This window comes from Pongo pygmaeus, chromosome 10 (assembly GCF_028885625.2).
Source record: "Pongo pygmaeus isolate AG05252 chromosome 10, NHGRI_mPonPyg2-v2.0_pri, whole genome shotgun sequence".
NCBI lineage: Eukaryota > Metazoa > Chordata > Mammalia > Primates > Hominidae > Pongo > Pongo pygmaeus.
The window spans coordinates 112,261,870-112,333,958 of NC_072383.2; positions in this window are offsets into that span (position 1 = coordinate 112,261,870).

The window sequence follows — 72,089 nt, forward strand, 5'->3', positions numbered from 1 at the left end:
CGCACCTGAGCAATGAGGGGTTGAACCTTTGCCTTGCGCTGGTCCTTCTTGCACTGCTGTTTGATGAGAAAGGAGGACAGCAGAGTTGGGAAGGGGAGAGGAGGAGCCACGGCACAGGGGAGATGTTTCCTATTCTAAGGCTGGGGCGCTAAGAGAAAGTGTGGCTCCAACTCCCCAGGGGCAGCCTGGCCACATTTGCACCAAACCTGGATGGTGGATCTTCAGGCAGGAATGGGAGTGAGAGCAAGGTCTGGAACGAAGGAAACAGACAGGTGGTGAGAAGGTGGACTTAGGATGGAGCAGGCAGAGGTGGCTGGGAAGGCGGGAGGCGTGTCCTGTCCTTTCCATCTCTGACTTTGCTTATGCTGTTCCCTCTTTGTCCCTTTCTGCCTGGACTCATCCTCAGACTCGGGCCCACTATACCTCCTCTCTGAGGCTGTTCACCTTCTCCCATTCCCCCCAGCAGACATTACTCCCTTTTTGAGCCCAGGGAGCAGCAAGAGGACCACAGGAGAGGGTGGCATCCTGGAAGGCCTCCTGGGGGAGGTGAGGCCTGAAAGTGAGTTTCGAAGGAGGCAATGGCTCCTGAACTTCTGACAGTCCATGCCCCTTGTGGGTCTGTGCCCACCTGCCCATGACTTTTACTTAACACTGCTCTTGAAGTGGTGTTACATAAAAGTCATGGGCAGGTGGGCACAGACCCAAAACATTTACTTAATATTGCTTACAACGTTTACTTAACATTGCTCTTGAAGTCAGCCAACCCTTTGTGCTTAAGTGGATTTGGAGAGGCAACGTGTACATTACAGTGGCGTGGAAATCCAGTGTCACTCAATGGGCTTGTTAACATGTTTTCTACCAGAAATGTATTTTCCTGGGTGACTCATGGCGTGAGGACACGTTGGTCCAGGCATAGGGGGAAAAGTGACAGGAATCCCTGAGGCTCCAACTGGGGGCCTGAGCTGAGGCGGGGCAGGGGGCGTGGTGGGGGCAGGGCAAGCAGGTCTGTGGGACTTGGATGCCAGAGGAAAGGGGTGGGCTCCATTCTAGAGGCGACAGAGAGCTAGGGAAGGTTGGAATGGGCATGTTGAAGTGGCCAACGTGCTCCCACCCTTGGGGCCAGGGAGGCTTCCAGTCACCTGAAGGTGTGGGGTGGGGTCTCCTAGGGACAGTGGCACTGCTTCTGGCCTGTCCACTGTGCCCTGTGACTGCTGTCACCGTTCTCCCTTTCTCTGTTCCTGTCACTCCCTGAGCCTCTTTCTCTTTGAAGTGCCAATCTGTCTGTCTGTCTGTCTTCTCTCATCTCTGTCATTTTCCTTCTGGGTTCCTGCCGTGTGCACAGCCTCTCCTCCAAGAGGCAGGCTGGGTCCCTCCTCCTCCTCCTCCTCTCACACTCCTCTCCCCCTGCTCCCCAGCCAGCCTTTCTCCCCAGTGTCTCTCTTCTGTATCTGCCTTCTCTGTGTCTCTCTGCTTCTCAGTCTCTTCCCGTCTTCCTTTCTCCTTTCTCTCTGCCTCTCTCTTCCCTCCCTCCCTTAGTCTCTTTGCCCATCTCTGGCTCCCAGGCTCTCTAGATCTAACTCTGTGTCTCTCTGTCTTTATGTCTTTCTCTCTTTCCCATAAAACAAGGATGTCCCCCCCAACAAGGACAGTGATCCATCAGCCCCCCCACAACACACTGTCCTTAAATGCACACTAAAACCCTAAATGTCCATGGTGTACCCTCAGCTCATGGGTCCCCACTGCAGCCATCTCATCTAGGAACCCACCCTGTCTTCTTGTGGGCAGAATGAAGTTCACCCTTGACCGTCTTAAGGACACCCCCTCTGAGCCCAGGGCACAGCACACAGTAGGTCTTTGGGAGTGGTTTGAGGAGTGACCATGATGGGTACAGCTGTTCAGGCTGGTCCTGCTGCTGTGTGGTTTTATCTCCGAGAAACTCACCCTCCCAGAGTGGAAGGAAGAGAAGCAAACACACACACCCCCTCCCACCCTGCTCCCCTCACCCTTCCTTGACAGAGGAAGACAGTTTTCCTGTCTCCGGCTGTCTTCCTTCCCATCCATCATTTCCTCTTTTCTGCTCCCTCCTCCAGTCCCACACCCCATCACTCTTACTGACTCCTGGTGCCCTCCCCCAATCTCCATCTCCATTGGCCCCAACGCAAACAGTCTCTCCTCCTTGCAGGGATCATAAGTGAGCCAGGGTGATGGGGAGGGAGGTGTCTTGAAAATCAAGAGTAGAGATGATTCTGGGACATGCATGAAGCTCTGTTGGTTAATAGCCCGGAAGCCTCCCTCTCCCCGCACCTCCAGTCACGTGGAAGGCGGGGAGCAGAATTTCCATCTGAGATTTCTCAGGGCTTCCCATCTTAAGTGAGAACCCAATACCAGCCTTTAACAATGATATTCAAAGTTATACCATGATACTATATTGTAAGCATTTATCCATGCTTAGATCTTTAAGAAATAATTTATAAAATTTCAATACAGAATGATCCAAACCCCAACAAAAGCAAAGCAAAACACCCAGGCATAGAAAACAGCCTGGAAAGAAATAAGCTATAATATTAATGTTGGTTTTCTTTGAGTGGTGAGATGCTAAGTAAAACACGTATACTTTTAAATCTTTTTCTCTGTATTTTCCAAATATTTCTTAGTGAGCCTTTTAAAATTAATTCATTGTTCTCAAGTGGCTATGTTTATCCATGCAGCTGTATATGTGCTTAACATTTTGAACACTGATTTAACAGTGCTATTTTGAAAGTACTTTATTCTCGTGTTTACATTTTATTTATTTTTGAAGTAGGTGATACCCTTGTGTGGTTTATAACTCAAAAGCTACCAAAAAAGTATGAAGTGAAACTGCTACTTCTCTCCCTCCTTGGCCACCTGGCTCTCCTTCCTAGAGGGAAATGGTAGCACCTGTTCCTTATATATGCTTCCAGCGACAACATCATGTTAGGAATTCAGAAACATACACACTCCTTTAAGAATAGAGATGACTCAAGGATTCTGTAGCACCACTGAGTTTTCCCTTCTGCTTCAGGAGACCTAGTCCTGGGCCAAAGGTTGGAATTTCCCTAGCCCAGACAGGTGGTCTCTCTGGCCAGTGTCCTCTTCCAGAACTCTTCCTTCCAGCCCTCCTGGCCTCCCACACTGGCCAAGACACAAAGTATCCCTTTTTCTTTTTCAAACCCTCTAGTATTCCTGATTACAAAAGCAATGCCTAAATGAAAACATTCTGGAAACAGGCAATATAGAACCTTCACTGTAATTGTACCCTCAGACATAATCAACAGGAACATCTTTTGGTTAATATTTTGCTGTGGTTTGAATGTGTCTCCCAAAATTCGTGTGCTGGAAATTTAATCCCTAATGCAACAGAGTTCAGAGTTGGGACTTTTGAGATGATTAGGTCTTGAGGGTTCTGTCCTCATGAATAGATTAATGTTGTTAATGTGAGAGTGGGTTTGTTATCAAAGAGAGTTTAGCCCTCTCTTGCTCTCTCTCCCTCTCTCACAGCGTGTTGCCTTCTGCTATGTTATGATGCAGCAAGAAGGCCCTCACCAGTTGCAGGCCCTTGATCTTGGACTTCCCAGCCTCCAGAATCTTGAGCCAGATACATTTCTGTTCATTAAAAATTACCCAGTCTGGGGTACTCTGCTATAGCAGCAGGAAACAGACTAAGACATAGTTCCTCAGCATTTTATTCTAGGTATATACTTTTAGAAAGTGGAGGTGGATGGAGCAGAGTGTGTGGCATTTTCCAATTCTTTACTTAATATATCTTCACTTAATTTATCTGTCAAGTCAGTACAGAGAATTATGCCTCATTAATAAGATCCATTTTTGAGATGTGGTTTGGGGTAAGAGAAGGGAAACCTTTTGTGCTTTGTCTGATGTTCCTTATTTCTTGCTTTTTGTCTTTTTTTTTTTTTTTTTTAACAGGGGCAGGGCCTGATGAAGTCTAGATGGGTGATATTAGTAGCCAAGCTAGGGTACTCAAGGTACTTGATGCCTCAGCTGGAAGGAAAGAGACTCAGAGGTCCCCAGAATAGTGGAGCAATGCTCTCCAGCCAAGTAGGAAACACTTATTTTGCTAGAAATGATGAAGGGCTGCTTTGGTCCAAGCTAGCAACTGTGGCCCAGGCTCATGGTGGCTCAGTATTAGCTTGAGATGCCTTAAAAAGACTATGTAGCTCACCTCACTGAACCTTCCATAGACTTGAGGCTGCCAGAGGTGGCTGGGACCTGGGAAATCTCCAGATGAAGGTGGCTTTAGAGCCAGGGGACCTTATCTAGTTGCAGCTTGGTGAGACCCATGACACATCCTCCTCCTCCATGGGCCCCAGTTTCCCATCTGTAAGAAAAAGAGAGTGGAGTGGGTGTTAGCATTAAATGAGAGCTTAGGAGATGCCAGGTGCTGTGCCAAGTTCTTTACATTTGATGATCTCATTTTATCCCCAGCAACTCAGCAAGGTAGGTACTGTTAGAAGAGGAGCCGTGATTCAAAGAGATGAGAGAATTTCCCTGAACAGATCCAAATGATAAATACAGGGGCCAGGATTTGAACCTAGGATTGCCCAACTCCAGAGCCCAACCTCTTGACCCAATGGCTTAAGATTTCATGCCTTAAACTGACTTTCCCATAAAGACAGCCACCAAGGGGAGTAGGAATGTGAATGTGTCTTTAGTGGGCTTGGGTTTGACTTTCTCCGACATTGTGTTCCTTACAGTCTTCTGATGCTCTTGGCCTCTTGGAGACCAGGCTTTGGATCCTACTCATTCTTGCATCTCTAACATCCTGTGCATTGCCCTGTGCACAGAAGCACTCAAGAAATATTTGTGAAGTCATTTCATAGAGCATCTTTTGAGCTCCTCTTGTACGTTGGGCACTGTCCTAGGTGTTAGGGATAAACAATGAAAAATAATAGTGAGTAATAATAGTACTCTTTGTCTTGTGCTAGGTGGTTTGCTAAATGTACATAGGAATGCACACACACTGTCAACTTGTTTAGTGCAAACCTGAAAACAACCCTACTATGCCCTCAATCCTTATATGAGAAAAAAGCTCAGAGAGGTCAAGAAGTTTGTTAAGGGCACATAACTGATAAATAGTAGTGCTGGGATTTAAATATGGGTCTGTCAAGCTCCAAAGTACTCTTTGTCACTAAATTGTATTCTTCCGTCTTCCCAATCTCTGGCCTCAAGTTGCTCACAGCTTACTTCAGTAGATTGGATATAGGCACAAATAACTATAATAAGAGGTAAGAGGGGGTAGGTACCTTCAGAGAACTGTAGAGAATGAATGAATGATGCAGGTTGTGTGAGCTTAGAAGATGGAGAACCTACTTGTGGTTGGGAAAACAAGAAAGGTTTTAGGAAAACACAGTGGCATTTGCATCGGGAATTGGGAAATAGGTAGAATTTGCAACTGTAGAAATTGCAAGGGAGGAGCTCAAGGTGGGGTAAAGGTTCAGAGGTGAGAAATTGCAGAGCAGGTGCAAGAAATGTAGGATGTGAGTTTTTGTGGAGGAAAAGAAGAGGCAGGGAAGGAAACAATAATGATTTGGACACAATGTGTCTTATGAACTTAAATAGTTTGTCAGTTGCTTTTTTTGCATTTTGTAGGTAGACAATCATATCACATATACATAATGTCTCTACCTTTTCAAACATCATACTTTTGTGTTTTTTTTTTCTTGTCTTATTGCATTGGTTAATGCCTGAAGTACAATGTTGAGTAGCAGTGGTGATCTTGGGTAACTTCATCCCCATCTTGTATTTAAATGAAAATATTTTAAATATTTCACCAATTTGTATGTCACTTGATGAGATTTCATTAGGAACTGGAGTTGAAACAAATAGTATCTGACACATTTATGATCCTTATAAGATTCTCTTGTCTCATCTGCTTCCCAGCCCTTAGCTGTTTGCTCAACCTTAGTCACCAACAGCAGCCAACTCACTCCACACAGTCCCATGCAATTCTGCTGTCTAGGGCTGATCAGCTACTAGCCCAGAGTCTCTGGCTTTTCTTGTCACTTTTGGACTTCGGAGAAATATCACAACACAGTGTGTGGCTTCCCAAGCAGCTGCCAGTGGGGCTGTATGATGCAGCCCAGAAATCCATGGGAGTTAACCCAGGGGAGAATCTTTGACCGAGAGGATCAGAAGATAGGGAGGGAGCTGATCTGATAAATTCCCTCCTTCTTCCTCTGGTGGACTACTCAGAGGCACACCCACATGGAGGTGCCCTGCAAAGCTGAGCAGCCCAATGGCCAAACAACCTGCTTTCCTTTCCCAAGAAGCAGTGAGCAGCATAGCAATATATCACCTTGCCCTGCTCCCATCTGCTCCTGCCTTAATTCCTTCTTCTCTCACTCTCACTGCCTTGGGTTTGTACCTTTTAACAAGTTACTGTTTTCTGGAACCTGGACAAGGACATTTTCCATATTCCTATTCAGCATTTATTGAGATAATCATATCATTTTCCTTTAAGCTGATAATGTTGTGAATGTCATTGACACTTTGTTCCAAAACATGCTTGTATTCCTGGGATAAACCCAACTTGGTGAGCAGATCTTTTTGCAGGTGTGGAAGAGTCTGTTTTCCATACTGTTGTATACCTTGTGAATGTGGCTGCGTGTGCACACCTGGCCATACAAAGTACCACAGCCTCTCTCGTTTCCAGCCGTGTTTCTCCTCTGCAGATGGAGTCAGGCAGCTAGAGATGATGGAGGTGGTGGCAGCAGCTCTGAGGAGAGTGGGAGGGGGAGAGAGTGCAGAAAGGGTGGTAATTAGAAACCAGGCGGTATCACAAATCTCCCAGCCGCACTGACACCCGGGGAGAGTGATCACACACTTGGAGTCAGCCCAGACAAGTGTGAAAGCTCTTCACTCCATCTCTAGGCAGTAAGAGGAAGGGGAAGATGAGGACTTGGGTATCCACAGCCCCACCCCCTACACTCAACCCAAGAGAGCCATGAGGTCATCCTTGCACTCCCCCTCCCTCAGCTGTGACCTGGGTCAGGGAACTGTGACTCAGAGGTGTGGAGGAGCAGCCCAGAACCCTGCAAAGATAAGGGAAAGGTCCTGGGATGATGTGGCCCCGGAGAAGGAAAGGTGAGGAAAGAATTCATCGTGGCATCCAATCAAGGCTAGGTAGTCTTTAACAAGCAAACTCAAACTGGCCCTCATCAGAAGTGGCAAAGCATGCTTCCCAAGGTTGAAAAATTAGTCCCTGAGGAAATTGGAAATTAGTATGGGTTGAAAGGCTCCTGTGTGTGTGTACCAGGGATGAGAGTTAGGTTATTTCTCAACAATGAGGAAGTGGCAGCTCAGAGAGGCTGCATCCTTTGCCCAAGGGCCCACAGCTCTGCAGAGGTGGAGGGGAGATCTCCCTACTTTGGAAGCCATTCATCTCCCTTTCCCCTAATAAACAAGTGGAAGCTCTCCCTGTATGGGACAGGTGCTTGGAGGTTCAGGGTGTTTTCAGCAGCAGGGAGGTGGGCAGGTGGCCTTTTGATTCCAAAACAATAAACAAACAGGAATGTAATCCCCCACCCACTGGAGCTAGCTTCTTTTTGGGCCAGTGACTTTGGTTCCAAGGGAATTATAGAACTAGAGATTCTTCCTCCTTCTCTGGTTGCAGCAATTCCCAACTCGGGAAGGTGGCCCAAGTGAGCAGCCTTCACTGGCCACAGTGCGAGGCTCTATGGGTGATTCAGGTGTGCCCTTTCCTTCCCTTCTCAGGCCGGCCTCCTCCCTAGAGTGGATACCTGGTAAGAAGTAGAAAACTGGAGAGGTGGGGCCAGCCCATGGAAGGTTCCCCAGATCAGCCCAAGAATTCACATGGAGGATCCACAGTGGGGTGCCCCAGACTCTCACCGACTCGCTTGTCACTTGGCTCCTGGCTTGCTCTGTTTCCAGAACATTCCAGAATGGCTTCTGGCATGGTGTTACAGGAAAGGAGTCCCAATCCAGACCCCAAGAGAGGGTTCTTGGATCTCACGCAAGAAAGAATTCAGGCCGAGTCCGTAAAGTAAAGTGAAAGCAAGTTTATTAGGAAAGTAAAGGAATGAAAGAATGGCTACTCCATAGGCAGAGCAGATCCAAGGGCTGCTGGTTGCCCATTTTTATGGTTACTTCTGATGATATGCTAAACAAGGGGTGGATTATCCATGCCTCCTCCTTTTTGGCTCTTTTGGGTAACTTCTTGACATTGCCATGGCATTTGTAAACTGTCATGGCGCGGGTGGGAGTGCAGCAGTGAGGATGACCAGAGGTCACTCTCGTCACCGTCTTGGTTTTGGTGGGTTTTGGCTGACTTATTTACTCAACCTGTTTTATCAGCAAGGTCTTTATGACCTGTATTTTGTGCAGACCTCCTATCTTATCCTGTGACTCAGAATGCCTAACCATCTGGGAATGCAGCCCAGTAGGTTTCAGCCTCATTTTACCCAGCTCCTAGTCAAGATGGAGTCACTCTGATTTAAACGCCTCTGACAATGGGGCCTCTCTACTCCTGCCTTTTCCCTTCTCTTGTAACACCCTTGATTTAGGCCTTTGCTTGGCTGTTTTCTCCTTGACAGTGTGGTCTCCACTCAAATGTCACCTCTGCAGAGAGGACTTCCCTGACCAAAGTAGTTCCTATTACTCTACCTTTTTCCCCCCCATGGAACTTATTGCTGCCCATAGGCAAATTAACAAATAACTTTAACACAATAATTTTTGTCTCCTACCCATCCCATGCCCTGCTTTTAAGTGGTGGATTTTGTAAAATCTAGGATCTTGGGTATCTTGATCACTGTCGAGGCTGGGTACATAGTGGGTGTTCAATAAAATAGTTGTTGAATAAATGACTAATTGAATTAATGAAGGGAAAGCACGTAGGCTCTGCCACTTACTAGCTGCATGACCTTGAGCACGTTACTTAACTTCTCTGTGCCTCAGTGTTCTTATTTTTTAGAGATAGGGTCTCACTCTGTTGTTCAGGCTGGAATGCAGTGGCATGATCCTAGCTCACTGCAGCCTCGATCTCCTGGGCTCAAATGATCCTCCCATCTCAGCCTCTCAAATAGCTGGAATGACAGGTGTGTGCCACCATGCCCAGTTAATTAAAAAAAATTTTTTTTTTTTGTCAAGACGGAGGTCTTGCTATGTTGCCCAGACTGGTCTCAAACTCCTGGTCTCAAGTGATCCTCCCACCTTGGCCTCTCAAAGCTCTAGGATTACAGGTGTGAGCCACCGTGCCTGACCTAGTTTCCCTATTTATAAAATGGGGGTGACAGCAGGACCCTCTTCTTGTGGTTGTGGCCATGAGACAATGCAGACAAGTCCTCTTTTATCCCAGTCATCACTGGATAATTAGATTACAAAGGAGGAAAGTGGGGTACAGAGAAGAGTGGCTGGTCCCGGGTCCCAGAGAACATCAGCTGCAGATGGAGATTGTTACTTGGATGTCCTGGCTTCTGGCATTCCATCCTTGAGATGCTGGGACTCCATTCAGTAGGTCCTAGGATGCCATCTTAGAGGCCTGAGCAAGTATAGCCATGACATAATTTTTAAAATGAAAGTAGAGTTTTAGAAAAAAGCATCTAGCAGATAGATGAATGTGTCCCTAGAGAAAAGTGGCCCCTGAGTTCCAGGTAGGGATGTTCATAGCAGCTCTGTTTGTAAGAAGCAAAACCAGGAAATGATTTAAATGCTCCAAGATAGGAGAGTGAAATTAATGGTGGTTTTCCCACTGTGCGGAAGACTGGGCTGTTGGAAATGTGGATGAACTAGGGTTCCACGCAGCAACCGGGAGGGATTTCACAAACTTGGCCTGAAATGAGAAGGGCAGTACAGCGTAGACAGTGGTCAGTGGTTCCCAACCAGGGGTAATTTTGTCCCCTACCCTGGCCGGGGACACTGGACAATGCCTGGAGACATTATTGGTTGTTACAATTGGGAGGTTGGGGGGCTCCTACTGGCATCTGGTGGACAGAAGCCAGGGATGCTGCTAAACATCCTGCAGTGCACAGGACAGCTCCACCACCAAGAACCATCCAGCCCCAAATGTCAATCAAGCTGAGATTGAGAAACCCTTCAGTGGATCATGCTATTTAGATAAAGCTCAGAAACATGCTAAGCAAACTGTATGTTTAGGAATACGTACGTTCTTAACAAAAGTATAAGAAAATGCATTTTACTAGATTGTTCCATGAGAGTGGGATTTTTGTTTTGTGGTTGTTCACAGTGTTAGATGCTTCACCATCACCTTTTAACTTAGTGAAGTAATTACTGATAAACACCAAGTTTGGGATAGTGATTATTTCAGGGTGGGATGGAAATGGAAAATGCTTTTTTGCATATCCATTTTTTTTGAGACTGGGTCTCACTTCATCACCCAGGCTGGAGTGTGGTGGCACAAACACAGCCCATTGCAGCTTTGACTTAGGCTCAAGTGATCCTCCCACCTCAGTCTCCCGTACAGCTGGGACTACAGGCATGTGCCACCATGACTGGCTAATTTTTTTATTTTATTTTTTGTAGAGATGGGGTCTCTCCATGTTACCCAGGCTGGTTGCAAACTCCTGGGCTCAAGAAATCCTCCCACTTTGGCCTCCCAAAATGGTGGGATTACGGGCATGAGTCACCATGCCTGGCCTTTTTATGACTTAAATATATTTCACAACAATAAAAAATTCCCTGAGAGGGGGGCAAAAACAGTGTATTCTTCCTACTTTTAAAGACAGACTCACCTCAGATCTGGGCTCTCCCTCCAACTACCTTTATGATCTGGGCATGGTGATCAGTTTGAGTCTCAGTTTTACTCATCTGTAAACTAGGTTCCTACCTCCTGTATTTGCCATTTAAAAATGCTGACAGGGTATGATGACTCATGCCTGTAATCCCAACACTTTGAGAGGCTGACCACTTGAGGCCAGGAGTTTGAGACCAGCCTTGCCAACATGGCGAAACCCTGTCTCTACTAAAAATACAAAAATCAGCCGAGTGTGGTGGCGCACAACTGTAATCCCAGATACCCAGGAGGCTGAGGCAGAATTGCTTGAACCCAGGAGGCGGAGGCTGTAGTGAGCCGAGATTGCACCACTGCACCGCAGCATGAGCGACAGAGCAAGTCTCTGTCTCAAAAAAAATAGAAAAACACTGTTTCAAAAAATAAAAAAAAAAGATGTAGCACAGTGGCTGGGAAAATACTTGGAAAGATCTGAGGAGGAGGTAGTATTAATTCCTTTGTTTCTGTGTCTCCCCCTGACCCCTCCTCTTCATCATCCCTGAATCCATGGCTCTGTGTCTTTGAGGAGGGTCACCACTGAATCTCCAGTGGAGACGCAGCATATGCACGGATGCTACATACATGTAGTGGATTTGCAAAACTAAGGAAGAATATTTTAAATTTTTGGACACAAGGCAGCCAGCAGTTGGGGAGGGGCTGGAGGCAAGCAGGGCTGTGCACATATATGTGAATATGAAGACATGCACATGTGCACATGTGACCGTGAATGACTATATGTGTGTGAGCCTGTGTCCAGGTATGTGTATAACTATGTGTGTGCATGTGTGTGGTCTATGAGCACATATGCATCTATGTGCGCATTTGGTAAGTGTGTGTGTGTGTGTGTGTGTGTGTGTGTGAGTGTATGGTGTAGGCATCTTTGCATATGTGATTGTGTGTATGTATGTGGTTCTGTGCCTGAAAATGTAAAAGTGGATGAGAGAGGTGCACACAAGCACATATATAAGTAAATCTTCATTCACACATACAGGCATCTGAGTGTGTACCAATGTATATGTATTTGTGATTATGTGCACGCAAGTGTCTACACCCTACTAAAGATATATGTCTGAGTCTCTCTCTCTTCCTCCTTCCCACTTCCCCCACTCCTTTTCCTTCTCCTTTTGCCCAGGTGTGCTGGCCTAAGAATGACCACCTCAGGTGAGCCTCCTGGATCTCTGGCTTTGGGCATTCCCAGCAGGTGGGAGGCAGCTCAAGGCAGGCTCTTAGCAGGTGAAAATCCAGCTCCAGCCCCCGCTGAGCCCCAGTGGGAAAGGAATTGCCTGCAGGCTCTTCCTTAATCCTCCAGCGGAACCTCCCTCACTTACCTCTCTGTGTGGTAACAAAGGATCTTTCTGCTCTGGTGGTCACATTCCTGACAGCTTAGTTCAGAATGGGGGAAGAGACAGCAGGATTTTGGGGGGCCGTTGGGCAATTTCTATTGGCCTGAGTTTCCTCCTCTGAGAAACTGACACAGGGTGGGAAGAAGGCATGCAGCAGAAGGGTCAGTAGGCAAAACTGTATTGCTGATGTGGTTAAGTATTACCAACCTCTGCGCTTCCCCATTTCAGACTTAGATGTGCTCAGTAAGTGTTTACTGAAAACCCAGTACTGGGGGCCAAAAACCCAGAGATGAACAAAAGGCATTTTTCTATTTTGGGGAGGTGGTGTGGAAAGTGGAGATGGGAAAGGAACCTAGGGACACAGATTGCCAGAGTCCTGGTCAAACTTGTTCCATGAGGCAGGTAGGGATTTAAAACCTTTCTGCAGGCTGGGCATGGTGGCTTATGCCTGTAATCCCAGAACTTTGGGGGGCTGAGGCAGGTAGATCACCTGAGGCCAGGAGTTCGAGACCAGCCTGGCCAAACTGGTGAAACCCCATCTCTACTAAAATTACAAAAATTAGCTGGGTGTGATGGTGGGTGCCTGTAATCCCAGCTACTCAGGAGGCTGAGGCAGTAGAATCACTTGAACCCAGGAGGCGGAGGTTGCAGTGAGCCGAGATCATGCCATTGCACTCCAGCCTGGGCAACAGGGCAAGACTCTGTCTTTAAAAAACACACCTTTTTGCAGCTCCATTTCACAGGCCTAATTAATGTCCGTATTCCTTGCTGTGGCATTCAATGTCCTCTGTTATGGGGGGAGGGATAACTGGAGGTTTCTTGTAGGTACCAGTATGTGAGAGAGAACTGGACCGTACAGAACAGGTAGAGTTTGGGGAAGTGAAGATGTGAGGGAGGGGCCTTTAGAAGAGAGCTCATGGCTTAAGAACGGGCTCAGCTGCTGGACCTTGAGTCTGGTTGGTCATCAACCAAAGAAATTAGGGTGGTGACAAGGCTGTGCTGAATTCCATGTATTGATATTGGTGCATGGTGGAGAGTGTTCCAGTTGGCAAGGTGACGTCATTCCTGTTACTTTACCTTTTCTTCTCAAACCAGTGAGGCTGATTTTATTATGTCCATTTGACATTTGAAGAAATGGAAGAAAAGGAAATAGTAGTGACTCACTCCAAGTCTGCACAGGGCTCAGGCCAGGGCTCCTTTTTCTACAGCACAGCTGCCTGCCCTACCCCTCTGTGAGAAGAAAGTCCTTGAGATCCTAGGGCTGGGAGATCTCTTGGAGGATGGCGGATTCCTATTACTTTTGTTTATACCTACTTATGTTTTGACTTTGTCATCAAACATCTGTTCCTTAATGTCGTCACTAGGAACATGGTTCTGTTCCCCCGTTTATCCGGCCACCCATCCATCCACTCCTCTATTCATCTACATTTTTAGCACTCCTATACATCCACTCATCCATTTATTCGTCCTCTTATCTACCTACTCATCCATCCATTCATCCATCCACCCACCCGTCCATCCATCCACTCCCCCCAACCCACACATCCTACTTTCTCATTCATCTGCCTACTCAATATTCACCCATTCATTTCCCCATCAGTGCATGTATCCATACACCCAGTTATCCATCTTTCACCTGTCTAACCATCCATACGTTCATCTATGAATGCCCTCCTGTCTGTTCACTCACTTATCCACCCACATACCCACCAATCTATACTCCTATCCATTCATCCATCCATCCATCCATCCATCCATCCATCCATCCATCCATCCAAATATCCACCCATTCATCCATCTACCCACTATCCATTCTCTTACTTACCCACTTATCCATTTATATACCCATTTATCCATCCACACATTGACCCATCTACGTATCCACTCATCTATCCAGCCATCCACCTGCAGATTTAGCCAACCCATACTCATCTACTCATCCATTTATTCATTATTCACCTATATTAACCTCTCCTTCATTTACCCACCACATCCATCTACCTATCCATTTACCTACCCATCTACCCACTCATCCACACACCCACCCAATTCCCAATCAACCCTAGACTATCTACCTACTTATCTCTTTGACCAACCAATCAACCATCCATGCAAATACTCAATTGATCACCCTCCCATTAATCCATTCACCCAGTCACCTACCCAACCACCCACCATTCCTGGGCACAGACTCATCATTCCATATGACAGTCCAGGTTGCTTTACCCAAGCCAGTGCTGCCTGCTTACAGGGCTGCCATGACTCACCCTACATGCAGGAAGGGGAGGTGGAGAGGCAGTAACTTACATGCAATCTCCCCTAGCGTTTATTTTTATTTTTATTTTTATTTTTGAGACAGAGTCTCGCTCTGTCAGCCAGGCTGGAGTGCAATGGTACAATCTTGGCTCACTAAACCTCTGCCTCCCGGGCTCAAGTGATTCTCCTGCCTCAGCCTCCCAAGTAACTGGGATTACAGGCACATGCCACCACACCCAGCTATTTTTTTTGTATTTTTAGTAGAGATGGGGTTTCACCGTGTTGCCCAGGCTGGTCTTGAACTCCTGACCTCAGGTGATCCACCCACCTTGGCCTCCCAAAGTACTGGGATACAAGCATAAGCCACCGCGCCCGGCGATCTCCCCTAAGGTTTAAAGGTCACCTGAGTGCTCTTTCTTCCAGGCCCAGCAGTAAGAATTCTGGTAACTGAAAGAAAAAGAGAAACAAGGAGACAGAAACCTGGGGAAGGAGTGGAGAAGAGAGAGGAAATGATAGAGACAAGTGAGTGAACTAAAGAAGGGGAAAGAGGCCAGGTGTCATGGCTCGTGCCTGTATTCTTGGAGCACTGGGAGGCTGAGGTGGGAGGATCGTTTAAGCCCAGAAGGTCGAGGCTGCAGTGAGCTATGATCCCGCACTGCACTCCAACCTGGGCACCGAGCAAGACCCTGTTTCAAAAAAAAGTAGGGGTATGGGGAGAAAAAGAAATAAACATGGGCCGGGCGCGGTGGCTCACGCCTGTAATCCCAGCACTTTGGGAGGCCGAGGTCGGTGGATCACGAGGTCAGGAGATCTAGACCATGCTGGCTAACACGGTGAAACCCCGTCTCTACTAAAAATACAAAAATTACCCGGCCATGGTGGCAGGCGCCTGTAGTCCCAGCTACTCGGGAGGCTGAGGCAGGAGAATGGCGTGAACCCGGGAGGCGGAGCTTGCAGTGAGCCGAGATCGCGCCACTGCACTCCAGCCTGGGCGACAGAGTGAGACTCCGTCTCAAAAAAAAGAAAGAAACATGTATGCAGAGAGAAATAGGAAGTGGAATACAGGAGCAATGGAGAGAGACAAGTAGATGATCATATGTTATGCGGGCGTGGGTGGCGGGGGTGGGTGGGGAGGAAGCGGAGGCTAGAGTGTCCCTAGCGTCACGCCCTGTCGCCCTCCCCTGAGCTCCCGGAAGCCCATGGGGCCGCGGCCAAGTTTCCCCGCCTCCCGAGGAGAGACAGAGAAGCCACGAGTCGCCGGGTGGGCGCGGCGCTCCTGGGCTCACCGGGGCGCATTGGCACTCGCGGCGGCTGCGCGGGCTCGGCCGGCCCCACCATCAATTAAGCGACCGCGGGGTCCGGCGAACGGCAGCGTCTGTGGAAATTACCTTTTGATTTCTTAATTACATTGTCCTCACCTGCAGCTCAACCCGCCTAAGAGAGGCGCGCGCCGAGCTCGATTCTCCGGGTGCCATAAATTAGGACGCCAGTCGCCGGCGAGCCCTGGGGGCTTCCAGTATACCTTCCAGCGTATCCCGCAGGCTATTTTTATCTCCCTCGGCACCTCGGCACCTCTGAGGAGCTTCTGCTAATTCTACTACCCCGACACCGTCTCATCTCCCACGCAACCAAACCCAAGTCTATTCCCAGGCGTAGGAGAGTTGGGCTGTCACAGACCTGGGTTCCAAACCCAGCCTCTGCCAGCCCCTGACTGTGTGACCCTGGGCGAGCGCATCCACCTCTTAGAGCCTCAGTTTCCCCATCTGTAACATGAGAATAAAACATAGCTCCCATTTGTCTGGAGGGTAAGGCTTAAAGGAACTGCGCCTTGTGAAGGCTTAGTCCCACCAAGGACTCTGATTCATTCGTTTCCTGAGTACACCTTGAGTGCCTACTGTGGATCTAGTGCTATTCTAGGCTTTGCAGATAAGGAGATGAACAAAACAGTGTCTGCCTTCTTGAAGTGAGCAATGGCTATGATTTATTATTATTATTATTATTTTATGATCAAAAGGTTCCAAGGTTTTTGAGACTCTTGGCGGATGCTGCAGACGGGTGCAGGGAGACATGAGGGTGCTGCTGGGGAGGGCAGGTGAGGATTTAGGGTGGAGGAATTGTCAGATTGGAGTGGAGCTGACCCACAACACAGACAAAGGCATCCCGGAGATCAAGGCATTTGACAGATGGGGGAGTGACTTCCCTGTGCCCGGCTCAGGCACTGGTAGAGCTTGGGTCTGACCTTTCAGTGTCTTCTCTCCCCATAGCTTGGTGATGCGCGAAGTGTGGTTCTAGACCAGCAGGTTCAGCCTCATGAGAATTTGTTAGAAATGCAAATTCTCAGGTCGTACCCCGAGACCTCTGAAATTAGAATCTCTAGGGGTGCATCCAAGGAATCTGTGTTTTGACAAGCTCTCAAGGGGGTTTTTTATGCCCAGTAAGGTTTGAAAAGCACGATATGGCCGGGTGTGGTGGCTCACACCTGTAATCCTAGCATTTTGGGAGGCTGAGGTGGGCGGATCACTTGATGTCAGGAGTTGGAGATCAGCCTGGCCAACATGATGAAACCCTGTCTCTACTAAAAAAATGCAAAAATTAGCCGGGCATGGTGGTGCACGCCTGTAATCCCAGCTACTTGAGAGACTGAGGCAGGAGAATCGCTGGAGCCCGGAGGCAGAGATTGCAGTGAGCCAAGATCATGCCACTGCCCTCCAGCCTGGGGCAACAGAAAAGAAAAGAAAAGAAAAGAGAAAATAAAAGAAAAGAAAAGCATAGAATTGCCCTAACAAATGCAGGGTTTCCCTTGTTCACTGCCTTGATCTCAGAAAACGGATCATTGTGCCTCCTTTTATAAGAATTCAAGTTGCATCCAGACTGAGACATCCCACATGCTGTAAACATGTACTTCAGGGGCTCCTAGACCCACTGACGCCCAGGTTAGAACCTGTGTCATAGCCCAGGCTCACATTGGGATTACCTGGGGAGTCTGAGAAAGTTCAGATACTTAGGCCCCTCCTCAGACCAATTCAATCTGCATTGCTGGGAGAGGTCCTGAGTCTCATTCCAAAGCTGCAGGTGATTCTGATGTTAAGGGAGGATTAATAGCAACTGCCACTGTAGAAGCTGACCAGAGTAGGAAGTCAGAAGTCTCCATTTCCAAGCCCAGTCCTGCCACTGTAGAAGCTGACCAGAGTAGGAAGTCAGAAGTCTCCATTTCCAAGCCCAGTCCTGCCACTGAATCACTATTTGGGGCCAAATGTGGTATCCCCTTCGGCAGCCACCTAGGTCATATTCTGTCAGTTTATCAGGTCGGAAGTGATTGGAGAAACATGCAGAAAAGGCAGGTTCTACATGGGGTCCCCCTCCTAGAATTTGAGCCCTATGTAGGTTTGAGGTAGGGACTGAGAATATGCTTTTTATTTTTTCTTTTTTTGAGGCAAGGTCTTGCTCTGCCGCCCAGGCTGGAGTGCAGTGGTGTAACCATGGCTCACTGTAGCCTCAACTTCCCAGTTTCAATGTGATCCTCCTGCCTCAGCCTCCCAAGTAGCTGGAACTACAGGTGTACCACCACACCTGGCTAATTTTTGTATTTTTTGAAGAGACAGATTTGCCCAAGTTGGTCTTGAACTCTTGGGCTCAAGTGATACTCCCTGCCTTGGCCTCCCAAATGCTGAAATTATAGGTTTGAGCTACCCTGCCTGGTGAGAATATGCATTTTAAAAGAGCTGCCAGGTAAACTTTGCTACAAATGTCCACTCTGAGAGATAAGGGAGCAGCAGAGCAGGTAAGTTAAGGACCTGTTTGAACCCTAACATCATTTTACATCACAATCCTGGTTGTCTCCTTTCCAACCCCTTCTCTCACCTAATTTAGAGTTATACTTTCTTCCTCTTTTGAGCATGTTTATTTAAACTCCTTTAAATTCATGTTTCTTGATATTTTTAAAATATTAGCTGATAGCCAGATGCAGTGGCTCATGCCTGAAACCCTAGCACTTTAGGAGGCTGAGTCAGGAGGATGGCTCGAGCTCAGAAGTTTGAGACCAGCCTGGTCAACATGGCAAAACCCTGTCTCTACTAAAAATACAAAAATTAGCTGGGTGTGATGGCGCCTGCCTGTAGTCCCAGCTACTTGGGGGGCTGAGGCAGGAGAATTGCTTGAACCCAGGTGGTAGAGGCTGTAGTGAGTCAAGATGGTGCCACTGTACTCCAGCCTGGGTGACAAAGTGAGACCCTGTCTCAAATATATATATTAGTTGAGGGAGACACTTTTTTGGGGGGTATGGAGAAGAAGGTTCTCCCCCCAGTATATGTTTATCAAATATTGATAAAATTCTCAAAAATGCTTCTACTAAACTCTTGCTTCCAGAAAAGGTGGCATAACAAAGATCAGATTTATTATCCTGCCTTAAACAACTGGAAAACCAGACCAAATATTTATTTATTTACTTTTACTTATTTAGTTTTAACTTTTATTTTAGGGTCAGGGATACATGTACAGATTTGTCATATAGGTAAACTTGTGTCATGGGGGTTTGATGTACAGATTATGATGTTGTCACCCAGGTACTAAACTTAGTAGTCAATAGTTATTTTTTTCTGATCCTCTGCCTCCTCCCACTGTCCACCCTCAAGTAGGCAATGGTGTCTGTTGTTCCTCTTTCTGTGTCCATGTGTTCTCATCATCTAGCTCCCACTTATAAGTGAGAACATGTGGCATTTGGTTTTCTGTTCCTGTGTTACTTTGCTAAGGATAATGGCCTCCAGCTCCTTCCATGTTCCTGCAGAATACATGATCTTTTTCTTTTTTATGGCTGTGTAGTATTCCATTGTATATATGTACCACATCTCCTTTATCCAGTCTATCATTGACGGGCATTTAGGTTGATTCAATGTCTTTGGTGTAATGAATAGTGCATGAATGTGCATGTGCATGTGTCTTTATGATAGAATGATTGATATTCCTTTGGGTATATTCCCAGTAATGGGATTGCTGGGTTGAATGTTGTGTTGAGGAATTGCCACACTGCTTTCCACAATGGTTGAACTAATTTACACTCTCACCAACAGTACATGAGAATTCTCCTTTCTCTGGCAACCTTGCCAGCTCTGTTATTTTTTGACCTTTTGACAATAGCCATTCTGACTGGTGTGAGATGGTATCTCATTGAGGTTTTGATTTGCATTTCTTTAGTGATTAGTGATGTTGAGCTTTTTTTCATGTACTTATTGGTTCCACGTATGTTTTCTTTTGAAAAGTGTCTGTGCATGTCCTTTGATTATTTATTTATTTATTTATTTTAATTTATTTTTTGAGATGGAGTCTCGCTGTTGTTGCCCAGGCTGGAGTGCAATGGCACGATCTTGGCTCACTGCAACCTCTGCCTCTCAGGTTCAAGCGATTCTCCTGTCTCAGCCTCCTGAGTAGCTGGGATTACAGGTGTGTGCCACCATGCCTGGCTAATTTTCTTTTGTATTCTTAGTAGAGACAGTGTTTCACCATGTTGGCCAGGCTGGTCTCAAACTCCTGACCTCAGGTGATCCACCCGCCTTGGCTTCCCAAAGTGCTGGGATTACAGGCATGAGCCACCACCCCCAGCCGTTTGACCACTTTTTAATGGCATTGTTTGTTTTGTGCTTGTAAATTTCAGACAAAATATTTAAAAGCAACGGTTTTAGGCGCTGAACAACAGGCAGTCTAGGTCTGTGTCCCTGAGAGAAGGAAAACGAGGAGCCCTCTGGGTTTCCAAGCCATAGCACGGGGAGGGGAAACCCAAAGAACTTGAGAACTTCCTGAGTGAACTCAAGATAGAGCTAGGAGTCCAAGGAGTCCAAGTGGGTAGAATTTATGGGATGGGGGAACTGGAGAGTAGAGATCTTCCTGGGGAGATAACTCCAGAAATCAGGAGAGGGGTGCTCTTATGTCCTTGGTTCTGGGTTCTGTGCATGTGCCAGAGGTAACTTCCTGAAGCCAAGGAGAGAACCACCAAAAGGAGTGGGTAGAACAATTTCTAGATCTCACATAGGGCAGGGATAGCTCATGTGACCATGGACAACCCTCATAAGAGACCAGCCATGGGGCAGGATCCTCAGAAGAGTACAGCTGTAGGAGTGGGGATAAGTTATCCCTAGATGAAAGGCTGCTGCTTTGACACTGCCCTAAGAAAACATAAAAACAAGATTTGAAAGCTACAATTGGTTCTAAGTAACTTAACTGTTTGCTAGAACAAAACTCAACACTATTTAAAGGACTACAACAAAACTGAGCAACCAAAATTAAAACTGTTTTTCTTATAAGGTTAAATGTACATTTATCAGATCCAGCAGTCCCACACTGAGGTAGTTATTCAAGAGAAATGAAAATGATATTCACACAAAGACTTCTACTGAATTATTATTATTATTATTATTTTTGAGATGGAGTTTCTCTCTTGTCACCCAGGCTGCAGTGCAATGGTGCGTTCTTGGCTTACTGCAACCTCTGCCTCTTGGGTTCAAGTGATTCTCCTGCCTCAGCCTCCTGAGTAGCTGGGATTACAGGTGCCTGCCACCACGCCCGGCTATTTTTGTATTTTTAGTAGAGATGGAGTTTCACCATGTTGACCAGTCTTGAACTGGTCTTGAACTGACCTCAGGTGATCCGCCCGTCTCTGCCTGCCAAAGTGCTGGGATTATAGGCGTGAGCCACCGCTCCTGGCCTGTGTTGAATTTTTTACAGTAGTTTTACTCAATGTACCTCCAAACTGGGAAGAATTCAAATGTCCACCAAATAGTGAATGGATATCAAGCAGTGTTACTTCCACATACAAGGAAGTGTTACTCAAGAGTAAAAATAAATTTACTACCAATGTACACCACACCACAGATGAATTTCAAAACCACAATGCTGAGCGAAATTAGTCAGGAATGAAAGCTTACACAGTGTATGATCTCACTGATATAAAATTCTAAAAAAGGCAAAGCTATAGTGATGGAAAGCAGAACTTGGTTGCAGGGGGCTGGAGTGAGGTTGGGTGTGGGGTGGGAGAAGGAATGATGCCAAAGAAGCAGTTTTCAAGTGATGGAAATCTTCTATTTCATGATTGTAGTGGTTGTGTATCATTTGACAAAACTCATTGACTTGCACACTTAGAATTGGTTAATTTTATTCTATGCAAATTATGCCTCAATAAAGCAGATTAATAAAAATGTTCATGCCCTCTGGCTGCAGAATTTTACTTCTCAGAAGGTATCCCAAGGAAATATTCAGAATGTGGACAAGGATTTATGAACAAGGATGGCCTTCAAAGAATTGTTTCATATGGTGAAAAATTATATACAAGCAAAATATCCACTTGTAGAGGTGGGATGAAATAATGATGATATGTGCAGAGGATGGATTGCTGGGCCAACTGTTAAAATAACTTAATGACCTGGGAAAAATACATATGATGAAATGCCTGCTGAAAGACAAAATGTGAGCTAGGAGTGCAGATACCTGTGTTGAATCCTGGCTGTGCCACACATGGCTGTGTGATGTTGGGAAAATGCTTAGCCTCTCTAATCCTTGGTTTTCTCATCCTTACAATGGAGATGCCAGTAACACCTATTGTACAGGTTGCAGTCAGGATTAAATACAATAACACTAGTAAAAGTCTTAGCATTTGGCATATGACAAACATGATAAATGCTAGTGAAGATTATTTGCTATGACCAAAGTCCATAAATGGCAGGACAGTTGTCTAAAATTCTCTGTAAATGATAAGACAGAAATAAACAAGGTTGTTTAGCATGGTCATCTTTGGGCTATGGAAATGTAGTTTATGTTATTTTTTCTCCTTATACTTGTCTTTATTTTTCAACTGTTCTATAATAAGGATGTGTTACTTGTAGAATCAGGATCAAACCAATAAGCGTTGTAAAGAAGAGTTTCCTTTGCATTCCTGAAATTCTATAAATGTATATAGGAGCATCATTCTAGACATAGAGTATTGATTAGGGGGTATAAGGTAGAGATGAGAGGAATACAAGGATGGGGAAAATATGATTCTTGCTTTCATAGTGTTAGGCGGGCATGGTGGCTCACACCTGTAATCCCGGCACTTTGGGAGGACCAAGTGGGCAGATCACTCGAGGTCAGAAGTTGGAGACCAGCTTGGCCAACATGGTGAAACCTGTCTCTACTAAAAATTAGCCCAGCATGGTGGCGTGCCCCTGTAATCCCAGCAGTAACCTCCCTAGTAGGGAGGCTGAGGCAGGAGAATCACTTGAACCAAGGAGGTGGAGATTGCAGTGAGCTGAGATCGTGCCACTGCATTCCAGCCTGGCTGACAGCGAGACTCTGTCTCAAAACAAACAAACAAACAGACAAGCAAAAAACAAAACAAAACAAAACAAAATAACAACAACAACAACAAAACAAACCCAAAGTGTTTGCAACATACTTGGGTATATATATACAATTGTAAAACATAGAAACAAATAATCCTAACACAAAATGGAAAGGACAAGAGGCAAGATCTGCCAAGGTACAAGTAGTACAACAGAAGTGCTGTGGCAATGCCCTAGAAGGAAATGTTGGCGTTGCCTGGGAGCAATGGGGTGGCTTCCCAGAGAATGAGTGATCAAGCCCAGCTGGGAGATGAACAGCACTCCTTGTGGAGGGCACTGTGTGAGCAAAGCTCTGGAGTTGAGAATGTGCAGACCATCTTCAGAGGATGATGAGTTGACTGTTGAGGCTCGATTGTGGGGTGTGTATGACAGAGGGGAGGGGGAAGATAGAGGCAGTCAAGCTCATGAAAGGTCTCGGTTCTAGTTTTGGGGCAGTGACCACGCGTCAGCACTGTTCTGAGCACTTCACATGTGTTTACACTTTTAAACTTATGAAACCCTGAGTGAGGCAGTATTTGAAGCTCCATTTTACAGAGAGCAAACCGAGGCATAGACACAGGAACAGATTTGGTCATGCTCCCTGCAGCTAGTAGGTGGCAAAACCGGGACTCAAATCCAGGCAGTGTGGCTCCCGGTCCCTGACTCCTTGACACAGCCCTGCACTGTGGAGATCAGGCTTGGATATTTTCTCTTTGCAATAGGAGGCCATGGATGGTTTCATACAGGAACCAAAAAGTGACTTTGGTGAAGACACAATCCTGTTCTCTACATCAGAGTAATTGCTTTCTCTTTCTTTCCTACACAAAAAGATGTTTGGGAAGAAACCAAAGGTGATCTGCTGTACAGGGGATAGGAGATGTGGATTTAATCCTTCAACTCTGACCCCCTAGGAGAAGCAAGACATTTCTATTCTGTGCTGTGGATTTCTTGTCTTAATAAAGTTGGAGCTGGAAGGAGGAGGAGAAGAAAAGGGAGTGTTTCTAAGTGGGGATAAAAAAATCCCCACAAAACCCTGAAATTTCATCTCAGCCTCAAGTGGAGATTAACCATGCCAAAAATCTGTTATTGATAACAATAATGATGACGATTATTATATTTTATTTTTCAATCCTGGTAATTATTGTACATTAAATCATTAGCATTCATTATTCCTACAATGTGTAATTAGGACAATGGTGGACAGATTGCTCTTGACTAATGAAGTTTTTATAATTGTAATTTATTGGCATCAAATTACCTTTCTTAAAATGAATCTGAACATCACATTCTTAATTCTGGGGAGGGGGTGACAATTATTTTTAATTAATGTTTCTTGTTTGTGCCACACAGGGGGAGCTGTCTGACCAAGCCAATTCTCTGTGTTGGCAAGGAGTTAACAAAGAATAGCAAAGGCATTCTTGAATCAGTCATCTATCATGAAACATTTTCCTTTTTCCTGTCCCCCACCCTGGTTTCATCTCCCCTCCTTCAAGGCAGTGGCCACAGGAAAAAAAACACCCAACCATTTACCAATATGATTAGCCGTGGAGATGGGAGATGATGATGCAGATTGTTTAAGCCAATTTGTTGCTAGGTTTGAGAAGAATATTTTTTTCTTCCTTCAGAAATGGCTCAATTGGGCTGGGTGCAGTGGCTCACACCTGTAATCCTAGCACTTTGGGAGGCTGAGGTGGGTGGATCGCTTGAGCCCAGCAGTTCAAGACCAGCCTAGGCAACATGGCAAAACCCCGTCTCTACAAAAAATACAAAATTTAGCTGGGTGTGGTGGTGAGCACCTGTAGTGCCAGCTACTAGGGAGGCTGAGGTGGAAGGATGGCTTGAGCCTGGGAGGTAGAGGTTGCAGTGAGCCAAGATCACATCATTGCATTCTAGCCTTGGTGACAGAGCCAGACCCCATCTAAAGAAAGAAAGAAAGAAAGAAAGAAAGAAAGAAAGAAAGAAATGGCTCAATTGCCAGCCTCTGTCTGGGGGACTATGTGTGTGTGTCGGGTGGGGGTGGTTAGGCGGTGGCTCTTGGTTTTGTTGTCTGTAAATTTTATTGTGATGATTCACATAAGATGGCAAGCTCTTCTCTCTCACCATCCCCATACAACAATTGGCTAAGGTGGCCTCTCCAAAGATATGAATCTACCTCTTGTTTCTAGAGAGGCCAAGTGAGAAGTCTTGGGGCACGTGTTTCTATTGTTGTAATATGAAGTTGCCTGTATTTGACTGGGTTTGACCTACAAAAAGGGCAATTTAATGGTTCAAACAAATCTATACACCAGGATGGTAATCAATGAAATAACTCCTTTCCAAAGATGTTGATTAGAAGGGACAGAAAGGCTATTCATTTTTAGGCAATTGAGTGAGCAAGAAGAGTGTTTGTAAAGAAGGAGCATAAGGAGAGAGGAGGGGGCAGACTGAGGGCTACACAGAGAGTAAGTAGCTTGGAGAGAGGGACTGACTTACTTATCAACCATCCTACACCAAGCATAGGTCAGGCCCTTTCTGTGCACGTGTTCAAGGTGATAAGTGGCACTACCCTGGATGTTTCTGACTTCCAGACACCTGCACTTTCTACTGTTCCAGAAATGGACAGCTATCAGTCATTCACATCTTAGACTAGACACAAGACCAGCCTGATCTTTTGCCTCCTAAACTTGATCTTGGTTTCCTGGTAAAGGAACATTAGGCTTTATTGAGCTGAAAGGGAAGTAGTTCTAGATCCTGAAGACTAAGTTTCTACTGCCCCTATAGCCAGACCAAAGGGGCAGATGTCTACTTCCTCTGTGATGGTGACATTCTACACCCTGGTTTGAACAGGGAGAATTTTGCCTTGTCCAGGAGGGATCTGCTGTCATGTCTGTGCTGAGATTCCAGGAGAACACACAGCCTTTGGTACTCTGTATGTGTAAGGGGCTTGTGACATTTACAGTTGCCTGGTGAATATTGTTAAGGAGGACTGAATTCAGGGTAGGCACTTCTGTGGTTGGTGGTGGCTGGGGCAGGGCTTGGATCTGCGGTCAGGACTCAGGGGATCCTGACAAGTTATACAACCAGCACCTTGGGTCCAAATTAGTTAGTTGACAGCACCCATGGATAAAGACATGGGCTTCTAGGAGATGCTGAGGGCCCCCTGTCTCCATGGAGATGTGATATTGAGGGTCTGGGATGGGCGCAATTTTCAGCACCAAGGACAGAGGCCAAGCCAAGCCAGGACCGGGGACCTTCTAAGGTGAGCTATACATAATCCTATAGTTTTTAGAGATCTCCTGGTGTCATTTTGTGCAAGCCTCTTCAGTTGGCTTTCCTCTTTCTTGCCTCTCAGGGCAAGAATCTTGATTCTTGGATTCTGATATCTTATTCTAACTCTGTCACTTATGAGCTGGGAAAGTTTGTAGAATGGGTTAATAATTGGTTGGCTTGAAGATTAATGAAATCCTGCCTATAAAAAAGCAAAGCAAGGTACCTGGCAAAGTAAGCACTCAATAAGGGGCATTTGTGGCTATTATTCTGGAGGTGGAGTTAGTAGCTATGATTAATAATAATGATGATAGCAACCTCCACTTATCGAGTCCTTACTATATCCTAGGCTCTGTCTTAAATGCTGTAAATGCAATATCTCACTCATTATCTATAACAATCCTGTTACAGATGAGAAATTGAGGCAAAGAAAGGCTAAGGAACTTGGCCAAGGTCACGCAACTGGTAAGTGGTAGAAATGGGATTTGAATGAACCCATGTGAGTAGAGAGTATAACGCTTATACTATTATGTCAATGGCCTCAATAGTTCAGCTATGAACATTCAACAACTGGAACAATAATAATAATTACTATTATTATCATCATCACTACCACCAGTTCCAACATCATTTGTCTATTACTATTAATTATTAATTGATTCTCTCCCTTCTCCTACCTCTTTCAAGAAGTTTGATCAAGGGACATGATGGGCTAAGGAGGAAGGTGCCATGACAGAAGGAAAAGATTTCCAAGGAAAAGCATGAGGCATGGTGTTGGGCACATTGGAGGATGTAAATACAGGTCCCAAATTTGGGGGACTTCAAAGCCTAATAGAGGAGGATTTTTTCCCCTTTTCATGTGGGTTGTTTTCTAGTGAAAACTGAAAACCTGTTAGATAAGTTCTTTTAAAAAGCTGTAACACTTAGTAGGGGAGGTAGACAGTTACACAAATAACCACAGCACTAAGGTATAAACTACCATAGGTAAGATACCAAATGCTATGGGGAATCAGGAAGACAGCTGTTTTCAGCTAGGGATTAACTTTATGGAGGTCTTCCTGAGGGAGGAAGACTCTGAACTAAGCATGCAAATACAGGCAAGATTGGGACATCGTGCCAATGAAGAGATGTTGGAAACCAAGCAGCCTGGACTGAGGCTCTTTCCTTCCTCCTCTTCCTCATTTTCTCCATCCTCCTCTCCATCTTGTCTTCTTTCTCTTTCTCCTTTCTGTTCTTATTCTTCTCTTCTTCTTTCTCCTTTTATTTCCCTTCTCTTCTTTCTTCCATCTGTCCTTCCTTCTCCCTTCTCTTTCTCTTCTTCTTATTCTTTCTCCTTTTCTTCCTTCTCTTCCTCTTCCTTCCACCTTCTCCTAATTGTTTTATAATAATCAATTGACTCACCATATTAGAGAATCAGCCAAAGTCTGAGGACATGAATGCTGGTAAACCTTCCTTCCAGCTGTTTGCTTCACACTTCAGCCTTGGAGTGGAAATGCAACTCTAAGTGGAAATTGGGGTAAATTCTATTGTGGGTGAGGCAGCGTTTTTGTCAAGGAGGACAAAGCTTAATACCTACCCTCAGGAAAGGCAATTAGAAGTATAAATCTGGTCAACCAGACCTTGGCTCAGACCCAGCCCTGTCCTATTCTCTCCGTGTAACCTTCAGCAAATAGCTATACATCTGTTTCCACCTCTGTAAAATGAGGGTAAACTGGGATTCTCTCTTCATGGGGTTGTCATGAGGGTTAAATGAAATAATCGATGTGAATGTATTTAGCATCATACCCAGCACATAGTAGATGCTAAAAAAAAGTTCACTTCCCATCTCCTTTAATTAATGAATCTCTATATTTAAAATGGGGTCTGCGGCTTTGGAGCGGGAGCGAGTCATGATGGGGTTGCGCCGGCAGAAGAGATGGAAGGCAGGAGAGAAGATCGCATTTCTGATGGGGTGAAGGTGGGCAGTGTAAATCTAATTTCTTGGCAAAAGCTGCAATTTGCCAGCCCTTTTAATTATTATTTTTATTATGGATACAAATTAAAAATAAACTGTGTGTCTCAATCACAGCAGGAATTAAAATTGTTCCTTAATTGTTATCTTTGAATCAATCTAGCTTCCATTAGCTTTGCTTCTCAAGGTATAATTGAGATGTGTGTGTGCGCGCGTGTGTGTGTGCCTGTGTGTGTGTGAGCATGCATGTGTGTCTCCTTGGTTTGTGGGAAAGGCACCTTCCTCCATTTGATGCACTCTGTTGTCTTCCAAATTCCAGTTTCCTTTTTCCTTCCTCTTTGCTAAAGGCCTTGAGTGGCAGCAGAGTTGGTGAGGCTTGAACAATAAATCCCTGTCCCTATCCCACTATCCCTAAAATGTTTGTTTCAAAAATCAACATACTGTCTACTATACTGAGGGGCATTTTTTGATTGGGTTGAAGGTGGTAGAAGAGTGATCTAAAATCAATATGTTGGTGATTGCTAAGCTCAATTTCTTCCTGAATATAGGGCTCTAGACTGTGAATTCTCTAGATGAGAAACAGGGCTTCTTGTTCATCTTTCTCATCTTGTTCTTGGCTATATTCTTGGCACCTAGAACAGTGTCTGGTACATGGTCAGTTCTCATTAAATATTGACTGATTCAACTCAATCAAGCATGTTGTACTAGAAGAAAATATGCGAAATGCATAGTACACAAATACATGATCCCTGGCATATAGATAGTGGTAGTGATCAATAACACACAGCTCCTGTTCTTTTTATCACAGATACCCAAGCTCAGATGGACCTGAGACAATTTTTCCTCTTAAATTTTATTTTAATATTTGCAGTCTTACTAGTTGCCACTTATCAAGCTCTTGCTATATATACTTGATGCTTTACACGTGGTATTGTGAATTCTCAGGCACTCTTACTGTACCCATTTTACAGATAAGGAAACTGAGGCTCAGAGAGATGAAATCACTTGTGCAAGCTCACACAGCTGGTAAGTGATGAGGCTGGGATTCAAACTCAGATCTGCCAGGCTCCTAAACATCTATGATCTCTCTTGTCACTATCCTTCCCTACCTTATGATCACCAACTGTTTATATTTTATTTTATTATTTTATATTTTTGGACACAGCATCTCTGCTGCCCAGGCTGTAGTGCAGTGGCACCATCATAGTTCACCACAGCCTCAAACTCCCGGGCTCAAGTGATTCTCCTGCCTCAGCCTCCCAAGTAGCTGGGACTACAGGCATGTGTCACCATGCCTGGCTAATTTTTGTTTATCTTTTTGCAGAGATGGGGCGGAGGGGGTGTCTCGCTATATTGCGCAGGTTGGTCTCGAACTCCCAGTCCAAGCAATCACCCCACCTTGGACTCCCAAGGTACTGAGATTACAGGTGTGAGCCACTATGTCCAGCCTCCCGCTTATTGATTTCTTCCAAGTAAGCAAGCTAAGTATTGTTGGCCTTATTCTTCATATGAAGAAAATGAGGCCCCAAGAAAATTCTTAAGACTTGTGTGGGGGTGGGAGGTATCACACGCATGAAGACCTCGTGCTAGTGGCCAGTGTACCACGTATGCATCCTAACCAGGGCATCACCCTGCCCTCCTGTGCTGGGCATCCAGTCCAATGGAAATTTAAAAATGAGAACTTTGGGCCAGGCAAAGTGACTCATGTCTGTAATCCCAGCACTTTGGGAGGCCAAGGCAAGTGGACTGCTTGAGGTTGAGAGTTTGAGACCAACCTGGTCAACATGGCAAAACCCCATTTCTACTGAAAACACAAAAATTAGCTGGGTGTGGTGGCAGGTGCCTGTAGTCCCAGTTACTTGGGAGGCTGAGGCAGGAGAATTGCTTGAACCTGGGAAGTGGAGGCTGCAGTGAGCCGAGATCGTGCCACTGCACTCCAGCCAGGGCGACGGAGAGAGACTCTGTCTCAAAAATAAAATGAAATATAAATAAAAAATAAAAATGAGAACCTCCAAAAAAGGGACTTTAAATCTAATAAATAAAGTTCATATAGAGAGACCAGAGTGGCTGCATTGTGCTTTCAGCAAGAAACTGAGCTGAGGTTGTATCACTAAAAAAGGGGTGCTTTTCCAAGTGCCACACCGGGAAAGAATGAAGCATTTGTTCATTCATGCTTGCATTAATATTCTTTGAGCACCTGTGATGTGTCAGGTCTGCACGAAGATCTAGGAATACAGCAGGAAACAAAAGACCCAGCCCCTGCCCTCAGGAGTTTATGAGCAAGGGGGAGAGACAGATTCAACAAAATATTCCCATAAGCATATAATTACAAACTGTGATAAAACGTAGGAGGAAAAAGTACAGGGAATAACTAGAGATTATATAATAACAAGGGGACACAATATCCCAGTGAGGGTGGGGCCATGTGTGTTCAGGAAGGCTGGGGCACGTTTGAGCATCGATGTGGAGGAAGAGTTAACTAGGTGGCTCTTCTTCTAGGCAGAGGGCATTGGTTGCAAATGAGTCCAGGAAAAGGGACTAAGGCATCTTCTGGGAACAGAAGAGCCGCTGTGAATGGGGCTTAGAGGATGGCGGACAAGTGTGAGACTAACCCTGGAAAGGTAGACAGGGGCCAGATCCACAGGGCTTTGAGGCCAAGGTGTGATGGCAACAGGGATCTACTGAAAATCTTGAGGCCAAGAGATGTTTTAATTGGATTTGTGTTTAAAAGACTGAGGTGAAAAGATCACTTGAGGCCAAGCATGGTGGCTCACGCCTGTAATCCCAGCACTTTGGGAGGCTGAGGTGGGCTGATCACTTGAGGTCAGGAGTTCGAGACCAGCCTGACCAACATGGTGAAACCCTGTCTCTACTAAAAATACAAAAATTAGCCAGGCGTGGTGGCGTGCACCTATAATCCCACCTCCTCGGGAGGCTGAGGCAGGAGAATCGCTTGAACCCGGGAGGCAGGGGTTACAGTGAGCCAAGATCATGCCACCGCACTCCAGCCTGGGTGACAGACAGAGACTCCATGTGAAAAAAAAAAAAAAAAAGAAAAAGATAACTTGAGGCCAGGAGTTCAAGACCAACCTGGGCAACATGAAAAGACCCTATCTCTATTAAAAAAAAAAAAAAAAAGAAAAAGATGAGCCTGCCCTGGTGATGCACACCTGTAGTCCCAACTACTCAGGGGACTAAGGTAGGAGGATCACTTGAGCCTAGGAGTTTGAGGCTGCAGTGAGCCATGTTTGTGCCCCTGCACACCAGCCAGAGTGACAGAGTGAGACTCAGTCTCAAGAGAAGAAAAGCTCATTAGAAGGACACTCAGAGCAGCTCTTCTTGTGTTTTGGTATCTTGAGAATCTGTTTTGAAATGAGAAAGAAGGATCCATTCTAGCAGGGGTGCTAAAATAGACTGATGGTGTGTGAGGAGGAGGTTTGCCTAGAATACTTTATGGAACACCAGTGGACTGGGGACAGCATTCATGGACATCATTTTAATTTGGCAAGTTTTCAATGTGCCATCATAGTTTTGGGAGTCATCTGTGGTGGTCATTAGGGCTGTTTCTGAATATTTTGTTCTCTGCCTTCCAGGTATGTGGTAGGAATGAGCTTCTGTGACCACTTGAAGGAGGCCAATCAAAAAGATCACACTGTCATATCTAGGCTGAGTCTTCACGAACACTTACCTTTGCAGTCATGGAAAGTTGGGCCCAGATAATGCCTCCAACCACCTGGATCCTCAAGTGACCCCCTACAGTCAAAGCCTCCTTGTGAACCCACAGTAAAACAAGACTGGGTGAGAAACAAACTGCTGGGGCTGTTTGTTACTGTAGCATAACCTCGCCTTCCCTGACACATACAAAAGGTCTCCCACACGCTGCTCTGCCCACTGCCCACATCCCTCCTCAACCTCTCTCTCAGGAGGCTGCAGCCCCACCCGTATGCCACATTCCTTCCAACCCCAAGGCTTTCATACTTGCAGTTGCCTCCAACCTACACAACCTTCTTTCTCTCATCTCTTGGCAAATCCCGGTACCTCCTTCAGGTCTCAGTTTCTGTGTCTCACCTCCCTGTCAGAGGTTTCAGAGGACATGAGATTTTCAGAGCACTGACCCCAGTTTGTGATCACGTCTTTATTTGTGTTTTTTTTGAGACAGGGGATTACTCTGTTGCCCAGGCTGGAGTGCAGTGGTATGATCACAGTTCACTTGCAGCCTCAACCTCCTGGGCTCAAAGCCTCCTCCCTCCTCAGCCTCCCAAGTAGCTGGGACTACAGGTGCATGCCACCATGCCCAGCTAATTTTTAAATGTTTTGTAGAGATGGGGGTGGGGGGTCTCACTATGTTGCCTAGACTGGTCTCGAATTCTTGGCCTCAAGCGATCCTCCAGTCTCAGCCTCCCAAACTGCTAGGAATACAGGTGTGAGCCACTGTGCTCAGCACCTAATGCTTTTTGAATGAATAAATAAATGAATGAAAGAGACCCATGTGATCTTGAATTGCCCCTCCCAGTATGGAGGAAAGAAGACCCTGGACTTCCATTCCCCTTATCTTTGGCCAATTCCCCTTTCTGACCTAGGGTCACATTATGACATTCATGGGTTCTTTTTTCCATAAAAAAATTTAAAATTATATTTTATGACTGTGTAGGTATAAACATGAATATAATCCAGTCTAGATTCATTAATGTATATACACAGTATTATTATATTCATGTTTTCTTTTGATTTAAAAGAAACTAACATTAAAACATTCAATTAACATTAAAACATTTATACGGACCGCTTGAAGTATTGTGAGCCCTAAGCACTGTGCTTCCTGTGCCTAATGGATAAGTTGGTCCCTTCTGACCCAATTCCCTGTTCATTCATTCATTCCTGCCTTCATTCCTTCATTCCTTCATTGAGCGAGAATTTATAGAGCAGCGTCTCAATGCAGAGACCAGCACCAGTCTTTGGCATGGGGGTGCTGGGATCCCAGACCCTGGGATCCCATCGTAGGCAGAAGTAGCCACTGTCTCCTTTTTTTCTGTCTCTGATATTCTAGTGGGGGAGATAAGCACTGAACAAGTGCAACAAGAAATAAATGTGTAAGTGATTCACACGTAATGTGTTTACACATTTATTTATAAATGTATTTATACCTTATGAATTATAAATTATAATGTTTCACACATTTATTGTAAATTACCAAGTTCCAGTGTCTTTGGAGGGCCAAGAACAAGGAAGTGTGAGGTGGTCTGTGGGAGAAGGAGGGTTGCTTGAGGAAGCCTTTCCCAGTCGGAACGGCAACTTAACTGCCAGGAGAGTGGGGAAGCGCATCCCAGGCAGAGGCCTGGCATGAGCAAGGGTCCTGAGGCAGGACACAGTAAAGCATCTTTGAACAACTTCTCGACCAGCTTCTTCAGCATCATCAGAAAGCCACAACCATCCCTTAGGACTTGCGGATCCTCACTTTCTCTCCAGGCCTATCCCAAACAGTTTGCAGCCTGGGCCACAAGCTCTGAGCATCAGGAGAGCCCAGGAGGGCTGGTTTGATTAGATCACTGTCAGCCAGGGACGGAGGTTAATTGCTATTCTCTTTCTGAGTCTGGCTTGGACCAGCAGCTTTGCCCACTGCCGTGTGTGTGTGTGTGTGTGTGTGTGTGTGTTTGTGTGTGTGTGTGTGTCCGTGTGTCTGTGTGTCTGTAGGTCAGTTTGGCCTCAGGCTGGGCGGAGGCCGAAGGGGCTGGGGGGAGGGTTGCCCAAGATTTTTCTGTGAGTTCTGAGCCTTGTCTTGTCTGGTGTGTAGCAAAGAGGAGTGCTTAACAAGCATTAAGGGACACAAATAATTCCCCTTTTCTCCTCTCCGCCTATTCTTCCCTCTCTATTTTCTTGTAAATCCTGCTTCTTGCATGTGAATAGCGGAATGGCTTCATCTGGGACCTTTAATCAGATCCCTGGTAGGCTCTAAGAGGGCAAAGTGCCGGAGGGATTACCTTTTATTTTAGGTTTTTCTCCCCTAGTTTTGCCATTCCCCTCTTCCCCTCCCCTGGCTGTGTTTTCCTCCCTAGCGTTTGTTCTCAGCAGAAGTAAGTAAGGAAGGCTTAAAGCGCGGGGGAGGGGGGCTTACAAACTTAAGGGGATCGGGCCCTATTCAGCTGGGCTTGTCCACAGACTTTCTGCTTTTGTTCTCGGGCCATTCTTCAGCTGATTTCTTCACTCCAGCAAAAGCACTTTAATTCCCTTTTAGATACGGAGAATCCGTCCTCTTCCCCTCGCTGCCCCCTCCCTCTCTCCACCCCACACACCCCATTTCACTTTTTCAGACCCTTTATGCTTCGTCCTCATCCTCCCCAACAAAGACTCAACATCCTCGCAAAGTATTTCTTTCACCAATGGGGGAAGCTCTGGAGAATCAGGGGGAGGGGAAGGGGAAGAGGGAGGAGAAGAGGGGTCTTCTCCGGGACCAGACCCCCAAGCCAGGCCAGGGGAGACCCGTGGCTTCAGACTGCACCCCTTTGGTCTGAGCTTTGCCTTGGTTGGAGAAGAAAGGCACTGATGGCAACACGAGCATGTGGAAGGAGAAAATGTCTGAAGGTGTGGTTGTGACAGGAGGGATAGAGACATCAGAGACCTGGTGTGGGCTTTGTCAGCATTCCTGAAAGGGGCAGGAGGGATACCAGAGAAAAGTCCATGCAAGGAGAGGATACAGGGGCCTCCAGTCTCTGTCAAAATCCCCGAGACCTCCTGGGTGCATCCCAGTGGAGCATCCCCGGGGTACCAGAGGCGCTGGGTCTGGGGCCCTCGCTGGGGCTTTTCAGCAACCAGGAAAAGGTTTGAGACCTGGAGGAAAAGGGTTGGCTGCAAAATGAGGAAAAGAAAACCCCCAATCAAAATTAATAAGTGCTGGATTGCAAGCCTACACAACGTGTTTTATGTCAACTGTACTAATGTATAATTTGACATTCATAAAAATTTCATTGCATATAAAAACAATTTGTGGGGCAGGTTTTCTTTTTCTTTCCATTCATAACCTGCTTCTGTCTCCCTCCCTCTCGCCTTACTTCCCTCCTTCCCAATAAACTAATGAATACCTGTGAACCAGCCACCCATCCCAACACTAGAACGTGCTAGTAACTTCCACTGCACACTCCGATTCTAACGCCCTCCCTCCTTGCAAGAAGTAACCATCTTCCTAAGTTTTTGTCTTTCTCTTTAAAAAATAGTCATTATCACCCATTTAAATTCCTAAACAAAGTCCCTCTTTAGTTTGAGTTGATTTTCTCACTCTACCAGCCTCTGTGGGATGGCCGAGCCATCCTACCAAACCATCGATTCAGTGAGTTCCTTACAACCAAATTACAAAAGGAAAATGTGAAAAGTTCTTTCAAACATTTCTTACGGCAAAACCAGCTCTAGGAAATGGGTGTGTTGTGCTTTTAGTGGGTTTCTTAATGGTGTAGGGAGGAGCCTTCGAGGTAAGAATGTCTAAGTGCCTATTAATCACTGAAAATGGTTCTGCCTCCAATCCTACTTTCATTAGGTGAGTAAGTCTATAGTCAATTACCAGCCTTGGTTTCCCCATCTATGAAATGGGAACAACAAATTAGCTCAGCTTTTTATTGAAAACATAAAAAGTGAGAGCGCGCGAGAGAAGCAATCTCACTGCCTTGCATCCTAGAAAGATAAAACGAGCTTTCCCATCTTCTCTTCTTTCTGTCTGAGGCTGAGAAAGATGAGTTTCTCTTCTTCAAAATGTCGACAAATCGACGCAGGGCCATTTAAGGGAAAGTGGGCCGGGGCGGTAATAGCCCAATTGGGAGTTTGAACGGCAGAAGGGCTGGCTCCCTCTCCATGCCAGAGGACGGGCAATTACTGCGAGGCATTTTTCGGGCAAAATAGAAGGCAGAGAAATAGCAAGTAGGAGCCCCAATTATCTGGAGTCATTCTCAGGACGAAAAACGCTGTCTCATTCTCCTGTAGCAAACTGTCGGCCAGACGTGGGGCGGTTAGAGTGGTTAGGAGAAGACGGTGGAGATTCAGCAGGGATAATGTCTGGCCTTTCTTCGTAGGGGTGGAGGGGGACGGATGGATGGATGCTTCGGAAGCCGGTGTAGCTTGCATCTCCCTCCTGGCTGCTGTGGGGCACGAGTATGGCATTTTATTCTCTACATTGTTTCTGTCTCCCACACCTTGCCCCATTACAAATAAATCAAGGGTTCTTTCCCTCTCTGTGCTTTTAGCTAGGCAGACAAAAAGGACAGTGTGTCTCCAGCCACCACAAGGGCTTTAGGCAGTGGTGTGTTGGTAAAATGTTGAACAACCGGCTCTACAAAGAAGCCCTGATTTGTAGAGTTTGTCAATTTCTTCAGTGTAAATATTCCCACCTGACATCACCAGAGAGAGTTTGGAAGAGATAGGCAGTAGCATACCGTTATGGAGTAGTTCTACCACCCAGAAATGACAGATAGAAATAACCTCAGAAGCACAGATAACAGTAAAACGTAGACAAATTATCAGGACGTGGTGAGTTTGGAGTGTTTATTACCTTTGCTTTAATATGATTGATTTAACTGTAAGCTTATTTTAGTTAATTTTTAATGGGTGCTTGAACACCCGGCTTGCCAAATTCCTGTACATGTGCTGCTCGGCTCTTGGGAACCAGCTCGAGCCGGTTGCAGCTCACTGCCTGCTTGCAGAATATTCTCTGTTTGCTCAGGGCCCACACACTCCTGTGTGCTTGTCATTGCTACATGATGTCAATCAGCAAATTTATCACTTTGTGATAAAGGAAAATCGATAGGCACTTTCCACTCTTCTCCCTGAAAAACAGCCTTCCAGGGGACCCTGGGAGATTGTGTTTTCAGATCAGGAAAGTGGAGTTCGCTGCATTCCCCTGCCTGGAGCTTATATTTTAGATTGCAAGATTGTGGCCTCGTTCTATGCCCATGTGTTCATTCAATAGCAAACCACGAATGTCTACGGTGTGCCAGCCTCTGGGAGAGGGAGATGGTACGAACTCAGTTACAGGCATTCTTCCCTTTCCAGAGAACCATCAACTCAGGAGCAGATGGCGGGCAAGAAGGCAGCTTCAGCCTCCATGGGTTCCTGCATTTCTCTATGAATCAGGGTTCCTCAGAAAGCCTCCCTTTCAGGACTTGCACTTCCCTCTTGCATCTCCCATTTTCTAACAAGATTTCTTCCCTTTGATCCTTAGACTGTTCCTAAGTTAGCTGACAGACTTAAATATAAAAAAGACTCCTATAACTTAATTGCAGAGCTACCTATGAGATTGGCACAGATCAGAAAGCTGAGAAATACAAAGTGTTGGTGAGGACATGTGGACACAGGAACCCAGCTGCATAGCACATTCTGGAATGACCTAGTCAGATTAAGTCTACAAATACTTCATGCCCCAGTAATTCTACTGCTGGGCATAGAGGACAGGTACATCCCTACCCAGGTCCCTCCTTCTTGCTTCCTGGGATCACCAAACCAATAAGGGTCTAGGATGGACAGAGATCAACACTGATGGCTTTTTTTGCTTTCATCCACCTCCTGAATCTGTGTCCCCTGCATAAAACCCATCGAATGAGAGAAAAGATAAATTTTTTAATTTTAATTTTTTATTTTTTTAGAGCTAGACTCTCTCTGCTACCCAGGTTGGAATGCAGTGGTGTGATCACAGTTCACTGCAGCCTCAACCTTCTGGGCTCAGGCAACGCTCCCAGCCCAGCCTCCCAAGAGACTGGGACTAAAGTTGTGCACCACCACACCTGGCTAATTAAAAACAAAACAAAACACTTTTTTTTTTTTTTTGGTAGAGATGGGGTCTAGCTATGTTGCCTAGGCTGCTCTTAAACTGCTAGCCTCAAATGATCCTCCTGCCTTGGGCTCCCAAGGTGCTGAGATTTCAGGTCTGGCCACTGTGCCCAGCCCAGAAAGAATTGTTTTAGTTCTCTTTCAGCAACCATAATAAAATTTATTGAGCACTTACTATGTTACATGTGTTATCTCATGGAATCCTCACAACCATTCCAAGAAAGGGGACATATGATTCCTCCCAATTGAAAGTCAAGGAAACTGAGGCTCCGAGACCCATCATTTCTTGCCCAAGGTCACATAACCAGTAGATGCTGGAGCCTGCTGGGGTGTCAGCCCTGTCTGAACCTAGAGCCCATGGGACCTTTCCCCTCACTTGTCAAATTGAGTTACAACTCTCTGTTTATGGGTTCTTGAGGGCATGATCTGGGTACATTCACTGCCTAACCATAGTGTCTGGCATGCCATAGGTGCTCAATAAATGTTTTTTGTTTGTTTGTTTTTGAGACAGGGTCTTGCTCTGTTGCTCAGGCTGGAGTGCAGTGGTGCAATAACAGCTCACTGCAGCCTCAACCTCCTGGGCTCAAGCAATCCTCCCACCTCAGCCTTTGGAGTAGCTAAGACTACAGGTGTGTGCCACCACGCCCAGCTCATTTTTGTTTATTTTTTGTAGAGATGAGGACTTGCTGTGTTGCCCAAGCTAGTCTTGAACTCCTGACCTCAAGTGATCCGCCCACCTTGGTCTCCCAAAATGCTGGGGTTATAGGCATGAGCCACTGTGCCTGGCCTCAATAAATGTATGTGAAGTTAGCAAGGGGTTGAAAGAGAACATTGTTCCTCATCTTGGTATTGGGAGGATTAAAGGAGATAATGGAAACAAAATACTTAACATGTGCTCAACAGTTTTTTAAAATTAGCTGTATGATGGTCTTGATCTTCCTGCAGGCTTATAAATAAGCAGGTTTTTGGGAAAAGTCCCAAGCATAGGGAGTTGGGAGGGGATTTGGGGAGCAGAAGGAAATACAGTGTGAGGAAATTTTCAACACTGAATTGTTGAGCCTGGGAGCAAATGCACAAATCATGGACCCATAGAAAATTAGGCCTGGCAACAAACATTTGAAAAAATGCTCAACATCACTAAATGATCAGGGAAATATATATCAAAATCACAATGCCTTACTCCTGAAAGAATGGCCATCATCAAAAAATTAAAAAAAAAATAGATGTTGGCATAGATGTAGTGAAAAGGGAACACGTCTACATTGCTGGTGGGAATGTAAACTAGTACAACCACTATGGAAAACAGTGTGGAGATTCCTTAAAGAACTAAAAGTAGATCTACCATTTGATCCAACAATCCCACTACTGCATATCTACCCAGAAGAAAATAAGTCATTATACAAAAAAGATACTTGCACATGCATGTTTACAGCAGCACAATTTGCAATTGCAAAAATATGGAACCAGCCCAAATGCCCATCAATCAATGAGTGCATAAAGAAACTGTATATATATATATATATATATATATATATACCACATATGACATATATATATGACAGAATACTACTCAGCCATAAAAAGGGATGAATTAATGGCATTTGCAGCAACCTGGATGGGATTGGAGACTATTATTCTAAGGGAATTAACTCAGGAATGGAAAACCCAACATTGTATGTTTTCACTCATAAGTGTGAGCTGAGCTATGAGGATACAGAGACATAAGAATGATACAATGGACTTTGGGGACTAAGGGGGAAAGGGTGGGAGGGGGTGAGGGGTAAAAGGCTACAAATTGGGTTCAGTGTATACTGCTCGGGTGATGGGTGCACCAAAATCTCACCAATCACCACTAAAGAACTTATTCATGTTACCAAATACCACCTGTTTCCCAAAAACCTATGGAAAGAAAAAAAAAAAGAAAAAGAAAATCAGGCCTGGGATGATCCAGTCTTTGCTTCAAGGTGATAGAGGAGAAACTGTGTTTCAGAGAGCAGCACTAATACCTGGATATCTGGCTCCTGGGCCACTTCTTACTGCCACCTGGTTGTCCCATGACTATCATTCCTCTCCAGAGTGGGAGAATAACTTGCCTACCCCATCAGATTTTTCTCTGACTTCCTTCTCTCCTTTCCTTTCAAGGGCTCGGGAAGAACCAGGCTCCTAAAATTTGACTTGAGCATCCATTGGTGAAGCTGCTTTCCTAGAAAAGAACTGGGTCCAGAGCCTCCTGAAAACTTGAGGTCTCTGTGTAAAGGTGAAGCAGGGGCCATCCTTCCATGGGGACTGAGGCTGTCTTCTACACATGGCTTAGGGGTCTTATGGTTTCTTTGAGGTCACCTCTGGGCTGGTGGATGGAGCTCTGGGAGGAGCCAGAAGGCTGTTGGTAATAAAGAATACCAACTATGGCAGCAACTGGTCAAGGACACCTGAGTCCTCCACGGCTGCTGGTGGCAGCCTCTGGGGAGGGAGGCTGAGCACAAGGTGGTCCCCTAAATTGATGGGCATGGGGCAGCGAGGGGATGGAGGAGGGGGAATGATGGGGATGCAGGAAGTCAGCCCAGCTGCTGAGAGCATCTCTGTCCTCTCTGTGCTTCTCTTGCAGAAGGAAGGCCCCCTCGCCGGCCTTCCTTCTGTTCCTTGCATACCCCAAGCTTCCTCCTGCTGTGGGGTCTTTGTCCTTTGGTCCCTTCTGCCTAGAACACTGTCCTCCGAGATCATGGCTGGCTCCTTCACATCATGTGAGTCTCTGCTCAAATGTCATCCTCTCAGATCAGTGAATCCAAAGTCATCTCCCAGCCAGTCACTTCCTAGAACATCCCCTTTCCATTTCCTTTGTAGCTCTCAGCACTATCTGCAGGGACCTCCCTCATTTTCTGTGTGACTTTTGGCAGTTTCTTAAACTCTCTGTGTCAGATTTTTTTTACCTGTAAAATGGGCATACTAGTACCCATCTCATGAGATTGTAATGCTGAGTAAGTGAGATGATGTATATAGAATGCTCAGAACACTGCATGGTATGGAGTAAGCAGTATAGAAGTGTTAACAATTATTATTATTATTATTATTATTATTATTGTGTTTGATCCATTGCCCTCCACCCCCAACTAGAATGTCATCTTAATGAGGACACATACTTTGTCTGTCTTGTATTCTAATGCTTGGTTCATAGTAGGTGCCCAAGAAATATTTTTTGAGTGAATGAATGAATGAATGAAAGTTCTAACAGAAACTAAGCCACAGTTTTAATGAAACCAGGCAATAGGTATTAAAAGCACTGGGGGTTTGGTTAGGCTCTTGGATACATACATGGAGGTAGGCACAGTGAAGGCAAGAAGCTGGGGCAACTCCAGATGCCTGTCCCTGGGGCTGGGCCCTTCTTTCAGGTAAGGGGGCAGGAGGAGGAAGGGGCTTTCAGGAACATGGCGGGAGGTGCAATGCAGATTTAGAGGGGGTTCTGATGGGGCTGCAGAGTTCCCCCTGTTCTAGGAGCATTTGCTGTCTCAGGCACGCAGTCGATCTATGATCTGGAAGGGATTCCAGAAGGAGAGGAGTGAACTCAGGAACCTCAGTTTATCCTCTGCCCACCTGCCATCTTGCAGAAGAGGAGGCTGAAGTCCAGCCCCAGGATTAACCCAGCATCCCGGCAGCAGGGCTGGCTCAGTCCTTCCCTGGCCCCACATCTCTGGTGTGTGCCTGGTCTTCATGCAGCATTGGTACCTTCCCAGAATTGAGCTCCTCCCTTTTCACCCTGGTGGTGCGTAGTTTAGGGCTCTATTTGGAAGATGTGACCTGAGGCTCTGTACAGGAAGTCCCGTGGTCCCTGAAAGGCCAAACCTTGGACTCCTGGAAGACCTTCTCAAGTGCCGGAATCTATCTGCTGACATCTGTCCTCCGGGCCTTCACTGTGACCAGACTTCAGGAGACAGCAATGGGGCAGGGCCTGGAGTGGGAGGGGCCTGTGCCAGCCCAGGTCACAGGCGGTAACGGCGATGACCCCTCTGCTCCAAGTGACAATAGCAGCAACAGTAACAACATAACAGCACTGATTTAAAAATTCATAATACTGGGCCAGGCATAGTGGCTCACACCCGTAATCCCAGCATTTTGGGAGGCTGAAGCAGGAGGATCACTTGAGCCCAGGAGATCAAGGCCAGCCTGGGCAACATAGTGAGACCCCTTCTCTAAAAAATTTTAAAAATTAGCCAGGTGTGGTGCTGCGCACCTGTAGTCTCAGCTACTCAGGAGGCTGGGGTGGGAGGACTGCAAAGCCCAGGAGGTCGAGGCTGTAGTGAGCAATGTTTGTGCCACTGCACTCCAGCCTGGGCAACAAAATAAGATCCTGTCTCAAAAAAAAAAAAAAAAAAAAAAAAGGATATTTACTGAGCACTTACACTGTGCCTGGCACTGTCCTAAGGGCTTTAAAATATTACTCATTTATTTCTCACAAAACATATGACGTGTATGTTAGATAAGAGAATCGTGGCAAAGTCAAAGTCCCTGAATTGGATAATTACATGAGGGTGATGTTGTGATTAGGAAATGCACCCTAAGAACTTCATGGTGAGGTGGTACAAGGCTATAGCTTGCGAATGGCTCAACAAAATGAAGTAGATAGGTACGCAGATAGATTAATTGATATGGAGAACAAATGTGTCAAAATATTGGCAATTGGGGAATACAGATAAGAATATACAAGTGTTCATGGATCTTGCAACTTTTTGATAGGTTTAAAAATTTTTTTAATAAAAAGGAAAACCAAAAATGTAAGGACAGCACTAATATTGTCCCCATTTTACAGATGGGGGAACTGAGGCACAGAGAAGTTAGCACCTGTAGTAGATGCTTTAGAAATATCAGCTGTTTTATTATTTACATATGATAAGGCCAAGGCTCAGAGACACTCCGTAACCTGTCCACCATCGCACAGCAAGAAAGTGGGTGTTTGCCTTTGAAGGGTCCTAGCTCTCTGACCTGCTAAGGTTACGTGGACCCCAGGCTGGCTTGGCTGGGGCAGGGGCGAGTGAGTGGACTCTCCCCATGCCTTCAAATCAGGCCCCTAGTGTCCTCCCAGCCTTGTCGGGCCCCTTAAGACAGGGCGAATCTTTGTGGAGCCCCCTTTCCTCCCTCCCTCCTTGCCCCTGCAGGAACCTCTCCTGGGAACCCTTGCAGCCCTCCCTGATTTCCCCCATCCTCTGTGCACCAGCAGCCCCATCGGAGGGGCCTGGCAGGGTGGGGATATTTGCCAGCAAATACGAGCTATGTGTTAAACACTCCTCCAGCAGCTTCTCCACACCCGGCAATGTTTGCTCAGCAAACATCACTAATTTTCTGGTTTCTTGGGCTGTGCTGGAGCCCCCAGAGCAAAGCTTGTTTTTCATCAGCTCCTCTGACAGTTCCCTGTCCCCATGGCCACCAACCAGGCTCCGGGGCACAGAGTTGAGACCTCCTCCCAACACAAAGTCCCAAGAAGATCTGTGGGGAGAGAGAAGGCTTCTCTGGTTTTCTGGGACAGCATCTTTAACTGGAATTCCTCTGGTGCTGGGATCTGGGATGTAGGAGAGGGGCTTCAATTATTTCTTGACTTTGAGTGTGTTTGGGGAGTTCTTTTCCTCTCTTCTGGTCTCTGACCCATCCATTCTCCAAGATTCAGGAAGCCAGTTTATTCCAGTTCATATTCATTCATTCATCCATCCATCCATACATACATACATACATACATTCAGGTATTTTTTGAGCACCCACTGTGTGTCAGGGAGGGCTGGGTGCTGGTGAAACAGCAGTGCATATGACCAACCTGACCAGCATGATTTCTTGCCTTCCTGAAGCTGACATAATATAACAGTTAGAGGCCAGACGCAGTGGCTCATGCCTGTAATCCCAGCACTTTGGGAGGCTGAGGTAGGCGGATAACCTGAGGTCAGGAGTTCAAGACTAGCTTGCCAACATGACAGAGGGAAACCCTGTCTCTACTAAAAATACAAAAATTTTCTGGGAGTGGTGGTGGGTCCCTATAATCCCAGCTACTCAGAAGGCTGAGGCAGGAGAATTGCTTGAACCCAGGAGGCAGAGGTTGCAGTGAGCCGAGATCGTGCCATTGAACTCCAGCCTGGGCAACAGAGTGAGACTCTTTCTCAAAAAAAAAAAAAAAAAAAAAAAAAGCAGTTAGCAAATAAATCAACAAGGCCATTCGAGAAGGTGAAGAAAACAAAACAGGGTGATGAAGGGGGTGCTGCTAGCAAAGGTGGCCAAGAAAGACCGCCTGGAAGACGGGTTATGTGAGCTCAGCCAGTACAACTGACTTTTTTTCCCCCTCAGGCTCTGTATGGCTCAGCCTGGCACTGTTACAGGCCCTGTCTTTATTTAAAATGTTGATATCTTGTTCATCATAGATTTTTAAAGTGTAAATACAGTTTACATAACGTAAAATCTATTCTGACCATTTCAAGGAGAACAATTCAGTGGCATCTAGTGCATTCACAACGTCGTGCAACCATCGCCGCTATCTCACTGCAGACCATTTTCGTCATCCCAAAAGGAACCCCTTATCCATTCAGTAGTCACTCCCCAGTCCTCCTTCTCTCTCCCCTGACAATTGCTAATCTGCCTCTGTCTCTGCGGATTTGTCTACTGTGCAGTCATATAAATGCAATCTATGGTCTTTTTGCGTCTGGCTTCTGAGCGTAATGTCTTCGAGGTTCATCCATGTGGTAGCACGTGTCAGTGCTTCCTTCCTTTTTACGGCTGAGTCATTTTCTTTTGCATGGATAGGGACCATATTTTGTTGATCTGTTTATCTGTTGCTGGACACATGGGTCATCATAATTTTTTTTTGTTTTTCATTTTGACTTTTAAAAATATCATATCAAAATTGCATCAGTCTATGGAAGAGGGTTTCAGAGAGAAGGAAACCTGCATAAGGGCCTTGAAGGGGGATTATGAGCTTGAAATCAGACATTCTGGGGGAGGGAGCGCCAGGCAGAGGGAACAGCCAGGGAAACCCCTGAGGCAGGAATATGCTCTGGGCAGTGGAGGAGCAGCGAGAAGCCCAGATTAGCTGGAGAGGAGTGAGCTGAGGGAGAGCGTGTAAGACTAGGCAGGTGTGGAGGGATACAGGTGAGGGTGACAGGTGGCTGGACCAGGTAAAGCCCTACAGGCCAGGGAAGGGAGTGTGGATTCCATTCTGAGTGTGATGGAAGCCACTGGTTGGTTCTGAGTTGGTGAAATCATGCAATCTAGTTTCAGTTTGCAAAGCTCTCTGGCTGCTCTGCGTAGATGTGGACAAACAGGGGGCAGGCGGGCTTGTCGAGGGGCTGTCCCTGCCATGGAGGTGAGACACCATGGGGGGCAGGCCTGAACCAGGGTGGTGGTGATGGCAATGGACTTGGAGCGAGCTGTCAGCTGCCACATAGATTTTGAATGCGTAGAGAGATGATCCATTCATCTATTCATTTGGCAAGCAATTACTGGGCACCAACTATATGCCAGGCAGTGTGAGATACTAGGAATATAGGCAAACAAAACCAGACAAGGACCCAGTCAGTCTTCATGGAGCTCACAGTCATTAAACAAGTAATTACAGATATGCTCAGCTATGAAGGCCAAGGTGCAGGCATTTTGGCGCTATTGATCTATGGCTATTTCCAGAAATGGAATCCATCGCTCAGAGGAAGTCCCGCTGTGTCACTGGGAGATGTGCCAAAGAAAATTCTGCTTCTCTCTGATGATGCCATCAACCAAGTAGTCATTCCCAATGTCCTGCAACATGGCAGCACCCTTGGGATAAACACTTTGAAGGGGGAAACAACTGCTTTGGATGGTTGAGTTCTGAGCGGTGTTAAAAAAGAATCATGGGCTGGGCTTGGTGGCACATGCCTGTATTCCTAGCACTTTGGGAAGCCTGGGCAACATGGTGAAACCCTGTCTCTACAAAAAATACAAAAATTAGCTGGGTGTGGTGGCGTGCACCTGTAGTCCCAGCTACTAAGGAGGCTGAGGTGGCAGGATCGCTTGAGCCCAAGAGGTTGAGGCTGCAGTGAGCTGTTATTATGCCACTGCACTCCAGCCTGAGTGACAGAGTGAGACCCTGTCTCAACAAAACAAAACAAAACAACCAAAAAACAAAACACACACAAAAAAACAAAAACAGGGACTCTCCGCCCATCAGCTCCTCTCCCTCTCTGGTCTGTAGAGGAAATCTGGAGGCCTGCAGGGAAGCTGGAAGAGGCCCATTAGTTCCCACCGAGCCCCCTTCCCTCAGCTCTCTTCGGCCGCGGCCGGCTCCTCTGCAACCAATGATGAGTCATGGCAGGGGGCTGATTTGGAAGAAATGAGGCCAGGAGACCCCTCAGCTCTTGCAAAGGAGACACCCCATTAATCTTTAACAAACATGAAGTTCCATGAGGCCGGGCCCTCAACTAATGAGGCCTTGTTTCCCAGGGACTCCCCCAGGGAAGAGGAATTAACCACCAGAGGTACCCGCAAGCAGGGAGTGGGTCTTCTGAATGAGGGCAGGTTTTTCCCTAGACTCACTCATCAGGGGCCACCCTGACAGTTCCCCCCTAGACTCAGGTCATACGTACCACTATTCTCGGAATATGCCTCTTTATAGACACTTGCTTTTAAAAACAGCCTTACGGAGGTGTAATTGACACAGAATAAATGGTGCTTATTTAACGTGTACAGCTGAGTAAGTTTCGATATATTATACAACCATAAAGCCGTTGTCACCATCAAGGCAACAAACATATCCATCACCCGCAAAAGTTTCTTCTTTGTAATTCCTCCCTCTCATTCCTCTCTTCCATCCCCAGGCAGCCACTGGTCTGCTTTCTGTCACTACAGATGAGTTTGTGCATTTTCTAAGGTTTTATATAAAAGGAATCATACTCCTTTTTTTTTTTTTTTGGTCTGTCTATGAGTGAAAGAAACTCAGCATAATGCTTTGGAGAACCATCAATGTTCATCATTGTTCATCCCATCAATAGTTCATTTCTTTTTATCCATTGTTAATTTATTTTAAAATTTTATTATTATTGCTTAGAGATAGTCTTACTCTGTTGCCCAAGCTGAAGTATGTGGTGCGATCATAGCTCACTGTAGCCTCCAATTCCTGGGCTCAAGCAATCCTCCCTCAGCCTCCTGAATAGCTGGGACTACAGGTGCACCCCCTCACGCCTAGCTAATTTTTAAAAAAAATTTGTGTAGAGATGGGGTCTCACTATGTTGCCCAGGCTGATCTCAAACTCCTGGCCTCACGTGATCCTGCTGCCTCAGCCTTCCAAAGTGCTGGGATTATGGGCATAAGTCACCATGTCTGGACCATTCCTTTTTATGGAGCAGTAGTATTATGTTGTATGGATATACCACCAGTTTGTTTATCGATTTCTCTGTGTCCATCAGGACATTTGTACACCCATTCTCTTTTTCAAAAAATAAATTTATAATTTTAGAATAGTTTTAGACTTAGAAAGATTGTGAAGAAAGTACAGAGACTTCCTATATAACCCCACTCAGTCTCCCTTGTTATTAACATCTTAAATGGTTCATTTGTCACAACTAATGAAACAATGTTGAAACATTGTCATCATTAACTAAAGTCTGTACTTCACTGAGATTGCCCCAATTTTTACCCAATGTTCTTTTTCTATCCCAGAATCTATCCAGGATCCCACATTACATTTAGTTCTCACGTCTCCTGAGGCTCCTCTTGGCTGTGACAGTTTCTCAGGCTTTCCTTATTTTTGATGGCCTTGACAGTTTTGAAAAGTACTGCTCAGGTATCTGGTAGAATGTCCCTCAATTAGGGTTTGTCTGATGTTTTTCTAATGACTAGACCAGGCCTATGGGCTTCAAGGAGGAAGACCACAGAGCTGGATCTCCATTCTCATGACATCATATCAAGGGTATGTCCACTATCATCATGATGAGCTATTGTTGGCACTAACCTTGAGCACCTGCCTGAGGTTGTGTTTGTCAGGTTTCTCCACTGTAAAGTTACTCTTTCGCCACTCTTTCCATACAGTATTCTTTGAAAAGAAGTCACTACGTGCAGGCTACTCTTAAGAAGTGGGGAGTTAGCTGGGTATAGTGGCTAGAATCTATAATCCCAGCACTTTGGGAGGCTGAGGCAAGATAATCTTTTGAGCTCAGAAGTTTAAGACCAGCCTGGACAATACAGTGAGACCCCACGTCTAAAAAAATTTTTGTTTAAATCAACTGGTCATGGTGGTATGCCCCTGTAGTTCCAGCTCCTCTGGAGGCTGAGGCAGGAGGATTGCTTGAGCCTGGGAGGTTGAGGCTGCCATGAGCTATGATCACGCCACTGAACTCTAGCCTGGGCAACAGAGCAAGACCCTTTGTCAGAAAAATAAATACAGAAAAGAAGCAAGGAGTTATGCTTCACTTCCTTGAGGGCTGAATATCCACATAAATTATTTGGAATTTTTTTTTTTTTGCATGGAGATTTGCCTATTCTCACCCATTAATTTATTATTCAATCAGTTATTTGTTTATATCAGTATGAACTCATGGATATTTATTTTATACTTTGTGTTATAATCCAATTCTACTCTATTAATTTTGTTGCTCAAATTGTTTCAGGTTTGGCCATTGGAAGCTCTTTCAGTTGGATACTGTATCCCTTTGACATGTTCTCATTATTCTGTGTGTGTGCGTGTCTGTGTTTGAGCACTTTATTACTTTCTGGCATGACAAGATGCTCCAAGCTCATTTTTTATATTTCCTTCCCCAACCCCAGAACGATCCATTTCTCCAAGGAATCCTGGTTCCTTTTATTGGAATAGTACTAAACCAAGATCTGGGCACTAAAGTGTGCTCATTGCTTCTGGGGTGTTGTGTCAAGGGCCTGTTGGCTGACAGAGCAACGAAATGTAGGCATGCATACATCTCTCTCTCTCTTTTTTTTTTTTTTGAGACAGGGTCTTACTCTGTGGCTGAGGCTAGAGTGTAGTGGTGTGATCATAGCTCATTGCAACCTCAACCTTCTGGGCTTAAATGATCCTCCCACCTCAGACTCCTGAGTAGCTGGGACTACAGGCATGCACCACCAGGTGTATAATAATACACCTGGCTAATGTTTTTTAATTTTTTTAGAGATGGGATCTTACCGTGTTTCCCAGAATGGTCTTGAACTCCCAGACTCAAGTGATCCTCTCGCTTTGGCCTCGCAAAGTGCTGGGATTACAGGCGTGAGCCACTGTGCCCGGAATCTCTCTCTATTTTTATATGTATCTATCAGTATCTATATTAAGCTGAACATGAGTTCACACTGATGTCACCAATGCTAAAGTATAATACTTGGATCATTTAGCCTCCTCTCCTTGCTTATCCGAAACTTTTCACTCCAACAATGAGAATTCTGGCTCCCACCATCTGCCTTTCATTTACTTAATTGTTTAATTCCAGTATACATGTATAGTGGTTTCAGAATTGTTAACCCATATGCTTGTGAGAAACAAGCTTATCAACTAGAGTACTGTGCTTGCATACAGTTCCTTTTGCCTTTAGTCTTTTTTTTTTCAGACAGGGTCTCACTCTGTCAACCAGGCTAGGGTACAGGCATGATCATGGCTCACTGCAGTCTTGACCTCCCCAGGCTCAAGTGATCCTCCCACCTCAGCCTCCTGAGTACAGCCTCCTGAGACTATAGGTGAGCATCACCCTGCCTGGCTAATTTTTCTATTTTTGTAGAGACAGGTGTCTCGCTATGTTGCCCAGTCTGGTCTCAAAATTCTAGGCTCAAGTAATCCACCCATCTCAGCTTCCCAAAGTGCTGGGATTATAGGCCTGAGCCACCGTGCCTGGCCCCATTTTGAGTTAATTTTTGTGAATTATGTAAGGTCTGTGTCTTGCCTCTTCTTGTTATTATTGATTCATGTATTTATTTTTAGCATTTGGATTTTCAATTGTTCTAGCATTATTTGTTGAAACAAATGATCCCTTCTTCATTGAATTGCCTGTACCATTGTAGAAAATCAGTTGACTATGTTTGTGTACAATCCACTTTCTTTAAAATTAAAATTTACTTTCAGAAGAAACTTTACAGACTTACCAGCATCTCTTGCCATAAATATAAGGAGATTTTGAAAATAAAATAGAAATGGATATTATAGTTAAAAACTCTGCTGTCTGCCATGATTTTGGGGCTGGGGCTGGCAGCATCATTGCTGAAGGGAGGTGAGTTGTGTGCGTTAGAGAGGTGTTCATGTGCATCTGCTCTCTGGTCCAACAATTCAACTCCTGGGTAGATATCCAAGAGAAATGAATGCTTATTTGCTTAAAACATGTACAAAAATATTTATAGTAGCCCAAATTCCACTAACGGGGGATAAAACAACAAATTGTTGATGGAATGCTATATAGTTATAATATAATATTATATATAAATAAGTATGTATTATATATTATGGTATTATTGTATAATATAGTTATTACTGCATAATACATGATATGGTTTGACTGTGTCCCCACCCAAATCTCATCTTGAATTGTAGCTCCCTTAATTCCCGTGTGTTGTGGGAGGGACCTGGTGAGAGGTAATTGAATCATGGGGGCAGTTCTCCCATACTGTTCTCATGGTAGTGAATAAGTCTCACGAGATCTGATGGTTTTATAATGGGAAACCCCTTCCACTTGGTTCTCATCCTCTTCTCTTGTCTGCCACCATGTGAGATGTGACTTCACCTTCTGTGTCGTGATTGTGAGGCCTCCCCAGCCACATGGAACTGTAAGTCCATTAAACCTCTTTCTTTTGTAAATTGACTTTATCAGCAGTGTGAAAACAGATTAATACAATATATATAATGTATATATTGCACTACTATATATTATATTATACAGTATAACTTATAGCATATAGTGTAATACCTATTATACTATAGTAAATATATAATGGTAATATAGTAATAATATATAGTAACAAAAATGAATAAACTACTGATGCATATTGTATTAGGCTGCTGTTGCATTGCTATAAAGAAATACCTGAGACTGGATAATTTATAAAGAAAAGAGATTTAATTAGCTCATGGTTCTGCAGGTTGTACAGGAAGCACAGTGCTGGCATCTGCTTGGCTTCTAGGGAGGCCTCAGGAAGCTTACAGTCATGGCAGAAGGTGAGTAGTGAGCAGGCATGTCACATGGTGAAAGTAGCAGCGAGCGAGGGTGGGTCACTTTGAAATGACCAGATGTCGTGATAACTCTATCACGAAGACAGCACCAAGCCATAAGGGATCTACACCCATGATCCCAACACATTCCACCAGGCCCCAGTGCCAGCATGGGGGACTACAATTCATATTGAGTTTTGGGAGGGGACAACCATCCAAACTATATCACATACAAAATGGATTAATCTCAAAAACATTATGCCAAGCTACAGAAGCCAGAAACAGGAGTTCACGCTGTATAATTCTATTTCAATGAAGGTTTGGAACCAAAAAACCAAGTCGATATTGATTGCCATTGGGACTGCACCTGGCAAGGCAGAACTTGAGACAGGAATGTGGCAGGCTGCTGGGTGGAGGTGGGATAGAGGGTGATGTGATAATAACAAGGGGGAGCATTTACTGAGTGTGAACTACCTGGCAGCCACTGTTTTTAAGACCTTGTATGTATTAATTCATTTAATCGTCCCAGTAACTTCATGAGTGAGTACTGTCACTATCCCCATTTTACAGCGAAGGAAGCTGAGGCACTAGAAGGTCAGGCCACTTTCCCAAGGTCACACAGTGAAGTCAAGAAGAAGTAGGATTCACACATGGCCTATCAAGTTCCTGTATTTTTCCACTCATTGTGCTGCTTCTTGAAGAAGCAAAAGGGAGACTGTTGGGGGTTAGTAGCAGAAGAAGATGGAGTTTTGGAGTCAACAAGCTCAGTGGAGTCCCGACTGGGCCACTTGCTACCTGTGTGATCTTAGGGAAGCCTCTTAACTCAATTCCTCATGTGAACAATGGTGCTACCAGTCACTCCTACCATGTTGGATTTGGGGATGACACCCAGCACATAGCCACAACCCAATGAATGGTAGTAAGAAAACAAATCATCTACATTTCTATAGCTATGCTGGGATTGCTTTTGGAGTCATAACTAGTGAGATTACTTCTGATTTTGTAGATGTGGAAACAGAGGCTCTGAAATGAGAGGGACTTTCCCAATTTTATCTGGCTGGAATTCACAGCTCCTGGCTCCTAGTGCAGTCTAGCACATCTCCGAGGGAAGTGGAGAAAGCAGTGAGCCAGGAGGGGCTGCAGAGAATTCTCCCATGTCACTAATGTACCCTCCAAGGTTTTCTAATAGGACAGCACATCAGAAAGAGTAGCCATAGAATGAGATAGGAGAGATGATGTCAGATGAATAGGAGGGGAAATGGAGAGGTGTCTTTCATTCTTTGTTCACTTATTTATTCGTCCCTATTTATTAGGTGCCACTGCATACCAGGCGTCAAGCCATGGACTGAGGAGGTAATAATCACTGCCATCATGGAGCTTATGGTTTCAAGAGGGAAGTTGCTCAAGCAATTATACAAGCAAATGTGAAATTCTAGCTGTGGCAAAGTGTCATAGAGGTGAGAAACATGACGCCATGAGCACCAACAACAGGAGGGTTTGTTGACTTGGTTGAGGAGGTCAGGGATGGCTTCTTTGGGAAGGCAATACTTGAGCTAAAATCTGAAAGAAGAGTAAATATGCGGAGTATTCATCAGGATTGTTCATAAATATTTGATTCCTTCTCTTTGTCCAGGGACATGCATGGTAGGGTTGCACTTTCCTGCCCCATTGAACCCAAGAGTGGTCATTGCTTCAACCAGTGAAATGTGAACAGAAGCAATGGCTCACTTCCAGGCAAAAGACCTCAGAGGCAGTACACATTTTGCAATATTCTCTTTTTCCTCTATCATAGTTGCTAGCAATATTTCAGATAGTGCTTGCCCAGGGGCCTGGATCCCAGAGTGCAAATGAGAGTAAAAATCCAGGGCAGAATGCCCTGCTAAACCATGACAAACATGAAAAGTGTACAGCTAAAGGATGCAGTGATGAGTTTGCCATTCATTCAGCAAGTATTTGGAATGCCTACTGTGTCCCAGATACGAAGTCTAGCAGATTCATCCTAGATGGAGTGACCAAGGGGAGGATGATATCTGAGCTAGGCTTTGAAAAAGACACAGGATGTTGACTGCTTTAGAAGAAAGGGGTTGGGGAAGGCATTTCAGGCAGGATAAATGTCACTTGCAAAAGTGTAGGTATATGAAAACTATCAGCTTGTTGGAGAGACAGCTGGAGGAGTACAAACTGAAGACAGAAAAGCAGGTGGGGCAAGGCCTTGAATGCCAAGCTAAAGAACTGGGGTCCTTTCATCTGAGAGCCATAGGGAGTCACTGAAAAAGTTTGAGCTGAGGACAGTTATCATATAGGCTGTTCTTGAGGAACTGGCTAGGAAGCAATGCCCTGTGATGGCAAGGGTCAGAGAGTGCATATGGGAGCATTTCAGCTTGGAGAACTGTTTGGAAACTGATCCTTATAAATTGCTGGGGAGGAGAAAAGAGTCCTAGAGGGCTGTGATCATTGACTTAAAATGTTCAAAAAGCTCCAAGTGGGTGGGTGAGTGAGTGGGAATCATGGGTAGTCTAAGAGAGCAAAAGTGGGTTCAAAGATAGTGATGGCTGGGAAGTAGATTTGTTCCAGCAAGCAGAACTTCCTGAAAATGGTAGCAACTATATTCATTTTCTTTTGCTGGCCTAACAAATTACCATAAATGTAGTGGCATAAAATGACACAAATAGATTTTCTCATAGTTCTGTAGGTCATAGTTCAGATGGCCTTTACTCGTCCTCTGCTTAGGGTTTCACAAGGCCAGAATCGAGGTGTCATCAGTGCTACATTCCTTCCTGGAGGCTCTAGGGGGGAATCCATTAATGTAGTTGGACAAATGCAGTTCCTTGCCATTGTAGGAGTGAGGTCCTCATTTCCTTGATGGCTGTTCACTGAGGGATTGTATTTGCTCCTAGAGGTTGCCCACATTCCTTCCCATGCTTTCCATGTGCTCCCCTCATCCCCTCCACCATAAAAGCAGGTGGCATTTTTCTCACGCTTCACTATGCTCAGGCAGGTGGAGACAAATTTGATTTCTTTTTTTGCCACATCTCCCTGACTCCAGCTAGAAAAACTTCTCTGCTCTTAATTTGTCATATAATTAGATTATATCTACCATCTGGGTAATCCAGAATAATCTCCCTTTCTTAAGGGCGAAACTTTAATTATATCTGCAAAATTCCTTTTGCCATGTATTTACATGTTCTGGAGAATAAGATGGGGGCATGATAGAATTTACTACAGGAACACAATAAGCTGACTCAAGTTGGTGGTGAGCTCCCATTTCTGGATGGCAATAAGCATTCATTCATTCACCAAACATCCACTGGACACTTATTTACTCTTTTTAATGTCATTCTCCTTAAATTCCATTGTGTATGTTATTAATATGACTGTATACCAGCTTGTTTTTGTTAGTATTTGCCTTGTACCTCATTTTACCCTTTTAGTTGTACACTTTCTGTCATTTCTTTAAACAACATATAGCTAATTTTGTATTTTAACTGACTTGAGAATCTCAATCTTTTAATGGATAAACTTAGACCCTTTACATTTATTGTAAGTTATGTGGTTATAATTATTTCTGTCATTTTATTTCTTATTTCTTGATTACTATACTTTATTATACTGTGGTGTATGTGTGTGTGTTTCTGATTACTATACTTTTTATTTTCTCTTCCCCTTTTCCCTTCTCTGCTTTCTGTTGAATTGATTGAGATCATTGATTTCCTTTTACTGTTTTGGAAGTTATATATTGTATTTTTTTTCCTTCTAGTGATTCTACATTTAAAAAATTCTTATTTGCTTATACTTATTTAACATCTATTCAGCACCAGCCTAGTTGTAGTTATGCCTTCAGTTGGCAATTCCATTTTGGGATCCTGGAGAAGTGACTGCTACCTTTGGAAGAAAGATAGAATGAGCTCTAGAGTCCTCTTGACTTTAACATCTTAGGGCTTTACAAGTCTGTAATTCTAAGATTTTAAAATTCGGTAATTCTCACACTCTCTACATTTTATTCTAATATTCCATTAGTTTAATATTCTAAAATTCTGCGGTTCCCTGTTCTTAAAATAATTCTGAAATTTCAAGGACATGAGGCACCCTATATCTAGTACTTATAAAATTAATCAGCTTACTATTCTAGAATTTTTTAATTCTAAAGATTTACTTAGGTTTTAATTAAATTAGTAGTTTAAAATTAGTTAAAACTAAGGTTTTAAAATTTTCTCTTTAAAACTGAAGGTTAAAAGGAGTTTCATTTTTAAAGCTTTCTCCAGTTCTAAAATTCTGTGGTTCTAAGTCTCCTATAAAGCTAGAATTTTAGAATTTATTGGTCTAATATTATAGAAATATATATATATATATTTTACATATGGAGTCTCGCTCCGTTGCCCAGGATGCAGTGCAGTGGTGCTATCTCTGTTCACTGCAACCTCCGCCTCCCAGGTTCAAGCGAATCTCCTGCCTCAGCCTTCCAAGTAGCTGGGACTACAGGCACGTGCCACTACACCCAGCTATTTTTTGTATTTTTAGTAGAGACAGGTTTTCACCATGTTGGCCAGGATGGTCTCTATCTCTTGACCTCGTGATCCGCCCACCTTTGCCTCCCAAAGTGCTGGGATTACAGGCGTGAGCCACCACGCCCGGCTGAATTCTATAATTTTAAGATGTTATTGTTGAGTCTTCTAAAATAATATGGTTCTAAATGTCTCTTGAGCTAGTTTTTAAAATTCTCTTGCTCCAAGGGTCTAAGATTCAATCTTAAGTCTCTTGCAGAATCTGCATCTGGTCTCAGCCTAGGTCTCTTGCAGAATCTCTGAGGAGGCTGAAGCCAATTAGTCTACCTTCCTCACACTTGATCTCAGTGCAACCAGCTCTGTCGCAGGTTCTCCTGGGACTGACTAGTCCAGTTCTGGATTAAAGTCAGGCTCTGGCACCTGTCCCTGGAATAGTACTTGAAGATCAGCAGTTTCATGTGGCTCCATCACAGGCCAGGTCTCCTTAAATGCAGTGAGGCCTGGTTCCCCTGGACCCATGAGCCCTCAGTAGCATGGAGGTACTGAGCAATTTAACAAAGTGGCCGACACCTGATTGATGATGGGTTCTTTAGAAAGTAGGACACAGGACCGATAAGTTGTGCTGAGAGTTGCTTAGATGGCAGGGTCTTGTACCAGGTGTAGATGGAGATATGACATGTTTCTTCTACAGCCTTTCCACCTTTCCTATTTTGAAATATTGCCTGGAGCCTGTCCTCGCTAAAGGCCAATTTTCTTCTCCATCTACGTACAATTTATGGTCCTTCCAGATTGCTATCTTTGCTAGGTAACAGAGATGAGTGAATAAGGTAGGTGATCATCTTGGAGCAAATAGAGAAGTCAAAGCAATTTCTCCTCATCCTACCAATTTCTTCCTTCACATTCCTTACATCTCTTGGAGAAGGCATGTCAGGCAGGAGTTTTTCAGTTGCAAAAACAGGAACCCCACTCCGTCAGTTAGAATTGTACTTCCTTGAAATGCAAATATAGTAGCTTAAATAAGCAAAGTGTTTATTTTTCATAGGTATTAAGAAATCCAAAGATCGGCATTGCATTTGTAATTCAGGCAGGAAAAAGGCAAAAGAGCAAAAGGGCAAAGAGCTTTCTTTTGGGGTCTTGTCTTTTTATTTGGGAATGACATTTCTCCCAAGGAGTCATTGCTGAGAACTGGGTCACATGGCCACTTAGAGCTACAAAAAAGTACAAACAAGTGTTTCAGAGAGCTGCATTGCTATATGAAATGCCAATAGCATTGGAAAGGGAAAATGAATTCTGATCGGTGACCAGCAGCATCTGCCATACCCATGAAAACTTATGTAATTGGAAAACAACTCTAGGGGTATTCAGGCTTCAGGCATAGCTGGATCCAGGGGTTCAGTGTTGCTAGATATAGTGGTTACTCTGTGTGGTTCCATTCTTGGTGGCAAAATGGCTCACAGGCTGGGTATGAACCCAGCACTATAATCTCAGCACTTTGGGAGGCAAGGCTGGAGGATCACTTGAGCTTACAAGTTCAAGGCCAGCCTGGGCAGCATAGGGAGGCCCCATCTCTATTTTAAAATAAAATAAACTAAAACAACAACAACAAACAATAACAACAAATGGCTACCAGAAGCTGCAAACTGACATTACATTAGTTTAGCAATCCCAGGAATTGAGAACACTCAATTTTATTGTTGTTGTTGTTGCTGATAGTTCCAGCACAAAGCCTAGACTAGAGTCTCATTGTCCTGGCTTGGATCACATGTCCATCCCTGGATAATCCATTATGCCTGGGAACAGAGCTTGTGGTAGAAAATATACTCTGATTGGTCACGGTTGGGCAATATCTCTCCCTTGGAGCTTCAGGGTAGGGTCAGCCCCATTGAAAACGTATGGACTGAGACCAGGTGAGGACCAGGCACCACAAAGGAGAAGGGATATTGGGCAGGTAAAAGTCACTAGTTCCCACTCGGGGATGTGCATGTGCTTTCCTCATTACACCAAGTCAGCATCAGCAGAGGATCAGCCAAGTTATTGGACCTTGAGTCATAAGTCACAGGTTTGGTTTCCATTCATTCATCATTCATCCAAGCATCAAATAATCCTTACATTTCCTGTGTGATTCAAGCTGGCCACACTCCTTTTCAATGGCTTCAGTGTCCTTTCTGGCATAGGAGTAGATACTCCCATAAAATCCCATAATTTTTAAAAGTGTGAACCCCAGGCTCAGACACCTTTGTTTCATTCCAGGTTCTGCCACCTCTGTGACCTTGGGCAAGCCACTCCCCCATTTGAATCTAAGTTTCCCCAGTGTCCATAATCCCACCTACTTATTGGTTGTTGTGAAGAGGGTGAATGAGATCATGAATAAGACACATGTACCTGGGTCCTGGGCTATAGTTAGCATTTCCTATCTGGTGGCTATCATCATCATCATCATCAGCAGCAGCAGCAGCAGCAGCAGCAGCATCAACATTGTTACCTGTCTCAGGACACTGGCCGGGAATACTTTCATTGAATTGCAAAGCATCTTAATCAAAAACAAATTGCCAAACTCTAAAGCTCAGTATCCCCTGTCTACCCCTTGTCTTGCCCCCATCACCCCCCTTTTCCAGTTTTTCCTGGGCCAAGAGAAGAGTCTCCCTGTCCTAGGAGCTTTGGGGACGGCACACTGACCCCTTCTTTAAATTCGTCTCCCTCAGTGTTCCAGGCCCATCCCTATTGGAAAAAATGACTCTCACAAAAGATCCCTCAGCAGCAATTATCTAAATGGGAGGCTGCAAGGGGGAGAACCATTTAGAATCCACTTCATTGCAGGATTAGCTAATTAATTAACGGTTTCACTGACAACTCGCTGGAGAAGTGTATGTTAAACAGGAGCACAGTGGGGCGTGATTTATAGACTCTGACACCCCCCCCCATCTCTGGCCTCTCCACCCGGGCTCCCTCTTTCCCACCCACCCCACAGCCCCCACCCTTCTGCTCACCCCCAGAGCAGGGAAATCTGTGGGGACCCTCTTGCAAGCTCCCTCTGGAGTTCCAGGGCTGGGCTGCTGGCCGAGGGGGACCCTGTGGAGTTGACAGAAGGGCGACTGAGGAGGGGGTGGGCTGGGGAGACAGGGGACAATGAAGAGATAACAAGAGGGCTGAGGCCCCAGGGGTGGCTGCATCTGCCCCTTGCCCCCAGCCCAGAGCCCCTCCATCTGTGCCCATCCCGGCACGTGGGGCCCTGTAGGCACCTGCTGGCCACGGCTGTTTCCTTGCTCCTAGAGTTCAGGGCTTTCCAGAGCCCCACCCACTCTCTGCTTGGAAGAGACAGCACTGTTTAGGGAGCCCAGAGACTTGGCTTTGCCTTTCTTTTGGGAAGGGGGTTTTCAGAGGACGTAAACTAGACTAGGAACGAAGGGCAGGATGTCAAAACAGGGTAAGGAAAAGGAGAAGAAGCCAGAAGTGAGGATGATGGACAAGAAGCCAGTGGTAACATACTGGACGAGGGTTTCTCAAAACACACCGCATGGGCCACCTGCGTCAACATCATTGCGGTGGCACATGAAACACACAAATGTCTGACCCAGACAGATTTCATAGCAACCCAATATCAAACCCTGGTGTGGGCGCTGGGTATCTGACTTTTAACACCCTGATTCTGAATGCCATGGATGTTTAGGAGCCCGACTTAGGGCCAGGTGCAGTGGCTCACGCTTATAATCTTAGCACTTTGGGAGGCCAAGGCAGGTGGATCACTTGAGGCCAGGAGTTCGAGACCAGCCTAGCCAACATGGCGAAACCGTCTCTACTGAAAAAAAAAAAAAAAAGAAAGCAAAAAAAAATTAGCCAGGTGTGGCGATGCGTGCCAGTAATCCCAGCTACTTGGAAGGCTGAGGCAGGAGAATCACTTGAACCCCGGAGGCAAAGGTTGCAGTGAGCCGAGTCACTCCAGCCTGGGGGCCAACAGAGTAAGACTCCATCTCAAAAAAAGGAAAGAGCCTGACTTAGAAGCTTGCTAAAGGAGAATGACAAATTTGCTGCATCCTGAGAGCCCATAGCAAAGCAGAGCCTGCATTCCAGCTTTGGATCCTTTCTGCTACTGATGAGGTTCTAATCTGGGCTTCAGGGGTGCTGGGGTGAATATGGGAACCTCCTGAGGCTGCAAACAAAATGTTCTGAATGTAGACAAGTATTTTTCTGGGAGGAGGGTCTACAGCTTACATAAGGCTTAAAGGGGAACATAACCCCAGATGAGGTTAAGCATCTTCAAATTAGCTTCTCTGAGCTTCAATTTCTTTGGCTGCGATTCTAGAAGAATCACCTCTGTCTCACACACCATAGGGGAATGTGAGCAAAAACACCAGTAGAGATATACATGCTCTCCAATGCAAGGCATGAGGTGCCCCAAAAGGGATCCTCTCACCCTATCCTCGGAGGGCCCCATTTCTCAGTTATTAGGGGTTCAGTCAGCAGTACCTGAGAGAAAAAGGAGGAGGGAACCTGGGCTAGGTCATGTCACCCGGGGAAATTCTCCAAGGAGGAATGCATCACAGAGGGCTGGATGGGAACCACCTTGCCAGGGACTCCCAGGGACAAGGGTGGATGGGAGAAGAGAAAAGGAGCCACACCTGCCAGAGCCCAGCATTGAGGCATCTGGAAGGGAAGGAAAGGAATTCATGGTGCCGTGTGTGTCTCCATTTTATAGATGTGCAAACAGAGGCATTACGAAATTAAGTGATAAAGCCAGTAAATAATGGAGTTCCATAAATGTTTGATATATTATAAACATTCAGCGAATGCTTAAATATCATAAAATATATATCAGAAGATTAGAATAGTTCCCGGCACATAGTAAGGGCTCAGTGAATGTTATTATTATGCATTATGTTTACCTATATGCATAGGCCCCACTAGATGGTTGACCCATTTACTGCTCACAATGGCCTCCTAAGGTAGCTAGTGTAATGTTCTCCACTGCACAGGGAGGAAACTGAGAAGGTAGGGGACTGACTCTCTTCTAAGTTCGCACAGCCTAACCTGTGGAGCCTGTCTCAGTGTTTCTATGTGAAAGGACAGGTTAGGGGTCCCAGCCTGGCCTCATTGAGCACCCCAGAACCCACAGACCAGCACTGTGCTGCCAGGGCTGACTTTGTGTGACCTTGAGGCCAGCCTCTCTCCGTGTCATCTGTGAGACCCCTTCCAGTCCTCTGGTTTTGAGCTTTTTTTTTTTTTTTTTTTTTTTTGAGACGGAGTCTTACTCTGTAGCCCAGGCTGGAGTGCAATGGCACCATCTTGGCTCACTGAAACCTCCGCCTCCCAGGTTCAAGCGATTCTCCTGCCTCAGTCTCACGAGTAGCTGGGACTATGGGCATGTGCCACCATGCCTGGCTAATTTTTGTATTTTTTAGTAGAGACGGGGTTTCACCATGCTGGCCAGGCTGGTCTCAAGCTCCTGACCTCAAGTGATCCACCCGCCTCGGCCTCCCAAAGTTCTGGGGTTAGAGGTGTGAGCTACCGCACCCGGCAAGCGTTTTATATGTATACATATATATACACACATATATATACACACACACATATATACATATATACACACATACATACATACATACATGCGTATTATACATATATATTGGTTTTTCTTTTTTAATATATGAGAAGGGGGTCTCACTATGTTTCGCAGGCTGGTCTTGAACTCCCGGGCTCAAAGTAATCCTCCTACTTCAGCCTCCCAAGTAGGGGACTACAGTGCTTGCCACCATGCTCAGCTGTTTTGCTGTTGTTCTTCACTTGATCTTAGCCAAAAGGCCGAGAAGCGATTTTGCTGTTGTTCTTGTTGTACAGAAGGGGGTCTCACTATGTTGCCCAGGCTGGTCTCAAACTCCTGGGCTCAAGCCATCCTCCCACCTCGGCCTCCCAAAGTGCTGGGATTACAGGCGTGAGCCACAGGCTTGAGCGCCCGGCGCCGGGTCCACCCTCTGGTTGTCAGGTGGGGAGGTGGGGCTCAGAGAAGTCCAGGCACTTGGCCCAGGTCACACAGCACCTTGACCTCCCGCCCTCCCCTCCTCCCCTGCTCCCACGGCCCCACCCCCACCCCTTCCCCAGCTCGAGTTCAAGGACGCAGAGAGGACGGGAGGGGTTAAAGCCCATTCAAACGCGCAGCCCCCCGCCCCCGGCTCGCCCCCCACTCCCCGCCGGCCGCCCGCATCTGGGCGCGCAGAGGAACAGATTTCGCGTTTCACACAGCGCACAATGGCCGCCCTCAAAGGCGCGCCGCCCGCATTGTTCGGGACGGCGCCCGCGCGTCCTACCTCCGCGCGCGAATTAACCCCCGTCACCCCGCCATTGTCACCGCGCACTTCGGGGCCGGCCACAAAGGCGCCAGAAAACCCTGCAGTGTTCGGAAGGGTGGGGGGTGGGGGGTGGGGGTGGGGGGCTGGGGGGGTGGGGGGTGGGGGGTGGGGGGTGGGGGGTGGGGGGAGGGAAGCAACAGGGACTGGAGGGAGGGGGGCACTGGAGGGATGGGGAGGGCTTGGAGGGGAGGGAGGCCACCGGGGAGAGGGGGCGGACCCAGACTGGATGGAGGGGGCCTGGAGCAGGACATGGGGGCGCAGGCTAGGAGAGGGGGCGCTGGGAGTAGGCGGGTAGGAGAGAAGAAGAGGGTGCATAGGCTGGGAGGGGTGGGGGGCTCTTGCCGGCTAGAAGGGCTGCTGGGGGCGCGAGCTAGGTGCAGGGCGGAGGGGTTTGGGGACTGCCTGTCCACCCCTCTGCCTTCGGGTCTCTGATTAGCCTCCTTTATCTGTTCTGCCTCTAGCTTCTCTGTTCTCTTCCTCCGATCGTCTCTCTCTGTTCTTTCTCTTGCCGTCTGTATGTCTGTGTCTATTTTTTCTTTGCCTCTAGTTCTCCCTCGCTTTCTCTCTCTCTGCCTCTGATTATTTGTCTCTCTGTCTCTGTCCCTCTCTCTTCATCTCTGTATCTATTTCTTCCTCTCCTTTTTCTTATCTTTTCTTTCTTTTTTAAGGCAGGGACTTGCTCTGTCTCCCCGGCTGGAGTGCAGGAATGGGATCCTGGCTCACTGCAGCTTGGATCTCCCTGGCTCAAGTGATCCTCTTGCCTCAGCCTCCTGAGTAGCTAGCTAGGCCACCACACCGCGCTTTTTTTTTTTTTTTTTTTTTTTTTTTGGTAGAGAACGAGTCTCACTATTTTGCCCAGGCTGGTCTTGATCTCCTGGGCTCGAGCCATCCTCCCACCTCGGCCTCCCGAAGTGCTGGGATTACAGGTGTGAGCCAGGGTGCCTGGCACTGTCTATTTCTTACTGTGTCGCTCCGCCTCTGTGATGATCTTTGTCTCCTTGTTTCTCTCGTTCCCTCCCTGACTCTCAGTCAGTTTACCTCTCTGGCTCTCTGTCTGCTTCTGACAGTGTCTCCCTCTCTGTTTCTCTTGGTCTCTTGAATTCTCTGTCTCTGAGCATGTGTGTCTGTCTCTCCCCAGGACAAAGAATGCTGGCCTCGGTGGGCACCCACAGCCCCTGCAGTTGTACTGCCCTGCTCCCAACTCCCATAAATAGTTTGGCTGATATCTTGAGGACTAAAGAAGTGCATGGTGGGGCCCTAGTCCCATTGGGGCTCCTCATCTCCTGTCTTGACCCCCTCAGGGACTGGGACTGGTACTCTCTCAGGGACTGGGTTTCGATTGTCTCTAATCTTGTCGCATGTTACAGCACTTGCATGTGCACATTTGCGCACACACACACACGCACACACACACGTGTGCGCGCCTTTCACTTGCTCCTCCGTGGTGGCAGAAATCAGACCCATTGTACAGATGGGGAAGGTGAGTTTCAAAAGATACAGCCACCCACCCAGGGCCATACTGTGATTAGAGGCCCTCTGACTCCTGGGCCTTTGCACCCATCTGTAGGAGGATGGCCAGACCTGGTTGGTGAAATTGAAGTACCCCCACTCCCACTCAAGGCCAGGTCCTTTAGGTATGGGAGACCTGTCTGAGGAGGAACCTGGTAGGACTCCACAGCCTCCCAGAGGGCACATCCTGCTCAGGTGACCTCAGCCAGGGTCTCACCTCCAAACCAGTCCAAACCCAAGGGACCTTTCAGAGGTGCCCCTATCACCTTCCCCAAAGACGAGGCACAGCTGCATTTGAATCCTCTTCCAGTGCCGGCAAATTACCTTCTGCATTTAGCCTGAGTGGCTCATACAGAAAAGTGCCCTCAGGCCCCAGACTCTGGGCCTGGCTGGGGAAACTAATAATGCCCACGCCCAGGCAGTACTTACCATGAGCCGGGCAGCGTTCTAGGGAATCTTTAACTCATTTTCATTTCCCCTTTAAGAGGTTACCGATGTTATCCTCATTTTTCAGATGGGAAAACTGAGGTACAGAGTGTTTAAGGAACTTGCCAAGCTTACACAAAGCTGGTGGTATGGTATATACTGATGTCATAAACAAGGTAGATTTGGTTCTAATATGTCTGTGTATATATTTATAGGGACAAATATGGATATATATGTATATGTGTGTGATATATATGTAAATATCACTATAGATGGATATAGACATATACGTGTGTGTGTTAGTATTGCTATTGTTATTGTAGTCACAGTTTGTAGGCTTAATCTGTTTGAATAATGGACTGATTCTTGAGCACGTTTCTGTTCCTCTAAGTCTTTGTGATCTTTTTCCCTACAGGGTCATTGGGAATCTGGGGAACGGACCTTACGGCCTTGTAGAATTTGTGTTTTTCCACCTCTTGATCTGATGAGCAGCTAAGAGAAGCCTCTCTTCTCCACGTCCCCAACCTGGCGGCTCCAAGTGCCCCCTAGGCCAGGCCCTTGAAGGAAAAATCAAACCCTAAATTTGAAGGTCACTGAAGCTGTCCCTCCACCCCCTGTCAATTTACTAAGAGAGAGTTAGAGGAAAAGTAACCCCTTCACAACAACGTCCAGAGACGTGTGTGTGGCCCTTGGTCAGGAACCAAAATGATTCTATTATCTCATGTAATCCTTATAACAGCAAGAGAAGACAGGTGCTATTAGGATTTCAAACCCACGTCTACTCCAAGCCCCTGGCTGATGAGGATCTCTAGGTGACTTCTCTGTTCTCTGCCCTCTGCTCATGCCAATATCATTGAAGCATAATGGGAAGTTACCTACTGCCTCCTAATGAGTCGATTTACCAGTCTGTAAAATGGGCGTAATGTTGCCGCTTCTCCCTGGGGCCTTGTGAAGATTAAATGTGGGGAAGTAGGTGTTCCCAGAAAGTGTAGTTTAGACTGTGTTCTCTCCTCCTCGCACTATCTTTCTCTGTCCTACCCCTCATCTACTTGTTCCTCCCAGTATCACCTATCCATCCCTTCCTCCACCTCCCCCCAGCTCCCTGAGTCAATATTCATAAAAATAACTAAGTTGTCCAAATGTGACCTGCAGCATCCCGGGCCATTCTTTCTTTCTGGCTGGTGCCTTGCATCTCCTGGGCAGGCGGGTCCCTATGTCCCCCAGTCCGCCATCTTGGGGACAGCTTGGTGGGACCTCAACTCACTGTCCCCTGCTCAGCTGTGGATTCCCTTCTGACTGCCGTCACCCCTCACCTGGCTCTGGTTCCCCAGTGCACACAGCTGGGATGTTTCCCTGCTGGAGCCTTCTGCTAGGCTGGAGTGGGGTGATGTGGAGGGGGACAGACAGCCAACGTGGCTGCACAGCGTCCTCCCCCTGGAGAGAGAAAGCCCCCAGCCAGGCCTGCTGCTGGTTAGATAAGGAGCGCAAGCCACGCGGCTCGTCCTCTTTTTTGTAATCTCCTCCTCTGCCTCCACCCCTCCCTGCCACTGACTCCCCGACTTTTTTTTTTTATATCATCTTTATGGCTTTGGAATGATCTGGGCTGACACTGCATTCACTTAGCCAAAGGCAGGTGGGGTCACAGGAGACAACTTACTCCTACGTGTATATATTCATGGGGGCCGATAAGGGAGCAGCCCCACCCCCTCCTCCCTAGCGGGGAAGAGAGAATAAGGAGACTGACTGGAGGAGAGGTTGGGGACATGGTGACAACCAGTTCAGGGCAGAAAACAGATTTTGAGCACCAGAAACCCTGCAGTGGCAGAGGCAAGCTCTCAGGGAGCTGTGGCCAAACCTCTGATGGGGAGAATCATTTAAGGTCGAAAGAAGCACTGATTGGCAAAGGAACTGAGTTTTTAAACTTACTATTTTCTTTCTTTCTTTTTCTTTCTTTCTTTCTTTCTTTCTTTCTTTCTTTCTTTCTTTCTTTCTTTCTTTCCTTTCTTTCTTTCTTTCTCTTTCTTTTTCTTTCTTTCTTTCTTTTTTTCTTGCTCTTTCTTTCTTTCCCTCCCTCCCTCCCTCCCTCCCTTCTTTCCTTCCTTCCTTCCCTCCTTTCCCTTCTCCTTCTCCTACTTCTTTTTTTTTTTTTTTTTTAAAGATGGAGTCTCTCTATGTTGCCCAGGCAGAACTCGAACTCCTGGGCTCAAGTGATCCTCCTGCCTTGGCCTCCGGACTAGCTCTGCCGAACTCGATTAACTGAATTTTATCTCTAAATATTCTTTTCTTCCTTCCCCGCTCCCTCGCTCCCTCCCTCCCTTCCTTCTTTCCTTCCTTCCCTCCCTCTCTCCTTCCTTCCTTACCTCTCTCCTCTCTCTCCTTCCTTCCTTCTCCCCTCCCTCCTTCCTTCCTTCCTCTTCCTTCCTTCGCTCCCTCCCTCCCTTCCTCCCTCCCCCTCCCTCCCTTCCTTCCTTTCCTTCCTCCCCTCCCTCCCTTCCTCCCTGCCTCCCTTTCCTTCCTCCCCTTCCTCCCTCCTTCCTTCTTTCCCATCTTCCTCCCTCCCTCCCTCAAACAGTAGACCTTGAGTTTCAGGACATGGTTTTAGTTGTTACCTGGTTCGAGCCTGGCTTTTGCAGGCTGTGTGACACTGGGTAAGTGGCTTCACCTCTCTGAGCCTCAGTTTCCCCATCTATAAAATGGAGACAGTAACAGAGCCCACTAGATGAGAACTAGATGAAGAAATTAATGAAAGTGCTTGGCACATAGTAAGGGTGGAATCATTGCTACCTGTTATTTTTCTAAATTATTATTTATTGCGTGCATCTCATGTACCAGTGGGGCACAGAGATGAATTGCACAGCCTGTGCCCCCAAAAGTGCTCACTGACATGACAGTTCTCATAACTGAGAACTTGTCAACCCCAAGTTATGTTTTTAAAATAGTATTTTATGTCTGGGCAGGAATACAGATACGTTCACAGCGCTCAAAAGAAAAGTGATACTGAACTTATGAAGCAGATAAATTAGGGGTGATTATTCTCATCACAAAAGGATACACTACAGGGATTCTTTAAGTGGTAAGTCCTCTAATACTGGAAGCGTGGAAGCCTTAGCTGGAGCTCTCTCTGCCCTGGCTCCCCCACAGAGCAGTTAATGGTGGTGAAATGAGAGAGCCTGGCCTGAGACAGGAACTCTGAATTTGCACCTCATCACTGACTGGTCAGGCAGCCTGCAGCAGGCAGTGTCCCCTCTCGGACTCTCAGTTTCCCCTGATGACTGGACGACTGGATGGGATCGCATCTCAGCAGTGTCCCCGTCCCCATCTGAGCCCAGATGACAGCTTCGCTACTGGCCTCTCTGCTTCCACTCCTCCCCCAATCCCTTCTCCATATCACAGCTGCGGGGATCTTCTAAAAGCCCAAATCAGTTTCCCCTACATAAAGCCCTCCAGTGGCTTCCCCTCACCCTCAGGACCTTACCCTTACTTCCAGCCCAGCTGATCTCATCTGTTCCCCTTTCCACCTTGCTCCTGCACCTCTAGCCACGCCAGTGCATTCCTACCCCATGGCCTTTGCACTTGCTGGTCCTTCCTGGAACTTTGCCTCAGGCCCCTTTTCTTGTTACTAAGTTTCTAGTTGAAATGTCACCATCTCAGGATCCCCCATCTAATAAACATCTAGTACTCACTGAATCATTTGTGTTTTACCTTTATTATCTTAATTGTACTCGGCACTGATATGATCATGTGTCTTTGCTTGTTTAATGTCTTTCCTCTCCCAAGAATGTCAGCCAAGGACAGAGACTGGGTCTGTCTTCACTTTTGGCTTCTCAGCCCCTTACATGGGGCCTGGCACTTAGGAGGGGATCAGCAGGTATGTGGTGAAGTCATCATTGGACTTCGATGTTTCAATATACTCATTTTAGGTGTGTTTAAGTTTTGTGCAAAGGAGTGTGTGATTGGTTTCCTAACTTTTGGAAAGTAAAGATGATGTGAATCCAGTCATATAGGACAGTCTCCTTGATGCACCTGCGGTCAGGCTGGTGCTGTCTTGGGTCGAAAGCAAAGGAGTGGACTCAGAACCAACCCCGAGGGGACATGTTACCCCTGGGTGCAAATAGCGTCAGGATCTGGGGCTGCTCACCACAGATACTGTGATAGAAAAGGTCACCGGCAACTGGCCTGCATGGTTTCCATGTCTTGGACACATGGTTCTTTAATTATTTTTATTTTCATTTATTTATTTTGAGACAGGTTCTCTCTCTGTCACCCAGGCTGGAGTGTAGTGACTCAATCATAGCTCACTGCGGCCTCAAACTCCTAGACTCAAGTGATCCTCCCACCTCAGCCTCCCAAGTAGATGGAACTACAGGTATGTGCCATCACACTTAGCTAAGTTTTTTTTAATTTTTATTTTAAAAATTATTATTATTATTATTATTATATTTTTTGTAGAGACAGGGTTTCACCATGTTGCCAGGCTGGTCTCAAACTCCTGGGCTTAAGGGATCCACCTGCCTCAGCCTTCCAAAGTGCTGGAGTTACAGGCGTGAGCCACCACTCCCAGCCTTTATTTTTATCTTTTTGTAGAGACAAGATCTCACAATGTTGCCCAAGCTGGTCTTGAACTCCTGGCCTCAAATGATCCTCCTGCTTCAGCCTCTTGAGTTGCTGGGATTACAGGTGTGAGCCGCTGCACCCAGCTTTAGTCAACCAAGACAGCAGCAATGCAAAACAAAATGAAGGCGCTCAGAGAGACACAGGGGACATGCCGAGGAGCGCTGGAGGAAGGGGTGAATTATTCTGGTGGGAGAGATCTGGAAGGACGAGGCTGGAGTGAGATGGAATGGTGGAACAGCAGGCAGGGGATTGGGCTTGCTGGTACCTGGTTCTGGGAGCGGGGGCTGGGTCTTTTCTTTCAGATTCCTCTCGTTTGGAATTGATTCTGATGCTCCTAAAAGATGGTTCACCTGGTCCCCTCGAAATGATCATACTGAAGTAGGTGCCAGAGGGGACCAATAGTTACCAAGAACTTACCATGTGCTGAACCTACATAAAATATTTCACTTGTGCTGCTTGACTTAATCTTCACATTGGCTGATGCCAGCCAAGTGATGGTATCCTCATTTCAGGGATTCAGAAACAGGCCCAGAGGGGTTATGACTTTTCTAAGCACACACAGCAAATAAATGCTGAGGCTGGGATTTGAACTCAAGTCTGCCTGGTTTTGGAGCCCGTGCTTGCTGGAGACATCAAGATGCCTCCTGAATTCAAGAAGGGAGGAAGGGTGATGCTGGGTGCTGTAAGAGCAGGGATAAGATTTAGGAGCAGAAGGTACAGTGAAGAGGGGGCCATAGGTGGGAGTTCAGACGTGGAAGGGAAGAACATTCTGGTCCCAGAGAAGACTCCTGCCTCCAAGCTCCCGGCCTCACTCCACCCAGCCCTCTCTGCCCTTGGCCCGGAGCAGCCCTGGGTGGGGGACATGGAGAGGAGAACTAAGCATCATGTAATTGCCCTGGCTCTTCTGTGAAATTTGTTTCGGGACACATTAGTTCCAGTGAATTTAGCCAAACAGCGGGGAGCCCTGAGAAATGATTTGCAATTAGCCGCAGCCCCACGGCCCCCCATTGGGATGTGAGGCTTGGGCACTGAGTGGGGAATCGCCAAGGGGGTGGAGCCGCCACCCAGTGCCCGTGGAAACGCCAGCAAGCAGGCAGGAGTGGCTGAACTGATGCGTTTCAGACCTGACGTCTCTCTGAGCCTGGCAGAGGCTGACAGGGGCTGAAGTAGAAGCATTTGACCCTCAAACCGTCAAGGCCAAGACTTAGCCAGGCCAGAGGGGCATTCGAAATTATCAAATCCAGTTCTCCTGCTTCGCAGAGGGGATGCGGGAGGTGAGCATTGCACGTGTTCACCTCTGTGGGGACGGCTCCTGGAGAATCTTGTAATCACTGTGCCCCTCTGTGTCCCCAGCACTGTGCCGGGTACTTCTCTAATCACAAATCCTCCCCAACAGTCGGGGAGGCGGGGAGATGATGCCCATTTTTCAGGGAAGGAAATGGATGCCCAGAGAGATGAAGGGACTCTTGCCAGGTTAATTGGAATGTGGCAGGAGGAGGACTTGAACCCAGGCCTCTTGGACTCTCCACGTCGTTACAGCTGCTTCCTATGATGGCCTCTAAGTGGAGGCAGAATGGTGGTCGTTAGGGCCCTGAAGCCAGGCACACCTGGCACAAGTCTCAGCTCTGCCAGTTTCTGGTCTTGTCACCTTGCACAGGTCACTTCTGCTCTCTGAGACTGTTTCCTCATCTGAAAAATAAGAATACACTACCCATATCATGGTGTATCTCCTAGGATTAAATGAGAATATAAAGTGTTATGGCAACGGGAAGAGCTCAATCAGTAACAGCCATTACTATTACTATCATTGATTGATTGATTGATTGATTGATTGGAGACAGGCTCTCACCCTGTCCCCCAATCTAGAGAGCAGTGGTGCAATCATAGCTCATTGCAGCTTCAAACTCCTGGGCCCTAAGGATCTTCTTGCTTCAGTGTCCTGAGTAGCCAGGACCATAAGTGTGCTCCACCATGCCTGGCTAATTTTTAAAACATTATTTTGTAGAGATGGGGTCTCACTATGTTGCCCAGGCTGGTCTCTAACTCCTGGCCTCTAGTGATCCTCCTGCTTCTGCCTCCTTAATTGCTGGGATTACAGGCTGGGATTATACCATGCCCACCCATTATTGCCATTGTTATTATTGCATCCTGATCAAACTTGTCTGTAGAGGAGGGAAGGGACTGGAGAAAGATCCCATGTTCCCAGTAGGTGGCTGCTTGCCGACATACGTAGCCTTCCCAGCTCAGTCAGTCCCCTCTGTCCTAGTCATTGGGTAGGCATGGAGATGATCAAGACATAGTCCTGGCCTCACACAAATGCTTCGGGAGTGAGCTGAGCAGTTGGAGCTGCGAGCCTTCATGGCACACAGAGGTCTCGTGGAATGGGTAGTTAGGGAGGGCACCTGAGGGGAGGTGACTTTGTCCCAGTATTGTCCCTGTCATATTGGTGGATCTCCATTGTACAACCCCAGGGGGCGCCCTTCACATTGTGTTTGATGTCAAGCAACACAGTGGCTGGGATTTTGATAAAAATGGCAGACACTTGCCATATGCCAGACACTGTTCTAAGCACCTTACAAATTTTATTAGCTAATTTACTCCTCATTGTAATATTACCAGGTAGGCCCTATTATAATTCTACTTTTCAATGAGGAAGAAAATAAAGCAAAGAAGGCTTTTGTGTCTTCCTTCTCCCTGGTCACACAGCAAAAGGCATTGCTGAGACTCGACCCAGGCTAGCTGGTTCTAGAACCACCCTAACCACTACACTACCCTGCCTGCTTCCCCAGGGCCCTTTTTCCCTCCTGCTGGTCACTTGCCATACTTTGTCCTCCCCATGAATAAAGGAGGCAGGACAAGAATGTGAATCTGGGCCTGGCACGGTGGCTCTCGCCTGTAATCCCAACACTTTGAGAGGCCGAGGTAGGAGGATCACTTGAGATCAGGAGTTTGAGACCAGCCAACCAATGTGGTGAAGTCCCGTCTCTACTAAAAATAGAAAAATTAGCCAGGCATAGTGGTGGGCGACTGAAATCTCAGCTACTCATGAGGCTGAGGCAGGAGAATCACTTGAACCCAGGAGGTGGGGGTTGCAGTAAGCTCAGATCGCGCCACTGTACTCCAGCCTGGGCAACAAAGCGAGACTCTGTCTCAAAAAAAAAAAAAAAAAAGAATGTCAATCTGGCGCCCCGGGTAAGACCCTCAGGGGCTTTGCCCAAGGTCTCACACATGCCCTGAGAATGCCAGATGCCAGGTAATGACTCAAGAGTGGCAGTGACCCCATCCTGGGGTCTGATCTGAAAGCCAGCGTGCTTCCTGTATGGCATGAGGATGTGACCAGGCATTTAGCTAAGGGGATCCAGGGCCCCACAGCTGCTCAGGGATTCTCCAGAGAAGAGGAAGAAGAGGAGGCAGAGAAAGAGGTGGCTATTTTATGTCAGCAGTCACCCTGCTGGCTGCTGGTGCAGTGCTGGGCACACAATAGGCCTTCAGTAAAGTGAACTTGGGAGTCTTGGAGAAATAAATCATTTCCTCCTTAGCCTGACATCTCAGAGATTTGTCCAGCCTCAGATTGTAGCAGGGTTAGGAAACTCCTGATTTCAAAGCAGGAGTGAAAGAAGAAAACTAGTATGTGGTTAAGAGTTTATGTGTGCCGGGCGCAGTGGCTCATGCCTGTAATCCCAGCTCTTTGGAAGGCCGAGGCAGGTGGATCACTTGAGGCTAGGAGTTTGAGACCAGCCTGACCAACATGGTGAAATCCCGTATCTACTAAAAACACAAAAATTAGCTGGGCATGGTGGTGTGCACCTGTAGTCCCAGCTACTCGGGAGGCTGAGGCA